The 72,089-nt window shown below is 40.6% G+C and overlaps 1 protein-coding gene across 1 annotated transcript; it reads right to left on the reverse strand.

Moving 5' to 3' along the window:
• Positions 1–20,166: 20,166 nt before the first annotated feature.
• On the reverse strand, positions 20,167–28,408 carry LOC117487505 (protein NLRC3-like; the record flags this gene model as incomplete). Its single annotated transcript, XM_034136139.1, has 4 exons — positions 20,167–20,173; positions 22,404–22,472; positions 25,261–25,452; positions 26,502–28,408. Coding segments are annotated over 4 exons (2,175 nt in total), but the record flags the coding sequence as incomplete, so codon positions are not given.
• Positions 28,409–72,089: the final 43,681 nt, after the last annotated feature.

Below are 72,089 nucleotides of genomic sequence, written 5' to 3' on the forward strand. Positions count from 1 at the left end.
TTGTTCCATTTTCTTCCTCTCTTCAACAATGCATACAACAAAGTATTAAAGATTAAAACAAGACATTATAATCAAAGTTACACATTTTACAAAATACACATCCTGTAACAGTTCCGAGGATTTAACAGCCAGGTATATATTGCAGAGTATTAACGGCATATATATATATATCTTGCACATCTTGCACATAGTTGGTATTTAGCAACAAGGGGTGTTATAGTCTGCGTTGTTGTGAGGGGGGTCTACTAGGGGTCGTGGTGGTTATATAGTCTGACCGCTGCAGGAAGGATGGACCTGCGGTATCTCTCTAATGTGTAGGTGATCCAATACTTTTGTCTATATTGTGTATAATTGAGTATCATCCGCATAACAATGAAAATGTACTGAGTGATTCCTTATGGCCTAAAGGAAGCGTATATAATGTGAACACAATAGGTCCAAGCTCTGAGCCCTTACGGTACGTCCACACAGCAGCGTTAAAAACATCTTGGAGGTGGGCGTATCTGAAGCTTGCGGATTTTTTGCGAACAACCAATCACATGAATCTCCCGTCCGCGACATACGAAGCAAAAAAACCCCGAAGTAAACTGGATATAAACTCCCCAAAACAGGCGAAAACCTACCACTGTCTCTGCCACCTCCCTCCATGCCTGGCTCCTCCGGTTTATATCCCGGTAGGTCTGGTCATAAAGCACCGGGTGATTCGCTTCCGCTAATTTCTCCTCCATTTTTTGGAATATGAGGAAATGACCTGCGGTATGTCTCTCCCAGCATACACGCCGTTTGATTGGCTAGAGCTTGAACTGTCAGATTTGCGTACACGGGATTTGATTGGCTGCCGCTTCCACCTCAGCCTCAAAAGTTGAACATTGCTCAACTTTGAATCCTGAAAATCCTGAAAATCTCCGCTCGCCTGCCCACAATGCATTTCGGCGAAAAGTGAGGGAAAGTGACGTCACCCCATTCAAAGTGAATGGGCAGAAGCGTTTCAAGATTTTTTTAACGCTGCTGTGTAGACGCACCGTTATGCTTTGCTGCGGCAGAACTGGCTGGATCAAATCAAACAGAACTCTAAACACATTTTCAGCTCTGCACACAATCTGCAATTCAACTCTGCACTTTCTAAAACACTGCACACGGTTCTCTGAGTAACACACAGAGATCTGACATATTCACCTGTCAGCCATTTTCAACACACTGCCATTAAACATGCTACACATATGAGCCAATGAACAGATACACATGCCAGCTGACCCTTAACGCCTGGCTGCTTTACTGCTGACTCATCAATCAGGATATAAGTACAAACAACAATATCCTGTTTATGAAATAGACAAGAAAAGAAAGAAGATTGAAGTCGTTGATTCATGAGAAAAGCACTCAGATAGAAAGTCAGAAACATTTGATTGAAAGAAATGTAAATAAAATGTCCAAAGAAAGTATTCAGAGTAATTCTTATTACAGTTTTATAATTGTTTTATATATTTCTCAAATGATCTGCTTTGACTGCAGCTTGAGAAACTTCTGGATTCAGTCTGAAAGCATCCTTTTTTAACTTTCAACATGATCTTTAATAATGTTGTAGTTTAGTTTAACTCTGAGAGGTGGACTGGCTGGACTCCTCACTGGGACTCTGGTTCTGGACCAGCTTGCAGGGTCCAGGAGTTCTTGGAGAGAAGGAGCGCTTCCTGCCGCAGGACTCGGGGGATGGGAGTTCCTGAACATGGAGAAACAGCTTCAGTTATTATGCTCCAAATATCTGGAACAAAGTCACAGAAAGAATGTGTCTGCAGCTCAGAGAGTCCTGCTGGGAACCCACACATGTTGAGGAGCCCAAAGTGTGATGAGAGAAATGTACAGTACGGGTCCCCAGCACATAGAAGCTGCCGGATGCTAACCTGCATATGTTGGGAGAGCTTTACAGATCAGGAGAGGAACTAAGTACATTTACTCAAGCACTGTACTTAAGTACAATGTTGAGGTACTTGTACTTTACCTGAGTATTTCCATGTTAAGCTACTTTGTACTTCTACTCCACTACAGTTCAGAGGTAAATGGTGTACTTTTCCTCCACTACATGTATTTAATACCTTTAGTTACTTCACAGATGTGGATGAATGATGTGAAATATAATCAAGTGTTAAATCAGACTTTAGTTCCACCTGGAGTAAATCCACAAGCTACCCTGCAGTATACAAAGTCATTCAAACTAGCTGCACCTTTACCAGCTTTGAGAACACTTTCATGATCAATCATTATAAAACATAATCATATATATTATTCTGAAATGGACCAATCTGCACAATGACTACTTTTACTGTCGCTACTTTCACTATATTTTGATGAGAATACTTTTCTACTTTCACTTGAGGAACATTTTGAATGCAGGACTTTTACTGTAACAGAGTATTCCTACACTCTGGTACTTCTACTTTTACTCAAGTACAAGATCTTAGTACTTCTACTTTTACTCAAGTACCAGATCTGAGTACTTCTACTTCTACTACAATATCTGAATACTTCTACTTCTACTCAAGTACAAGATCTGAGTACTTCTACTTTTACTACAAGATCAGAGTACTTCTACTTCTACTCAAGTACAAGATCTGAATACTTCTACTTTTACTCAAGAACAACATCTGAGTACTTCTCCCACCTCTTTAGGAGGATATTCAGTACTCACAGTTCTTCTGGATCTTGGCTCTGATCGTCTCATCCTCTCTGATCCTGTAGGGATGAACACAATCCAACAGTTATGGATCCAGTTTAAAATAAGTGTTAGTTCTTTGAGTCAGCTTCAGAGTCCTGACTGATCTCATGCTTTACATCCCATCATATCTTCTCTGCAAACACTACGACTGACTGCCACAGCTCTCAGCTGCATTACAGGAAGTAACAGTCATTAGTCAAGGAGCTAAAAACATCCCATCAAAAACAGACTACCTTTTCCACTCTTCTGTCAAATCCCATATGTCTGGTGGAAAGTTGATTACTTACTAAATGTGGCTTTGCATTTTCAGCTGGCCTTCTATAGTTGATGGAAGAATGAAAGAGCCTGCAGTCAGTGGGTAACATCACTGATCTGTTTCCCCAGTGAGAGAAACACCTCCCTGTGTTTCATACAATACGGCTGAACCAGCAGAGACCCCTTACTGACCTGAGGGTCTCCAGTCTGCAGTCTGGACTCTCCAGAAGATCTCTCAGCAGCTCCACTCCTGAATCCTGCAGAGCGTTCTCACTCAGGTCCAGAACTCTCAGATGGATGTTGGACTTCAGAGCTGAGGCCAGAGCAGAACAGCTGATCTTTGACAACCTGCAGCGCCTCAGACTGAATAAAGAAAACATGATGAGGATAAACATCTGTTTATAATCCAATCAGATGTTACTCAACATTTAAATGAATCTGAACAGAAACATCTGTCTACTTCAGAAAGTGAACTTTATCATGTAAAACTAAAATGACTTCAGATGACCTTTATTCAGACGTTATCATTTACTAAATATTAAATACATAGATTTACTTTTTACAACTAACATCTATTACAGTTACTTTAAGAAACACTCAACATTTATGTCTGCAATTCTTTCTTCTTACTTTTAAAAATGAAACATGAATATAAGGACATTTACAACTTTATGGATGGAAGTTATTAATGAATATAAATGAGGTTCAATGACAAAGTGAACATGTGAGATCTCCAGCAGTAACAGAGAGTCAGTGAACTGACATGAGAGTCTCCAGTCTGCAGTCTGGACTCTCCAGAATATCACTCAGCAGCTCCACTGAATCCTGCAGAGTGTTGTGACTCAGGTCCAGATCTCTCAGATGGATGTTGGACTTCAGAGCTGAGATCAGAGCAAAACAGCTGATCTCTGACAAACTGCAGTCCTTCAGTCTGAATAAACAAAACATGATGAGGATAAACATCTGTTTATAATCCAATCAGATGTTACTCAACATTTAAATGAATCTGAACAGAAACATCTGTCTACTTCAGAAAGTGAACTTTATCATGTATGTAATAGCAACATATTATACTGACTTACTTACTTTAATAATATCATTGTGTGATTCTTATTTGCTAATGTTTCTCTATATTTGCTACTTCTCACTCTTCTTAGCTAAGCTTGGGGAAAGTCCTTATGAAGAAGATGTGTTGCAGTGTTGTTAGTGACTCTCTATGTGCACCAACAGTATGACCTTCACCTCAGGTGAACTGAGGACTTCCTGATACGGCCTCCCTAACTCCCTAACTCCCAGAATGCTCCTTCATCATCACCAAGCTTCCCCCCTCCCTTTCTCCTCTCTCTGTGTTTAAATATGCAACCCAAACTCTACTCTTCCTCTTCTTCTCTGCAGACTGTATGCTCTCTGTGTGACTGACTGAACTTTCTTACAGAAATAAGATACCACAAAGAGCTGAATGCTTTGATTCTCTCTCCACATTTGATGAATAAATTCCCACCACAATGTAAAACTAAAATGACTTCAGATGACCTTTATTCAGACGTTATCGTTTACTAAATATTAAATACATAGATTTACTTTTTACAGCTAACATCTATTACAGTTCCTTTAAGAAACAGTCAACATGTATGTCTGCAGTTCTTACTTCTTACTCTTCAAAATGAAACATGAATATAAGGACATGTACAACTCTATGGATGTAAGTTATTAACGTATGCCCCCCCCATCCAGGATTTGGGCCCATGAGAAATCAGGGCTGATTAAAAACATTGAATTGTTGTATTATTATGTTTAGTGTTGTTATTTGTAGAGGTTTGTCCTAATATTTATCTTTATATGAAACTATGTTGAGAGATTAGTGTAATATCATGTTTTTATTTAGCTATGAAACTCTGAATGAAAGTCTGCGTGATCTTGGAGATGTTAGTTTTCTACTTCCAGAGGACCTTGGCGTGGATAAACCAAAACAGGAAGTCCTGGATAGTTTCCCCTCTCGGATCTTCTCCGGGAAACAAACGTAGTGTTTCCAGCTCATGGTACCAAAACCCACCCTGGCTTGAATACTCCGTGAGTAGTATTACAAATGCCCCTTCAATCACATTAGTATGCATAAAAAGTGACAGGTCACACCTGCCCTATCAGTACTACTACTTATGCTAAGTCCCGCCCCCTAATTATGTTAATGAGCCCCTTTGTTCGAGGTGTTATCACATGTAGGTGTGATATTCCCCCATTGTAGTAGATCCTTTGTTGTGTAATCTAATTAGCCTTTGATGTCTGATCCCTTTGTTGTCTATCCTTTGATGTGAGGGGTGAGGTGTTTGTGACATGTAGGTGTGATATCCCCTGTTGTAGTAGATCCTGTGTTGTATAATCTAATTAGCCTTTGATGTCTGCCCCCTTTGTTGTCTAATCTAATTACCATTTGATGTCTATCCTTTGATGTGAGGGGTGAGGTGTTTTGTAACATGTAGGTGTTAACTCCCCATTGTAGTAGATCCTTTGTTGTATAATCTAATTAGCCATTGATGTCTGACTCCTTGTTGTCTAATCAAATTAGCCCTTTGATGTCTGTCCTTTGATGTAAGTTGGGAGGTGTTATAACATGTAGGTGTGTGTGTGCACCGGTGTGTTATAAGCCTTTGATGTCAATCAAATTAGCCCTTTGATGTATGTCCTTTGATCAGTGTTTGTAACTATTGTCAAGGTAGTCTCTTTGAAGTTGTGTGAGACTGTCTCGCACCCCGTCCTCCTCTCACCTCTTCCCCCTATCACCCCTTCCCCCTTCCTTCGACTCGTCAGCAACAGCGGGTCTCCCCCGTCAGATTAGACTTTACTAGCGTTTATGTCCAGTGCGCAATCAACCCATACAGGACATCTTTTGTCTGTCACACACTATTCTTGTATGTCACATAAGTGATGCAACTTTAGATACACTTTTGAAGTAAGCACCACTCTACAACTGGTAGAAAGTTAAGTACTTTGTATGGAATTGGGTTTTCTTTAGAGCTGTTTTCAGTGAGACAATGCAGTTTCTGATCATTTTAAGTTTCAAGTTTCAAGGCTTTATGGCATATGCCCATTAGCTACAGTGTAGATATGTCAATGAAAAACATAGGTCACAGGCTCCTCCAACAGTGCACATAAAACAGATAAAATACTGCAATTTGTGCGTAATTCTCTCACAAAGGAACTGTAGGTCACAGGCTCCTCCAACAGTGCACATAAAACAGATAAAATACTGCAATTTGTGCGTAATTCTCTCACAAAGGAACTGTAAGATACACGTTTATGTATGGAAAACTATATAGCTTGGTAAAATATTCATTCATTTGTAATGAATTGAGTTTTCTTCAAGAATCAAACTCTAAATGGAGAGTTTGTGATTTTAACACTGTTTCGATGAAACAATGCAGTTTTGATAACTTGACTTGACTAACATTACTTTTTTTAAATATATGTTTTTAGATGCTTTACTTTTGATTTCTTTCATATTATTTTAACACAACATTACCTTTTTCATATTTTTCAACATACTGTGATATATATATATTTTTTTCTCTCCATTATATTTTTGAATATACAGTGATTTGTATCAAAATACAACATGCAACTATTACATTATACAATATTATGGCTTTTTGCGATATTTTCAACACAATATACTTTTTTTTTTGTAGGGCTTCAGGATATTGGGCATGTCATGCATAAAACCGGTGTCGTCTTTCCTGAAACTGACGTGCTGTCCGTTTTACAAACAAGTTATCTTTCTGCTTCTTCACCCTCTGAATTTTCCTCCCCCGTCCCTCTTACTTCAGCCATCACAACAACAATCAAGTCAGATCTGTGAAATTAAACACCTCTTCCCAAAGCGTGACTTCCCTATTGAGGGAGTGGGGCAGTGGGGCCTAACCCGATTTGGCCAAATATACTAACATGCAGAACATATGGTATGTTTGAAAAAAGACTAACCATCTATCCAGTTCAAGCTGTCTTTAAGATGTGACATTGTGCTCTGACTTTTTCCCGTAAAATCGTGACAAACTATTACTTATTAAATTTGACCTCATGCTGCTTGGTTGAAAATGATAGATGAGCATTTACCAACAGATCAACGCGCAATCAACCCATACAGGAGATCTCTTTTCTACACAATATGTGTTATCACTATAATATCATGTCATTATTTAATGTTGTTTTGTTTGTGTGTGTGTGTGTGCAACGAAGTCTCTTTGAGAGGAAAATTATAATTTAAAGATCTTAATACCCCCTTATTGTTTAATTACTTCACACAACTATTAAAGAATCCCTATATGAAGTTACATGAGGCTACATTTACTGGTGTGCTTCCCTAGATGATGTAAATAGTCTAAGTGTCATGTTAGGGGGGCATTACGGACCTCAGGAGTCCGCCCTTGGAGGCTTGGAGAGCGGATAAAGAGAGGTGTATTTACTGGTGTTGAGCCCTGGATGATGTAAATAGTCCAAGTGCCATGGAACTCAGGAGTCCGCCCTTTGAGGCGTTGTTAACATTAATGCTTTTTGCTTTTGTTTTTGTTACTAAGATACTTTTTAGCCTTATGATAGGATGAACTTAAACTGTAGTCAATAAAGACATGTTTAATAGAGTGTTGCTGTTAGAGAACATACCTGCGCAGCACTCCACCACGTCTTGGCTTTGGCTTCATGGCCTTCACTGTCCTCTCCCTTTGAGTTTTTTCAAAGGCTGGGATACATTTTTCCAAATGATCACTTGTTACCTGGTGACAAACATATGGTTATATAACCTTAAAGAACTAACAAAAAATAATTAAGTATTTGCAATGCATGAACATAGAAGATATCACTGTCATATTATGATCACTTATTGTAAGTAAGTTTAAGTAAAACTAACACAAGTCAATATTATTCACCTGGGCATTAGTGGGCTTGAGGGTCTCAGGGAGCGTGGACAAAGTGACTTGTCTCTGTATTTGAGGATTCTCAGTGCAGGCACTAACAGGAAGCTGCTGTGCATTAGTGGAGAGTCCTCTGAAGACAGCTGTTATTTCATTCACACACTCATCTGTTACCTGCTGACTCCTCATAGTAAGTCTAGCCAAGTCAGCTGTTAAGTTGTCCATACCATCGCTTGATAACTGGTAACTTTTGATTGACAGTCCAGCCATGGCAGCTGCCAACTCGTCCATATAATTCTTAAGAACGTGGTGACAATACTACAAAAAAAGTGTATATATTAGGTCAGTTAACCTTGAAGAGCTAAACAGTTCAAGTGGTAAGTAACTAAGTATTTGCAATGAATAAACATAGAAATGATCACTGTCATATTATATAATCACTTAATATGGAGATAAGTAAAACTGACACAGACAGTTTAAACTGCTTGTTAAAACGCTATTGCTTATTGTGTTTTCTCAGCACACAAACATAAATAAGGATGTATAATATAAAAAAACTAGAAAACGATATAGTATTTTCAAGTCTTACTTTAGTATGGTAAAATTAAGAATAAGTCACATTAAAGTGTGTCATGATTTTCCGTAAAAAAGTCAAGTATAGTTTGTCAAAAGAATATGAAAAAATCATTTTGTAGAGTAGTATGTTGAAAATCTCAGTGTTTAACTGAACACACCTACATGTGATAACGCCTCGAACAAAGGGGTAATTAGCATACAAAGGGGGGTCACTAGCATCAGTGGGGGAAAGGTGCTACGGGAATGAACTTTGAGGAGGGGGAACTTGTAAGAATTTCCAGCTTTTGAAGACAATTATATGGTACCCGTCCTTACAGCTAAACAAATCCTATGCCAGGTATTCAACAGACCACAAGAAGCACAAGAAGCCCCAGAAAGGATTACATTCAGAGCTAATAATGGTGAAACCGAAGAAGAAGCAAAGCAGATTATAATCGTTGCGGGTGAAAGGATAGAGAATTTGCAAGTGATGTTAATGCACTTATCTGATATAAAAAAATGCATTCATTTACTTCCAAGAGACCCCTAAACATCTACTTGGGCAATGTGAATTGAACGATAAACCGATCACTGTAAATGAAACGCGGAGAGAAGCAGCAGTGCAAATCGTTAAGTCTATTACCTTGTATGCACTACGACATTAACTTGGTCAAATGTAATATGTCTTTCTGAAAATGTGGCGAATGGTGTGTTTTTCAATTAAGCAACCATAACAAATGAAAATGTGTTTTATTTTTGCTTTCATATATAGTAATAGTATTAACTCCTCTGACTAGACTGTACTAAAATAAGACGTTTCACTGTTAAATAAAAATGGAAGTAGAAAATCGAGATAATGATGAGGTTCGTTATGTATCCAGTAACTATGAACAGCAGTTGAAAATGTTATTTAACCCTTTAACTCTAATAGACAAATCTAAAATAGCCTCTAGCTTATCTATAAGTTTGTGATTTTAACACTTATTCACTGACACAAGGCAGATTTTGGCTTTTTTCTCATGTCAAGATACTTTTTGACACACTTTGAGGTATGCAAAACTTTTAAAAACACTTGTACAGTTAAATAATGTAGGTTTTCTCTGATATTTTAGTTATTTTCAGCTACCAAGATACTTTTTTGATACACTTTAATGTAGGAACATTTGGCAACTGGTAGAATGTCAATTATTTTTGTAATAAAATGTATTTTCTTAAAGACTGTGACTCTAAAAGGGGAAGTTTTTTTTTTTTTTCTCCCGTTCTCTTTCACTTACTTTTTGGATACAGTTTTATGTATGACAACTTTACAACTGGTAGAAAGTTAAGTACTTTTTCTGAACAGATTTTCTTTAAGACTGTGACTCTTAAAGGTAAGACAATCCAGTTTTATGGAAGTAACTTAAATTATTTTTTTGTTTTTTCTCCTACAAAGATACTTATAGTTACACTTTAATGGATGCAAAACTTTATAACTTGGTAAAATATTCATTATTTTGTAATGAATTGAGTTTTCTTTTTTTGTTTTTGTTTTTCAACATACTATTGTACACAATGACTTTTCCATATATATATATATATTTTTTTTTCAGACAAACTATACTTTTGACTTTTTCTGTAAAATCGTGACAAACTATTACTTATTCTTACATTTGACCTCTTGCTGCTTGGTTGGAAATGATAGATGAAAAAGCTACAAAGCTTAAAGAACTTTTCTAAAAAACTCTCAATTCTACAGATGAATCCCCCCACTCAACGCAATAAGTCCACCCCCCATTCAGCAAATCATCTAAAACGAAGGACCCCACTAAGACGCCCGTTGAAAACTAGCCAGGGATCTGAGAAAAACCAAGTCTCCCCCTGCAAGTTGCAACCAGGAACAAACTCCTGGACTACTATCGTCACCACCATTGTGGACACCCAAATCTTGCAATACTACAGCTGCTGATGTTACTCCTGGGGCCAAGACGTCTCTGTTTTTGAACATAGTGAAATCGGAGTTGGTTGATATTCTGGAGAGGGGTGCTGCATCGGTACAGAGAAAAAATCTGCAATGGATGCCGAGTCAGTCACCCCGGCCAGAGGCAACACGATTGTGTGAATGACATTCCAGAATATTTCTTCAGAAACAATTACAACGCGTTAATGAAAAAGACTTTGGCTCGCCGACTTCATTACTGTGATTGACCAGAGTCTTAATGATAAAAACATTTACACGGCTGAATGGAGGATCCAAGGCGCTTCGGAGGCTTTTCTGCACAATCTCAAAACTGCAGACGCCTCAAGGAGAGACTTGAAAAGATCCATGCCGAGCTGGATGGAGAGGAAGAAGACTAATAACCAGCGGTTGATTGAAGCCGGGGATTTTTTTTTTTTTTCGATACTTTGACTTTTCTTTAAACTAAAATAAAAATGGGTAACTACTATGGAAAACAATCTGTATTTATCTATCAGAATGCAGTCAATACCTGTTTAATAAGTGTGTTGTTGATGACGATTGAAAACAGAATGAGTAGTGATCCCCGTGTAAACAGAACGGCTGAAGTTTGTAAACTAGAAGACATTTTGGATATCGTTCATTCTGGCAGTACTATTCCGGGTCATTGGGAAACGATTGTAAACGAAACATTTAAAGTGGTACTGGAATCTTCATTTTCCGAAACATTCTGTAACATTACCGAAGAAATGAAACAAACACCAAAAGTGTATCATGTGCTCGCATTGTATGCTCTGTTTGTAGATGTAATGCATCTTTGTGTCAAAAACAGCATACACATGAATACTTTGGCCAAAGTGCAAAAACTCCATTATAATATTTCCCTTCATCTGGGGGATTCTGTGCTGGAGAAGATCCTGGGGATGTTGCAATCAGTATAAATGTATTATTGATTCCTATGGGGTGAAAACAATAAATTGTAAATATGAAATTCTGTAAAAAAAAAAGTGTTTTTTACATTTAAAAAAACTGTTGTCTTCAAATCATAGTATAGTATTTCCTACATATCATTTTAAAAAAAGAGTCACAGTGTAGTATGTCCAAACATTTAATTTAAAAGTACTAGTATAGTATGTTAAAAGTATCTTGAAAAAAGTCCAAGTATAGTATGTAGTTAAGAAATATATTATATAGTTTTGTCTGCAATGTCAGTATAGGATCTCTAATAAAAAAATGGAAAAAAAATGAGAGAAAGTCATAGTATAGTTTGACAAAAAGATCCTGAAAAAGTCATGACATTGTGTGTTGAAATGGTTTTGAATAAACACATCAGTATTTTAAAAAGTAAAATTGTATCAAGTGCATCAGACAACTCAAATTACTCCATTTGAACCATATTATAAATAAGTAAAGAATGGTCATAGTATATAGCAGGGCTGTTTAATAGTTTTCTGTGTGTCAGTATTTCAGTGTTTCAGTGTTTCAGTGTTTTTGTGTTTCAGTGTTTTGTGTTTTTGTGTGTCAGTGTTTCAGTGTTTTGGCTGTGTGTGTCAGTGTTTCAGTGTTTTTTGTGTTTCAGTGTTTCAGTGTTTTAGTGTTTTCCGTGTTTCAGTGTTTCAGTGTTTCAGTGTTTTGTGTGTCAGTGTTTCAGTGTTTTGTGTTTTTGTGTTTCAGTGTTTCAGTGTTTTAGTGTGTTTCAGTGTTTCAGTGTTTCAGTGTTTTGGGGTGTCAGTGTTTTTGTGTGTCAGTGTGTCAGTGTTTCAGTGTTTTTGTGTTTCAGTGTTTCAGTGCTTCAGTGTTTTGTGTGTCAGTGTTTCAGTGTTTCAGTGTTTTGTGCTTCTGTGTTTTTGTGTGTCAGTGTTTTCAGTGTTTCAGTATTTCAGTGTTTCAGTGTTTCAGTGTTTTGTGTGTCAGTGTTTCAGTGTTTCAGTGTTTTGTGCTTCTGTGTTTTTGTGTGTCAGTGTTTTCAGTGTTTTCAGTGTTTCAGTATTTCAGTGTTTCAGTGTTTGTGTGTCAGTGTGTAAGTGTTTCTGTGTTTCTGTGTTTCAGTGTTTCAGTGTTTTCAGTATTTCAGTGTTTTGTGTTTCAGTGTTTCAGTGTTTTGTGTTTCTGTGTTTTTGTGTGTCAGTGCGTATCTTAGAAGTGGCTATAGCATTTGATGCAATTCTAAAAGATAGTCAGATTCCTAAAAAGTTACAAACAGATGCTGGAAAAGAATTATTTGTTTCTTCAGCAAGGCTTCAAAAATCTTGTTAAATAATTCTTTTCCAGCATCCGTTTGCAACTTTTTCGGAATCTGACTATCTTTTAGAATTGCATCAAATGCTATAGCCACTTCTAAGATACGTTTTTTAAATGTTTTTCTCTCATCCTGCTATATTCCTTCCAGGGGAGGATCCCTGGGGATTGATCAGAGCAAAGAAAGGCTGTAAACACTGACATACTGACACACGAAACACTGAAACACTGAAACACAAAACACTGAAATACTGAAATACTGAAACACTGAAAGCACTGACACACAAAAACACAGAAACACAAAACACTGAAACACTGAAACACAAAACACTGAAATACTGAAAACACTGAAACACTGAAACACAGAAACACAGAAACACTGACACACTGACACAGAAAACACTGAAACACTGAAATACTGAAACACTGAAAACACTGAAACACTGAAAACACTGACACACAAAAACACAGAAGCACAAAACACTGAAACACTGAAACACTGACACACAAAACACTGAAACACTGAAGCACTGAAACACTGAAACACAAAAACACTGAAACACTGACACACTGACACACAAAACACTGAAACACTGACACCCCAAAACACTGAAACACTGAAACACTGAAAACACTAAAACACTGAAACACTGAAACACAAAAACACAAAACACTGACACACTGAAACACTGACACACAAAACACTGAAACATTGAAACACTGAAACACGGAAAACACTAAAACACTGAAACACTGAAACACAAAAACACTGAAACACTGACACACAAAAACACAAAACACTGAAACACAAAAACACTGAAATACTGACACACAGAAAACTATTAAACAGCCCTGCTATATACTATGACCATTCTTTACTTATTTATAATATGGTTCAAATGGAGTAATTTGAGTTGTCTGATGCACTTGATACAATTTTACTTTTTAAAATACTGATGTGTTTATTCAAAACCATTTCAACACACAATGTCATGACTTTTTCAGGATCTTTTTGTCAAACTATACTATGACTTTCTCTCATTTTTTTTTCCATTTTTTTATTAGAGATCCTATACTGACATTGCAGACAAAACTATATAATATATTTCTTAACTACATACTATACTTGGACTTTTTTCAAGATACTTTTAACATACTATACTAGTACTTTTAAATTAAATGTTTGGACATTCTACACTGTGACTCTTTTTTTAAAATGATATGTAGGAAATACTATACTATGATTTGAAGACAACAGTTTTTTTAAATGTAAAAAACACTTTTTTTTTTACAGAATTTCATATTTACAATTTATTGTTTTCACCCCATAGGAATCAATAATACATTTATACTGATTGCAACATCCCCAGGATCTTCTCCAGCACAGAATCCCCCAGATGAAGGGAAATATTATAATGGAGTTTTTGCACTTTGGCCAAAGTATTCATGTGTATGCTGTTTTTGACACAAAGATGCATTACATCTACAAACAGAGCATACAATGCGAGCACATGATACACTTTTGGTGTTTGTTTCATTTCTTCGGTAATGTTACAGAATGTTTCGGAAAATGAAGATTCCAGTACCACTTTAAATGTTTCGTTTACAATCGTTTCCCAATGACCCGGAATAGTACTGCCAGAATGAACGATATCCAAAATGTCTTCTAGTTTACAAACTTCAGCCGTTCTGTTTACACAGGGATCACTACTCATTCTGTTTTCAATCATCATCAACAACACACTTATTAAACAGGTATTGACTGCATTCTGATAGATAAATACAGATTGTTTTCCATAGTAGTTACCCATTTTTATTTTAGTTTAAAGAAAAGTCAAAGTATCGAAAAAAAAAAAATCCCCGGCTTCAATCAACCGCTGGTTATTAGTCTTCTTCCTCTCCATCCAGCTCGGCATGGATCTTTTCAAGTCTCTCCTTGAGGCGTCTGCAGTTTTGAGATTGTGCAGAAAAGCCTCCGAAGCGCCTTGGATCCTCCATTCAGCCGTGTAAATGTTTTTATCATTAAGACTCTGGTCAATCACAGTAATGAAGTCGGCGAGCCAAAGTCTTTTTCATTAACGCGTTGTAATTGTTTCTGAAGAAATATTCTGGAATGTCATTCACACAATCGTGTTGCCTCTGGCCGGGGTGACTGACTCGGCATCCATTGCAGATTTTTTCTCTGTACCGATGCAGCACCCCTCTCCAGAATATCAACCAACTCCGATTTCACTATGTTCAAAAACAGAGACGTCTTGGCCCCAGGAGTAACATCAGCAGCTGTAGTATTGCAAGATTTGGGTGTCCACAATGGTGGTGACGATAGTAGTCCAGGAGTTTGTTCCTGGTTGCAACTCGCAGGGGGAGACTTGGTTTTTCTCAGATCCCTGGCTAGTTTTCAACGGGCGTCTTAGTGGGGTCCTTCGTTTTAGATGATTTGCTGAATGGGGGGTGGACTTATTGCGTTGAGTGGGGGGATTCATCTGTAGAATTGAGAGTTTTTTAGAAAAGTTCTTTAAGCTTTGTAGCTTTTTCATCTATCATTTCCAACCAAGCAGCAAGAGGTCAAATGTAAGAATAAGTAATAGTTTGTCACGATTTTACAGAAAAAGTCAAAAGTATAGTTTGTCTGAAAAAAATATATATATATATATATGGAAAAGTCATTGTGTACAATAGTATGTTGAAAAACAAAAACAAAAAAAGAAAACTCAATTCATTACAAAATAATGAATATTTTACCAAGTTATAAAGTTTTGCATCCATTAAAGTGTAACTATAAGTATCTTTGTAGGAGAAAAAACAAAAAAATAATTTAAGTTACTTCCATAAAACTGGATTGTCTTACCTTTAAGAGTCACAGTCTTAAAGAAAATCTGTTCAGAAAAAGTACTTAACTTTCTACCAGTTGTAAAGTTGTCATACATAAAACTGTATCCAAAAAGTAAGTGAAAGAGAACGGGAGAAAAAAAAAAAAACTTCCCCTTTTAGAGTCACAGTCTTTAAGAAAATACATTTTATTACAAAAATAATTGACATTCTACCAGTTGCCAAATGTTCCTACATTAAAGTGTATCAAAAAGTATCTTGGTAGCTGAAAATAACTAAAATATCAGAGAAAACCTACATTATTTAACTGTACAAGTGTTTTTAAAAGTTTTGCATACCTCAAAGTGTGTCAAAAAGTATCTTGACATGAGAAAAATGCCAAAATCTGCCTTGTGTCAGTGAATAAGTGTTAAAATCACAAACTTATAGATAAGCTAGAGGCTATTTTAGATTTGTCTATTAGAGTTAAAGGGTTAAATAACATTTTCAACTGCTGTTCATAGTTACTTGATACATAACGAACCTCATCATTATCTCGATTTTCTACTTCCATTTTTATTTAACAGTGAAACGTCTTATTTTAGTACAGTCTAGTCAGAGGAGTTAATACTATTACTATATATGAAAGCAAAAATAAAACACATTTTCATTTGTTATGGTTGCTTAATTGAAAAACACACCATTCGCCACATTTTCAGAAAGACATATTACATTTGACCAAGTTAATGTCGTAGTGCATACAAGGTAATAGACTTAACGATTTGCACTGCTGCTTCTCTCCGCGTTTCATTTACAGTGATCGGTTTATCGTTCAATTCACATTGCCCAAGTAGATGTTTAGGGGTCTCTTGGAAGTAAATGAATGCATTTTTTTATATCAGATAAGTGCATTAACATCACTTGCAAATTCTCTATCCTTTCACCCGCAACGATTATAATCTGCTTTGCTTCTTCTTCGGTTTCACCATTATTAGCTCTGAATGTAATCCTTTCTGGGGCTTCTTGTGCTTCTTGTGGTCTGTTGAATACCTGGCATAGGATTTGTTTAGCTGTAAGGACGGGTACCATATAATTGTCTTCAAAAGCTGGAAATTCTTACAAGTTCCCCCTCCTCAAAGTTCATTCCCGTAGCACCTTTCCCCCACTGATGCTAGTGACCCCCCTTTGTATGCTAATTACCCCTTTGTTCGAGGCGTTATCACATGTAGGTGTGTTCAGTTAAACACTGAGATTTTCAACATACTACTCTTTTGACAAACTATACTTGACTTTTTTACGGAAAATCATGACACACTTTAATGTGACTTATTCTTAATTTTACCATACTAAAGTAAGACTTGAAAATACTATATCGTTTTCTAGTTTTTTTATATTATACATCCTTATTTATGTTTGTGTGCTGAGAAAACACAATAAGCAATAGCGTTTTAACAAGCAGTTTAAACTGTCTGTGTCAGTTTTACTTATCTCCATATTAAGTGATTATATAATATGACAGTGATCATTTCTATGTTTATTCATTGCAAATACTTAGTTACTTACCACTTGAACTGTTTAGCTCTTCAAGGTTAACTGACCTAATATATACACTTTTTTTTGTAGTATTGTCACCACGTTCTTAAGAATTATATGGACGAGTTGGCAGCTGCCATGGCTGGACTGTCAATCAAAAGTTACCAGTTATCAAGCGATGGTATGGACAACTTAACAGCTGACTTGGCTAGACTTACTATGAGGAGTCAGCAGGTAACAGATGAGTGTGTGAATGAAATAACAGCTGTCTTCAGAGGACTCTCCACTAATGCACAGCAGCTTCCTGTTAGTGCCTGCACTGAGAATCCTCAAATACAGAGACAAGTCACTTTGTCCACGCTCCCTGAGACCCTCAAGCCCACTAATGCCCAGGTGAATAATATTGACTTGTGTTAGTTTTACTTAAACTTACTTACAATAAGTGATCATAATATGACAGTGATATCTTCTATGTTCATGCATTGCAAATACTTAATTATTTTTTGTTAGTTCTTTAAGGTTATATAACCATATGTTTGTCACCAGGTAACAAGTGATCATTTGGAAAAATGTATCCCAGCCTTTGAAAAAACTCAAAGGGAGAGGACAGTGAAGGCCATGAAGCCAAAGCCAAGACGTGGTGGAGTGCTGCGCAGGTATGTTCTCTAACAGCAACACTCTATTAAACATGTCTTTATTGACTACAGCTTAAGTTCATCCTATCATAAGGCTAAAAAGTATCTTAGTAACAAAAACAAAAGCAAAAAGCATTAATGTTAACAACGCCTCAAAGGGCGGACTCCTGAGTTCCATGGCACTTGGACTATTTACATCATCCAGGGCTCAACACCAGTAAATACACCTCTCTTTATCCGCTCTCCAAGCCTCCAAGGGCGGACTCCTGAGGTCCGTAATGCCCCCCTAACATGACACTTAGACTATTTACATCATCTAGGGAAGCACACCAGTAAATGTAGCCTCATGTAACTTCATATAGGGATTCTTTAATAGTTGTGTGAAGTAATTAAACAATAAGGGGGTATTAAGATCTTTAAATTATAATTTTCCTCTCAAAGAGACTTCATTGCACACACACACACACAAACAAAACAACATTAAATAATGACATGATATTATAGTGATAACACATATTGTGTAGAAAAGAGATCTCCTGTATGGGTTGATTGCGCGTTGATCTGTTGGTAAATGCTCATCTATCATTTTCAACCAAGCAGCATGAGGTCAAATTTAATAAGTAATAGTTTGTCACGATTTTACGGGAAAAAGTCAGAGCACAATGTCACATCTTAAAGACAGCTTGAACTGGATAGATGGTTAGTCTTTTTTCAAACATACCATATGTTCTGCATGATAGTATATTTGGCCAAATCAGGTTAGGCCCCACTGCCCCACTCCCTCAATAGGGAAGTCACGCTTTGGGAAGAGGTGTTTAATTTCACAGATCTGACTTGATTGTTGTTGTGATGGCTGAAGTAAGAGGGACGGGGGAGGAAAATTCAGAGGGTGAAGAAGCAGAAAGATAACTTGTTTGTAAAACGGACAGCACGTCAGTTTCAGGAAAGATGACACCGGTTTTATGCATGACATGCCCAATATCCTGAAGCCCTACAAAAAAAAAAGTATATTGTGTTGAAAATATCGCAAAAAGCCATAATATTGTATAATGTAATAGTTGCATGTTGTATTTTGATACAAATCACTGTATATTCAAAAATATAATGGAGAGAAAAAAATATATATATATCACAGTATGTTGAAAAATATGAAAAAAGTAATGTTGTGTTAAAATAATATGAAAGAAATCAAAAGTAAAGCATCTAAAAACATATATTTAAAAAAAGTAATGTTAGTCAAGTCAAGTTATCAAAACTGCATTGTTTCATCGAAACAGTGTTAAAATCACAAACTCTCCATTTAGAGTTTGATTCTTGAAGAAAACTCAATTCATTACAAATGAATGAATATTTTACCAAGCTATATAGTTTTCCATACATAAACGTGTATCTTACAGTTCCTTTGTGAGAGAATTACGCACAAATTGCAGTATTTTATCTGTTTTATGTGCACTGTTGGAGGAGCCTGTGACCTATGTTTTTCATTGACATATCTACACTGTAGCTAATGGGCATATGCCATAAAGCCTTGAAACTTGAAACTTAAAATGATCAGAAACTGCATTGTCTCACTGAAAACAGCTCTAAAGAAAACCCAATTCCATACAAAGTACTTAACTTTCTACCAGTTGTAGAGTGGTGCTTACTTCAAAAGTGTATCTAAAGTTGCATCACTTATGTGACATACAAGAATAGTGTGTGACAGACAAAAGATGTCCTGTATGGGTTGATTGCGCACTGGACATAAACGCTAGTAAAGTCTAATCTGACGGGGGAGACCCGCTGTTGCTGACGAGTCGAAGGGGGAAGGGGTGATAGGGGGAAGAGGTGAGAGGAGGACGGGGTGCGAGACAGTCTCACACAACTTCAAAGAGACTACCTTGACAATAGTTACAAACACTGATCAAAGGACATACATCAAAGGGCTAATTTGATTGACATCAAAGGCTTATAACACACCGGTGCACACACACACCTACATGTTATAACACCTCCCAACTTACATCAAAGGACAGACATCAAAGGGCTAATTTGATTAGACAACAAGGGGTCAGACATCAATGGCTAATTAGATTATACAACAAAGGATCTACTACAATGGGGAGTTAACACCTACATGTTACAAAACACCTCACCCCTCACATCAAAGGATAGACATCAAAGGGTAATTAGATTAGACAACAAAGGGGGCAGACATCAAAGGCTAATTAGATTATACAACACAGGATCTACTACAACAGGGGATATCACACCTACATGTCACAAACACCTCACCCCTCACATCAAAGGATAGACAACAAAGGGATCAGACATCAAAGGCTAATTAGATTACACAACAAAGGATCTACTACAATGGGGGAATATCACACCTACATGTGATAACACCTCGAACAAAGGGGCTCATTAACATAATTAGGGGGCGGGACTTAGCATAAGTAGTAGTACTGATAGGGCAGGTGTGACCTGTCACTTTTTATGCATACTAATGTGATTGAAGGGGCATTTGTAATACTACTTCCGTGAAAGGCGAGGCTGCGTATTTCCCATGTAGAAAGTTTAAGGCTCATCATCATGACGCATCGTTCACCGTAAAAGGCTTCAAAGACTGGAAGCATGCTTACAAAAGGACACGGGTCTTAGCAAACACAGCTCTTCCAAGGAACATTTTGTGTGTGAGAAATTGTGGAGAGAAAAACAAATGTGCATCGAGACTGGTCAGGAAATCACAACTCTTGTCAACAAAGATCAGCTGGCTCGTAACAGATATCACTTGGGCTCCATTATTGACATTGGAAAAAATAAATAAATGAAATCACCATAAAAAAGTCAAATCAAAGCAATATTCTTTCAGTCTCAGTTGCTTACAAATACTGAAACATGAAACCAGAACACAATCAAAAGTCACCTTCATACTGTCTAATTACGCTTTCTTTATACATGTTCTGAAACATCAAAATGTTCTTACAGCCCTTTAAATCATTCGGCAAAGAATTCCACTTCTTTACTCAAGAGACACATCTGCTTTAAAGCAGTACGTGCAAACGTGCGGTCACCACTAGATGCACTTTAACACAGGGGTATCCTCTCTTGCACTTTGTGTATCCATGCTGCTATGTTGTTTTGCCATGTCATAAATACTTGTGTATTCTGCTCTTGCTCTTTTGCACTTTTCTTGTATTTCATGTATTTGTATCTGCTATGTTTGTAAATGTCATGTTCTTAATGTTTGATGTGAGGGACTGCGGATGGAAAGTAGCTCAAAGCTAAATCCGGCATATTTACGCTTGGCACATTTATAGTTTTAAGTGTTCATTAAAGTGCAATGTCCCTACCAAATAAACCATTACAATAAATAAACTAACTGAAGCTTAGAATGTAATCTCCTCCTATGATGCTCAGCCTCTGAAATTAAAACTAATGTGTTTTGTATATTCTCTGGCAGTATTCTGTTGTTTGCTTTATGCATAACTAAAGCCGTCTGTAATTCTATTACATCTTTAAATGTTAACAGCCTTGACTCAATAATCTGTTTGTTTGTTCTCTAGGTTGAACATTATGCAACATTCTCACAGCTTTTCTCTGTAATGTAATGAAAGGTTTTAAATGACTCATCGAGGTGTATATATGAGTCTATGAGTCAGCTGCATGCTGGCTCTGCTTGCTTGATGTGTAGCGTCGCTGTTCATCCATGGTGCGGCGTTACTTTTGTGCCTCTATCCTGAACACGCTATGAAACATTTTGAGGATAGGAAATGTTATTGAGCGCGCAATTTAACATGATGTAACTTTAGAAAACAATGTTCCTGTTTGAAATAACTCCAGGTTTAATAATCTGTTCAGAGTGAAACAGGGTTTTAATGTCAGAGATGATGCAGAAACAATCCACTGATAATCTGGAACTTTAACTTTGATCAGATGTTGAACAACTCCTTCATCTCCCTCACAGCTCATCAGTACTGACAGCATCTCTACTGACTCATGGAGCACAGAGTGAGTCTGTGGAAGCTCAAACTCTCTCCCTCACACATTCACCTTCTCTCTGTTACTCTGATCAATATTCAGTCATTAGCAAAAACGGAACAAATAACAATAACATTGTATTTGTTCAAATTCAGAAAATCATAAACACAAACAGATCAATATGAACTGCAGTCAGTGAACTGACCTGAGAGCCTCCAGTCTGCAGTTTGGACTCTTTAGTCCAGAACTCAGCAGCTCCACTCCTGAATCCTTCAGAGCGTTCTCACTCAGGTCCAGAACTCTCAGATGGATGTTGGACTTCAGAGCTGAGGCCAGAGCAGAACAGCTGATCTTTGACAACCTGCAGCGCCTCAGACTGAATAAAGAAAACATGATGAGGATAAACATCTGTTTATAATCCAATCAGATGTTACTCAACATTTAAATGAATCTGAACAGAAACATCTGTCTACTTCAGAAAGTGAACTTTATCATGTAAAACTAAAATGACTTCAGATGACCTTTATTCAGACGTTATCATTTACTAAATATTAAATACATAGATTTACTTTTTACAACTAACATCTATTACAGTTACTTTAAGAAACACTCAACATTTATGTCTGCAATTCTTTCTTCTTACTTTTAAAAATGAAACATGAATATAAGGACATTTACAACTTTATGGATGGAAGTTATTAATGAATATAAATGAGGTTCAATGACAAAGTGAACATGTGAGATCTCCAGCAGTAACAGAGAGTCAGTGAACTGACATGAGAGTCTCCAGTCTGCAGTCTGGACTCTCCAGAATATCACTCAGCAGCTCCACTGAATCCTGCAGAGTGTTGTGACTCAGGTCCAGATCTCTCAGATGGATGTTGGACTTCAGAGCTGAGATCAGAGCAAAACAGCTGATCTCTGACAAACTGCAGTCCTTCAGTCTGAATAAACAAAACATGATGAGGATAAACATCAGTTTATAATCCAATCAGATGTTACTCAACATTTAAATGAATCTGAACAGAAAAATCTGTCTACTTCAGAAAGTGAACTTTATCATGTATGTAATAGAAACATATTATACTGACTTACTTACTTTAATAATATCATTGTGTGATTCTTATTTGCTAATGTTTCTCTATATTTGCTACTTCTCACTCTTCTTAGCTAAGCTTGGGGAAAGTCCTTATGAAGAAGATGTGTTGCAGTGTTGTTAGTGACTCTCTATGTGCACCAACAGTATGACCTTCACCTCAGGTGAACTGAGGACTTCCTGATACGGCCTCCCTAACTCCCTAACTCCCAGAATGCTCCTTCATCATCACCAAGCTTCCCCCCTCCCTTTCTCCTCTCTCTGTGTTTAAATATGCAACCCAAACTCTACTCTTCCTCTTCCTCTCTGCAGACTGTATGCTCTCTGTGTGACTGACTGAACTTTCTTCAAGAAATAAGATACCACAAAGAGCTGAATGCTTTGATTCTCTCTCCACATTTGATCAATAAATTCCCACCACAATGTCAAACTAAAATGACTTCAGATGACCTTTATTCAGACGTTATCGTTTACTAAATATTAAATACATAGATTTACTTTTTACAGCTAACATCTATTACAGTTCCTTTAAGAAACAGTCAACATGTATGTCTGCAGTTCTTACTTCTTACTCTTAAAAATGAAATATGAATATAAGGACATGTACAACTCTATGGATGTAAGTTATTAACGTATGCCCCCCCCCCCATCCAGGATTTGGGCCCATGAGAAATCAGGGCTGATTAAAAACATTGAATTGTTGTATTATTATGTTTAGTGTTGTTATTTGTAGAGCTTTGTCCTAATATTTATCTTTGTATTAAACTATGTTGAGAGATTAGTGTAATATCATGTTTTTATTTAGCTATGAAACTCTGAATGAAAGTCTGCGTGATCTTGGAGATGTTAGTTTTCTACTTCCAGAGGACCTTGGCGTGGATAAACCAAAACAGGAAGTCCTGGATAGTTTCCCCTCTCGGATCTTCTCCGGGAAACAAACGTAGTGTTTCCAGCTCATGGTACCAAAACCCACCCTGGCTTGAATACTCCGTGAAAGGCGAGGCTGCGTATTTCCCATGTAGAAAGTTTAAGGCTCATCATCATGACGCATCGTTCACCGTAAAAGGCTTCAAAGACTGGAAGCATGCTTACAAAAGGACACGGGTCTTAGCAAACACAGCTCTTCCAAGGAACATTTTGTGTGTGAGAAATTGTGGAGAGAAAAACAAATGTGCATCGAGACTGGTCAGGAAATCACAACTCTTGTCAACAAAGATCAGCTGGCTCGTAACAGATATCACTTGGGCTCCATTATTGAAATTGGAAAAAATAAATAAATGAAATCACCATAAAAAAGTCAAATCAAAGCAATATTCTTTCAGTCTCAGTTGCTTACAAATACTGAAACATGAAACCAGAACACAATCAAAAGTCACCTTCATACTGTCTAATTACGCTTTCTTTATACATTTTCTGAAACATCAAAATGTTCTTACAGCCCTTTAAATCATTCGGCAAAGAATTCCACTTCTTTACTCAAGAGACACATCTGCTTTAAAGCAGTACGTGCAAACGTGCGGTCACCACTAGATGCACTTTAACACAGGGGTATCCTCTCTTGCACTTTGTGTATCCATGCTGCTATGTTGTTTTGCCATGTCATAAATACTTGTGTATTCTGCTCTTGCTCTTTTGCACTTTTCTTGTATTTCATGTATTTGTATCTGCTATGTTTGTAAATGTCATGTTCTTAATGTTTGATGTGAGGGACTGCGGATGGAAAGTAGCTCAAAGCTAAATCCGGCATATTTACGCTTGGCACATTTATAGTTTTAAGTGTTCATTAAAGTGCAATGTCCCTACCAAATAAACCATTACAATAAATAAACTAACTGAAGCTTAGAATGTAATCTCCTCCTATGATGCTCAGCCTCTGAAATTAAAACTAATGTGTTTTGTATATTCTCTGGCAGTATTCTGTTGTTTGCTTTATGCATAACTAAAGCCGTCTGTAATTCTATTACATCTTTAAATGTTAACAGCCTTGACTCAATAAACGGTTTGTTTGTTCTCTAGGTTGAACATTATGCAACATTCTCACAGCTTTTCTCTGTAATGTAATGAAAGGTTTTAAATGACTCATCGAGGTGTATATATGAGTCTATGAGTCAGCTGCATGCTGGCTCTGCTTGCTTGATGTGTAGCGTCGCTGTTCATCCATGGTGCGGCGGTACTTTTGTGCCTCTATCCTGAACACGCTATGAAACATTTTGAGGATAGGAAATGTTATTGAGCGCGCAATTTAACATGATGTAACTTTAGAAAACAATGTTCCTGTTTGAAATAACTCCAGGTTTAATAATCTGTTCAGAGTGAAACAGGGTTTTAATGTCAGAGATGATGCAGAAACAATCCACTGATAATCTGGAACTTTAACTTTGATCAGATGTTGAACAACTCCTTCATCTCCCTCACAGCTCATCAGTACTGACAGCATCTCCACTGACTCCTGGAGCACAGAGTGAGTCTGTGGAAGCTCAAACTCTCTCCCTCACACATTCACCTTCTCTCTGTTACTCTGATCAATAATCAGTCATTAGCAAAAACGGAACAAATAACAATAACATTGTATTTGTTCAAATTCAGAAAATCATAAACACAAACAGATCAATATGAAGTGCAGTCAGTGAACTGACCTGAGAATCTCCAGTCTGCAGTTTGGACTCTTTAGTGCAGAAATCAGCAGCTCCACTTCTGAATCCCTCAGAGTGTTCTCACTCAGGTCCAGATCTCTCAGATGGGAGGGGTCAGACTTCAGAGCTGAGGCCACGACTTCACATTCACTCTCTGAGAGTCCATAGAGTCCATAGGGTCGAGAGCCACCAAGTCTATAATAAAACATATATTACAACATGTGTTAAAAAGAGGAAACATTATATTAACATCAAGCATTTGATGAAAAAATATTTGACATGTTCTGATAGACCTTTGCTGTTAGTCCATGTAATATAATATATAATAATATATGATAATAGAGTGTAATGAGTTGTCAGTGTGATCTGATCACATGTCTGTGCTCCTGCTGTCACTGACTGTTACCAAAAGAAACAGAAATTAAATGAATCACTTGACAATATTAGAGATGTACATATTTAAATGTTAGTTAATATGTGGATGTGAATGATGGATGAAGGATGCTTTGGCCCATTGTCCCTATCACTGGGGAAACACCAGAGGAGATACAGAAAGATTCCTATCTATTTCTGGTCATTAGAAAAGCCATCATCAAACTAATGATGAGGAATTGTCTAAAAGATAATAACTTAGTGAACTCACAATGGAGTAACTTAGTTAATGAAATCTATGTAACGGAGAAAACAACTAGATTAGAAACCAAATGCATATCTTTGAGGAAAGGTGGGAGGAATGGGTCAGTATAGAACAATACAGTGAATATAATTAATGTGTACCTGAGTATTCATAATGTATTCATAATGTATCCATTCTTTCATTTGTAATATTATTAATGCTATTATCCTATTATGTCTTTTCTGATTTCTCATCTGTTATGTAGTTCATCTTGTACTTAGATGTGTTTATTTGGTTGTGTATGCTTTGTGAATATTTGCTTAAAAAGCAAAGAAAAAAGCAAAGAAAGTAATAATAACATGTTTCTGTGATAACTGTAAGTCCTGCTGTGTGGTGTAATCACATGCTGAGAAAGCTCTCAAGTCCTTCATGTGTTTGACATGTCGCCTCCATCACTCAATATGAAGAGAGGAACGCTTCAGTTTAACTATTATTATAAATAAATAGAAGAACAGTGTTGGCTTATTTTGCTCTCAGTATTTAAACAGCAGAAATGTTATCGTGTTTATTTGAATAATTAAACTCCTGATCTACATTAGTTTATAAAGTTAATCACATCTGGACTTACTTGAACTTCCTGCAGTTCCTCACAGCTGGAAGCAGTCTCCGTCGTCCCTCATCTGATGTTTTGTACTGATCCAGGTCCAACTCATCCAGAACCTCCTCTGACATCTGCAGCATGTAGGCCAGAGCAGAGCAGTGGATAACAGAGAGTTTCTTCTCTGATCTGTTCTCTGACTTCAGGAACTCTGTGATCTCCTGATGAACTGAGTGGTCCTTCATCTCTGTCAGACAGTGGAAGATGTTGATGCTCCTGTCAGGAGAGATATAATAACCTCTCATCTCCTTCAGGTTGCTGATGGCTCTCTGGATGATTTCTGGTCTGTTGTCTGTGCGACCCAGCAGGCCTCCTAACAGTCTCTGGTTGGACTCCAGAGAGAGGCCGTGGAGAAAGCGGACAAACAGGTCCAGGTGGCCATTTTCACTTCTGAGGGATTTCTCCATGGCTCTCTTCAGGAAGTCATCCAGGGATGGGTAATCATCATCATCATCATCACTGCTATCATTGTCTTCGTCCCGGTCTCTCTTCAGGAAGTTCTTCAGTACCTTTGTGTTCCTGTTGGTGTAACAGTGCAACATGTAGACTGCAGCCAGAAACTCCTGAATGCTCAGATGAACAAAGCAGTAGACTGTTTTCTGGAAGATCACTCTCTCTCTTTTGAAGATCTGTGTACAAACTCCTGAGTGCACCAAGGCCTCGGTGACATCAAGACCACAGCGCTGCAGGTCTTCTTGGTAGAACATGATGTCTCCTTTCTCCAGATGTTCAAACGCCAGCCTCCCCAGCTTCAGAAGAACCTCCCTGTCAGCCTCCGTCAGCTGCTGTGGACTCGTCTCATGTCCCTCTTCATACTTCTGCTTCTTCCTCTTGGTCTGGACCAGCAGGAAGTGTGAGTACATGTCAGTGAGGGTCTGGGGCAGCTCTCCTCTCTGGTCTGTAGTCAACATGTGGTCCAGAACTGCAGCAGTGATCCAGCAGAAGACTGGGATCAGACACATGATGTGGAGGCTCCTGGAGCTCTTGATGTGAGAGATGATTCTGCTGGACAGGTCTTCATCACTCCATCTCCTCCTGAAGTACTCCTCCTTCTGGGCGTCAGTGAAGCCTCGTACTTCTGTTACCCTGTCCACACACTCAGGAGGGATCTGATTGGCCGCTGCAGGTCTGGAAGTTATCCAGACGAGAGCCGAGGGAAGCAGCTTCCCCCTGATGAGGTTTGTCAGCAGCACGTTGACTGAGGACTGCTGTGAGACATCAGACACAACCTCATTGTTTCTGAAGTCCAGAGAAAGTCTGCTTTCATCCAGGCCGTCAAAGATGAGCAGCACTTTGCAGACAGCCAGCTGCTCTGCTGTGACCTTCTGTAAGGTTGGATGGAAAACATGGAGCAGCCTGAGAAGACTGTACTGCTCACCTTTGATCAGGTTCAGCTCCTTGAAGGAGAGCGGGATCACCAGACTGACATCTTGGTTTCCCAAACCCTCGGCCCAGTCCAGAGTGAACTTCTGCACTGAGAAGGTTTTTCCAACTCCAGCGACTCCGTTGGTCAGGACCGCTCTGATGAGAGTCTGTTGGTCAGGTAAGGCTTTAAAGATGTCCTGGCACTTGATTGGAGTGTCATGGAGGGTCTTCTTCTTGGAAGCTGTCTCCAGCTGCCTCACCTCATGCTGGGTATTAACCTCTTCACTCTGGCCTTGTGTGATGTAGAGCTCAGTGAAGATGCTGTTGAGGAGGGTTTCACTTTGATCAGTTCCTTCAGTCACACGTTCACATCTCCTCCTCAGACTGAGCCTATGTTCATCTAAAACCTCCTGCAGACCACTATCTGCTGGAAGAGAAGGAAACGTGAGAGAATGAGGGAAATGCTCTGAGAATCTAATTATAACAATAAAACAACAACAAACAGACTGAGTTTAAATGTTTTATAAACAGCTTACTGTCTATGCTCTACAACAGTATACCTGTTCAAACACACATGAACCAGGAAGAGGAATAAGACGCTGCATGTGTTCGGCCTCTTACCTCGTACAGAGCTGGTCTGACTGGCTGTCTGCAGTCCAGCTCTGGTTCTGGATCTTTCTCCACACTGGGGACAGGAGGAGTCTCCTGATGGAGGTCTCTGCTCCCAGTATGAGGTGATGCACTGTCTGCAGAACCAGTGTCCACAGCTGGTAGAGACTGGATCCTTCAGGACGTCCTGACACAGAGCACAGCTGGACAGCTGCTCCTCCACAGGAACACCACTCTTCCTCTTCCCTCTGTGGAGATGAACACATCCTTTACAGCACGTCACATTAGTGGAGCTGATTCTCACCAATGGGCAGAGCGTCACAAACGTCTCTCTCAAGACTCTTCTCCTCCAGTAGGACTCAGGTGAGGGTGTTGCACTTTTCATTGTTCATGTGATGTTTTGGTGTTGTTGTTGTTGTTGTTTTGTTTCTTTCCGTTAACTATCAAGTGGGAACTAAGTATTTTTGTTAGTAAGTGTTTGTGTTTCTCTTGTTATCCTACGATGCTGTGATGTGTGGCTGTGAATAAGAACATATAAAGGACAGACCATCTGTTTCTATTTCTTTAGAAAGGGGCAGGTCATATCAGATTATTTTCTTCTCCCAGCTCCTTTTCGGTCAATGGTGTGTTCATAGAGACATGTTTTGTAAATATTTGTTATACATTAAGTTGTGCATACCATGAACGGAACAAATACAAATGAAATGAAATGAAAGATGAAATGTGTCACGCTGCACGAATACGCAGGTGACATGAATTTCACCTCTTCACTTTCTTGGTGTCTCCAGGCACGGATCTGGGTCTTTGCATTGACTCTACATGTAATCACACAAAGCTCTGTTATATCTGCTGATGCTAAACACAACCAGCTCACCAGAGGCCTGTACTACGAAGCTGGTTCAACCTAACCTGGATATGTTTGAGTTAGCCGGTTGGCCCAATCCAAAACATACGCGCTCTCGCTAAACTGTACTACGACGCCGGTTATCAAGTGGATCGCTCAAGCCAGCCGTGTCCTATCTAGTTAGGTGCGCGTTCACATGAAAGGGGTGGTATTTGGAGCATTCGACCAATCACAAACATGGACAAGCGTACTGACAGCGCAGCGTCATACTTCCTGAATGAAAAGTGAACTTTAATATTAGTCAAATATGAAGAAGTTAAACTTTAAACATCCATGATTTAAACACTTTATCCAGGATCAAAGCCACATAGCTGCACCTGCAAGGTGAATACAGCTGGTAACAGAAAAAGTGTTTGAATGCGTACATTAACAGGTTTATGAAATCACTGCCCCGTCCAAGACACGATCTGACTTTAATTACATTTGACTCGAGTGTTTCGTCAACTTAATGTGTTGCTTAAAATAATACTTCTGCATACAGTATGTGACACTGTGAGTGTTGCACGGCCAGATACGGCTCAGCTGACTCAGATAAGGAAATATATGATACATTATGATGTGATATGATATGAATGATAATGGCACACATCGACGTCTGCACTCACAGTGCCGCGGACTGTACTTAATGTTACTCTGATCCGGTTACTTATGTTGTGGCAGATATTTAAGTAAGCTTTCTTAACGCTAATGTTATAATAGTCAGATTGCTCTGAAGATGGGAGGGGATATTCTATTAATTTTCACGTTCACACAGTCAGTTGATTTTTGCCGGCAGTCTTTCCTGCAACGGCAGTTTTTCTGTATTTCCTCTATCCTGTAATATGACTTGATCGCTTTAAACTCCGCACACGGAGCTCTGATTGGTCAGCAGGCGGTGCTTTCACTGAGTTGATCTCTTAGCCTGCCACCTAACCTGCTCCGGAGCAGGTTTGCCGCTCAGCATTAGTTACCATGGAAATCTGGCCTGCTAAAAAGAGAACCAGCGTCGTAGGACCGGAAAGCCCGAGATTTCCCTGAATTTAGCCGCTAAGCGAAAATCCAGCTTCGTAGTACAGGCCTCAGGTCATCACTATTATTAATAAACATCTTTAAAATACATATCATAAACATGCCCAAGTAGTAAATAATGTTTTGGACGATATATTTAGTTTTTAGTGAGTATTTATCAATATCTTTGCCATTTAAAACCTTTTTATGCCACTGATACAATGATGCTATAAATGCATATTGAAATATCCTCAAATAATGTTAGCTTGCTGTGCTCTGCTGCCTTTGTTCTGTACTATACTGCACACATGATATTATTAAAGAACAGTTTAATATATTAGATTATATAAAAACTGGATCCTCTTCAGGTCAGGTTACAGCAGAAACTCTTACTTTGTGTCTGAGGGTCCAGGTTCATTACTGAAGGTTATAGAACTAAGGAATTAAGGACACTTATGTGAATGTTAAGTGATGTATTTATTATGTGGGCCATAATAATATGTGAGAAATCTTCGTTTTCTTGGACCTTGATGTGAAGTTAAGATTTTTGATAAGCTTTAGGTATTGCAATTTCACACGTGTACAAAAGTATAGCTTAATTCAACTGATGAGGGCTAAGTGAATAAATGTAAGCGATGTGATGCAAGTAGCTCTTGGCCACTTTCATTTTTTGAAAGTAGCTCTCAGATGAAGAAAGGTTGGAGACCCCTGGTTTAAGGTGTTAGAGAAGGCGGGGCTTGGGAGGAGGCTAGTGGGATGGATTAGGAGAGTTTATGGTGGAGCAGTTAGTTGTGTAAAGGTGAATGGGATTTTAACTAATGTGTTTAGGCTAGGGAAGTCAGTCCGGCAAGGACGCCCTCTCTCGTCGATGCTGTATGCGTTGCCAGCGGAGCCACTGGCGGGCCTGCTGCAGCAGAATGAGGATGTGAAGGGAGTGGAGGTACCGGGGGGAACGTGTGGTGTATCAGTATGAGGATGTGAAGGGAGTGGAGGTACCGGGGGAACGTGTGGTGTATCAGTATGAGGATGTGAAGGGAGTGGAGGTACCGGGGAACGTGTGGTGTATCAGAAATGAAGGATGTGAAGGGAGTGGAGGTACCGGGGGAACGTGTGGTGTATCAGAATGAGGATGTGAAGGGAGTGGAGGTACCGGGGGAACGTGTGGTGTATCAGAATGAGGATGTGAAGGGAGTGGAGGTACCGGGGGAACGTGTGGTGTATCAGAATGAGGATGTGAAGGGAGTGGAGGTACCGGTGGGAACGTGTGGTGTATCAGAATGAGGATGTGAAGGGGGTGGAGGTACCGGGGGAAACGTGTGGTGTATCAGAATGAGGATGTGAAGGGAGTGGAGGTACCGTGGGGAACGTGTGGTGTATCAGAATGAGGAATGTGAAGGGAGTGGAGGTTCCGGGGGAACGTGTGGTGTATCAGAATGAGGATGTGAAGGGAGTGGAGGTACGCAGGGGGGGACACGTGTGGTGTATCAGAATGAGGAATGTGAGGAGTGGAGGTACCGGGGGAACGGTGTGTGGTATCAGAATGAGGATGTGAAGGGAGTGGAGGTACCGGGGGGAACGTGTGGTTTATCAGAATGAGGATGTGAAGGGAGTGGAGGTACCGGGGAACGTGTGGTGTATCAGAATGAGGATGTGAAGGGAGTGGAGGTACCGTGGGAATGTGTGGTGTATCAGAATGAGGATGTGAAGGGAGTGGAGGTACCGGGGGAACGTGTGGTGTATCAGTATGAGGATGTGAAGGGAGTGGAGGTACCGTGGGAACGTGTGGTGTATCAATATGAGGATGTGAAGGGAGTGGAGGTACCGGGGGAACGTGTGGTGTATCAGAATGAGGATGTGAAGGGAGTGGAGGTACCGGGGGAACGTGTGGTGTGTCAGAATGAGGATGTGAAGGGAGAGGAGGTACCGAGGGAACGTGTGGTGTATTAGAATGAGGATGTGAAGGGAGTGGAGGTACCGGGGGAACGTGTGGTGTATCAGTATGAGGATGTGAAGGGAGTGGAGGTACCGTGGGAACGTGTGGTGTATCAGAATGAGGATGTGAAGGGAGTGGAGGTACCGGGGGGAACGTGTGGTGTATCAGAATGAGGATGTGAAGGGAGTGGAGGTACCGGGGGAACGTGTGGTGTATCAGAATGAGGATGTGAAGGGAGTGGAGGTACCGGGGGAACGTGTGGTGTATCAGAATGAGGATGTGAAGGGAGTGGAGGTACCGTGGGAATGTGTGGTGTATCAGAATGAGGATGTGAAGGGAGTGGAGGTACCGGGGGAACGTGTGGTGTATCAGAATGAGGATGTGAAGGGAGTGGAGGTACCGGGGGGAACGTGTGGTGTATCAGAATGAGGATGTGAAGGGAGTGGAGGTACCGTGGGAATGTGTGGTGTATTAGAATGAGGATGTGAAGGGAGTGGAGGTACCGTGGGAATGTGTGGTGTATCAGTATGAGGATGTGAAGGGAGTGGAGGTACCGGGGGAACGTGTGGTGTATCAGTATGCTGATGACGCGACGATAACAGTTCAGGATATGGGGAGCATCAAAGGAGTGTTTGATAGTGTGGATCTATATAGTAGGGCTTCAGGGGCGATGGTAAACATAGAGGAATCAGAATGTATGGTCTTAGGGAAGGGAAGTGTGGGGAGAGTAGAAATAGGTCTGAAGAAAAACAAAGAGTACTTTAGAGCAGTGGTTCTCAAACCTTTTTCAATAATGTACCCCCTTTGAAAAAAAAATTCAGCCAAGTACCCCCTGATCAGCGCAAAAACTATTTGTTAGGGAAAAAAAGCCAATATAAAGAGGTACAGTACAGCGCTGCACCATCAGTGTCTGATTTATTAAAACAACATTGTAACTGAGAAACACTTAAATGCTACATTTCAAATGTTTACAATCCATCACGAAATTCATGGCAAACCAATTTCAACATCATGCAATAACACTAAGACGACATTAGTTGCATTGAACTGATCTTTTTAATAAGTTGTACTTACAATTTAGTGAGAAACATGGGCTTGTGCTTCACTGAGGATCTTTGTCATTCTGACAGGGAGGCAACTGCAGTTATTACACTTCGCGTTTTGAAATATGTGTAACTCTGTTCATATAAAACCCACACTGCTCAAACTTCGTAACTTTTCCTAAAATTGGTATATTTATTTATTTTGGGGCGTGGGGAATGAAGAGAAGAAAAAAATATGAGCATTTTATGAGCATGGGATTTTGACCCCTCATATAAACAAATGCATAATGCTGCACTATACTTTGCAGCCACAAGCCGTTGTCAAGCAACGCTTATTGTTTAGGTCCTTTGACACGCAGGCAGTCATATAATTAACTAGAACTAGCTAGATCTGATAGATTTGGACATAAACGTGAGTGAAGTATAACCGGACGCGAGAGAGAGATCAGAGATCAGATCAGCTGCTGCTGACGGAGAACACGCAGCTCTTCCGGATCACAGCTCCACCCGCTGTGACAGACCGTTTAGCGGAGCAAAATACACTAAGGCCCAATCCCAAACCGCCCCCTACACCCTACCCCTACACACTACCCCTCCGTTTGCGCGTTCGTGCGGAGGGTCCGCCACATTAAGTGCTGTTCCAAACCAACGAGTGTGGAGCGGTGTGGAGGGGGAGTGGGCTATCAAGCCCTCAAACAGCGAGTCTGCATCGGTGCTGACTTCACCTGCTGCCCTACCTGACCGGTCTCAACGCTGTGTGTGTCCGTCAGGAAACAAGCTGTGTACAAGTAGTTCCAGCAAACATCTACTGATAAATTGCGATGTTAACAACCTCATGATAACCTCATATGTTTTTAACTTAGTGTTTAACTTACCTGTGTTTAGTCTAGAAAAAGGTCAAAGTGTGCATTTTATTATAAAGTTGTGTATATTTACAGACTGTTGCAAAAACTAAGAAGCTTATAAACATCAGGTTTAAAACTAAAAGAGCTTTACAAAAAAGTAACACAATGAAAGATGTTTGGAGTTTTATTTGAGTTCTTAATTTACATTTTTTGTCAAAGAGATGCTGATTTGAAACCGTTGTTACATACAGTTACGGCATTTCCTGTTTCTGCCGGAGAGAGGGGAGTTTGTCCCAAAGCTTGCTGCTGTATTTACTCCCTCCATCTGACAGGAGGGAGCCTCATTCAGCTGCGAGTGTGGCTACAGACGGAGTTCCGGGGGAGGGTCGAGGGAGTGGTTTGGGATTGGGCCTAAGAGTTAGACCTAACACACTAGCTAGTTTATATACTCTGGAACTAGCTAAACTAGTCATAAATATGTCTATTCTTTACTGTTGGGTCACTTATTACAGGTTCAATGAGCTGCACGAGACTGACCGGCTGTCCGGAGACGAGAGAGAGGAAAAGAGAGCACCCCGTTTATTTTTCCCATTTTATTATCCAGATTTACTGTTAGGAGGCTAGGGAGGTTTTGGAGAATGAATACAAGGATGGAGGATTAAAGTTAATACATTTAGAAAGGAAACTAAAAACAATGAGTTAAAATGATGATAAAGTATTTAAATAAAGGTGTTTTGATGAGCTTTAAGAAAGGGGGGACGAGTGAGTTTCAGAGGGAAGTGGTGAGTGCATGGGGGGGGGGGGGGGGTTGTTGAATGTGAGATATGAATGTGTGAGCGCAAAACAAGTGTGGAAGCAACCCATCTTCCTGAATCAAAGGATTGTGAAGGAACAGAAGGTCGTCTTCACTTTGCCGATGTGGAGGGCGGGGTTCAGAGTTGTGAGGGATTCAGTGTGTGAGTATGTTCCAGGTTTTATGAGGGCACGGGTGATAGTGGAGGAGGTTAGAGGGAGGGATTGATTCATGGGGTTAGGGGCAGCAGAGAATATATTAGACAGTAGAAAGGAGGGAATGGAGAAGAATGATTGAGAGTGAGAATGTGGGAAGTGGGGAAAGTGATGTTGAGTTATATGTGGGTGATGATGACACAATGATCAAACTGGGGGATATAAATACCAAAAGGATCAATAACATCTTGAGAAAAGAGAATGTGAGAAGACCGGCAGCAGAGAAAGAATGGGGGAAAGTGGTGAATGGGAAAGATGTGAAAAAGATATGGATGAATTTGAGAGTGAAGGTAACAGTGTGGAGTGCGAGCTATTTGATTTCCTGTTAAGGCACAACAGGATCTTCAATCATTGAGTGATAAGTATGTTTGATAGTGAGGTGAAGAAAGAATGTGATGTATGTAGGGTGGGAGTGGGGAATTGTATGCATGCATTTGTTGAATGCAGTAAATTAAGGGTGGTCTTTGTCAGAATAAAAGAAATGATAGGCAGATGTTGGAATGAAAGGTTGATAAAGTGTTTGGACTGGAAGGAGCTATGGCTGTTTGGTGTGAATGGGAGATGAGTGAGTGCAATGTTGGTCTCCTGAATGTTTGTTTGAGTCATGCAAGACATGCAGTTAAATTAAGAAGACATATTGCACACTGTGAGGGGAGGATGGAAGAAGTATGGGACATAATGAAAAGGACGATAAAAAGAGACATTGGACTGTTATTTATAAGGAACGGAGGTTTTTGTGGAGGATTATGTGGAAGGTTGCTCATTGATTGAAGTTAATGATGGAAAGCTAAGATTTCATTTTGAAATATGTTGATGATTGTGTTTTGTAATGTTTTTCCCTATACTTTTAGGAGTTAGGATTACTGGGATGTGAATCCATTTATCTGTTTTGTTTTGGCTTGAATGAAAGGCCATGGAGTCCCTTTCTTTGAGGGCTCTTTTATATGAATTATGTTATAAAAATGTAAATCATGTATTTTTATAATAAAAGATAATTAAAAAAAATCACGCCCGATCTCGGAAGCTGAGCAGGGTCGGGCCGGGTCAGTACTTGGATGGGAGACCGCCTGGGAATACCCGGTGCTGTAAGCTTTTTTTAAAGTGTTTTATTATATTTATTGGTGTATAAAAATGTATTAAATAAAAAGACTGGAGAGAAACATGAAAGCTTGACTCTGTGATTAAATCCACCTCTGTTTGTCCGCTCCAAGACCCTCAAAGGACGGACTCTGGACCTCCAGCATGTCTCCCTGACATGTGCACTTAGGTTATTTCCATCATCCACTCCAAGACCCTCAAAGGGCGGCCTCATGAGTACCAGCATGACCCCCACCTCCATAACCCAGCGCACCAGGCGAACCTGTGTACCCACACTTAAGCACACCTCTCGGACTAAACCAAAGGGACACCCCGGTCAGAAGTTCGTGCCCCTGGTAATCCTAAAAGGGGGTGGATTTTGTGTTGCTTTGATGTCCGCCCCTCAGCATCCAGGCCGGGGCGGCAGAGGCCGGCAGAGGCCCTCCGATGGCGGGTCGCGTTTGCCATTCGATCAGTGAGAGGAGAGGAGAAGGACGCAGCAATAGGGGGGAAAATGAAAAAAGGTATCCGAAAATAGGCACTCATGAGGCGGGTAAAGTCCCCTGTCGACTGCCGTTATATTCCTCCAGAGGCTCATTTGCTCAAAAATGAATAAAAAGATAAATTAATAGAACCGGGCCAAAAGGGGGGGAAAATGAAAAAAGTAAACCTGGGGGAAAGTGTTCTAAATGTCGGGGAAACTGTTTTAAATAGGAGAGAGTGTCATTAACTGTTACCCAGAGAACAGTCTGCAGCACCTGACTTTCTAACCCAGGAAAAGTGCTGCAAACGTGGGGAAAAGTGTTCATGCAGCCCCTTAATAATGGTAATAATGATTAAAAATCATTTCTAGGGCAGAAAGTATGGAGATATACCTTAATGCAGTGTGTTTGTACATAAAGTGGACTGTCAACTGGAAAAAGCCCTAACGGTGAGTAAGGTATAAAGATATTAACATGATGACTGTTGGAATGGAACCGGCAACCTTATAATTGAGAGACCAATGCAGTCACACAGAGCCACAGTCACACCTGGTAATAGGTAGTGTGGCTGGCTGTTTTAAAGAATGTGTAGTAAGAAAAGAAAAGAAAGTAAAAACGCTGGGAAAAGCAGCAACATATTTTGTCTGCATGTTTTTGAACTACAACCATATGTCCCCAATAATCTGGAAGATATGTGGAACATGTTAAATTGTGTATGAGGTTTCCATCAGATAGTATAGAATAGGCTGAGACAGTGTGTTAAACTCCAGTCTGTGTGTCTGTGTCTGAGCTGAGCTCCTAATCAGACTGTGTCTGAGTCCAGAGATCAAAGGTTTCCATGGTGATGTGATCAGTGATCAGTGAAAGGAGAGGGTTTCATGTGAAAAGTTTTTCTCACATCCTTGCCCTCAACAGACATTTTTTTAAATTTCTATACTGAAATGTTTTTATTTTTCAACCTAAGAGATGTTTTCCTACATTTTCTTCAACAACTGATGTCACAGGAGTTTAGGCTTTGGGACTTATGGCAGGTTTAAAAAAAAAAATGACGGCGAATTTCAAGCTCTCCTCCACTCTGTTTTGAGATCAAAGCTCTCTAGACTTAACGAGTGGTGCACACTAATGTTAAAATCTGAAGAAGGCCTCTTTACCAAGCTCCAAACTAAGTCAAATATTTCAAAAAGTGTAAAAGATATCAAAAATCTGAATGCAAGTTTAATAGCTGAATGTCTTGTGACCGTTTTAAAAGTTGGAACGAAGTCTCTAGCTGAAAATATGTGGAAGGAGTAGCATTTAGCACACGGTGTAGCTCAAAGAGGATTTGAAGGTTCCTCCCATTGGGTTACATTGTAAAAACTAGAGAATGCAATTCCTGAAGAAATTGCTAGTGGGAATGCTTTATGCTGAAAAGATGACGCTGAAATGTAATGTGTAAGAAGAAAGTGAAGAATTTAGATTGAAATTATACATGAACACTGGGGGCTTGAATGTGTGATGAGTGAAGAAAAGAAAGTAAAAAGGCTTGGAAAAGCAGCAGAATATTTGAACTGCAAACCTTTGAACTAACTTGATGGTGAATGATCTGTCGCCATGGCAACGACATTTGATGACACCCCATAATACGCTTAGATGCGTTGATGGCTGCATCGTTACCAAACCTGTGAAGTTTTGGGCCGTTTGGAACATTTTCACTGAAGTTATGAGAAAACCGTGTTTCATGGCCAGCATTGTGTTGCCATGGCAACGGCATTTGAAGAAACCCCATAATTGACGTAGAGCTGTTGAGGGCTGGACCGGTGATATACAAGTGAAGATTGGGGGACAATTGGACTGTGTCCATTGGACTTACAGCAACATCGTGTTTCATGGCGAGTCGCCATGGCAACGGCATTTGATGACACCCCATAATACGCTTAGATGCGTTGATGGCTGCATCGTTACCAAACCTGTGAAGTTTTGGGCCGTTTGGAACATTGTGTGTGAGAGAGCGAGAGACAGAGTGAAAGTATGAATGAACAGTTAGCAGTTGAAGTCGCATGAAGATTGTTCAAGTCTGAAGAATGTCTCCATTGACTTCAATGGTTAAAAATGTGAAGAATTACGGGATGTATCTCTGGAATTATGAAAGTTATGAATAATCCAAATGATGGCCATCGATTCCCGACCGAGCTGAACGTTTTGATGTTTGAACGGAGTTTCTGCGATGTTGAATGCAGGAGGAGAAGAGGTGCAAAATTCCGGTGGAATAATAATAATTTTGTCCGTAGAATAAATAAATAAAAGTTTAAAAAGCTGAATATTATAAAAAGCATACATGTCCAAAGCAAGAAAAGTCATAGCAGTCATGTCCTGAAGGAGCTGGACATTTTAATATTTGACTGGTTCCTGTAGCTGAAAGTATGCTGAAGTAGTTAAACAGCAAACATTGGTTGAAATAAGTTGAAGGATAAAGATTTGAAGAACAATAGTCTGTTGCTCAGCATTCACACTAATTATCAAATAACATAAAAACTGGATCCTCTTCAGGTCAGGTTACAGCAGAAACTCTTACTTTGTGTCTGAGGGTCCAGGTTCATTACTGAAGTTTGGAGGTGGATCTTTATACCGGTCACTCTTCAGAGACAGACAGCTGGAGACTGAAGATGTGTCCTCTTCCTCATCTTTAAAACGACTCATCTTCTCCAGTCTGAGAGATAAACTAGTAACCACACACACACGCACACGCACACGCACGCACACACACACACACACACACACACACACACACACACACACACACACACACACACACGTTTAAATCTAAACCATCAAAATAATAAACTTGTGTTATGATATTAGGGTCATGCAGTCAGGTAGCTATCCCTTTGAGAGAGAGAGAGGGGGGGGGGGGCTTGTGCATGTGTGTGTGCGCGTGCGCGCAATTTCCACTGGGGACAGGGGGGACATGCCCCCCCAACGTTTCAAAATCCCGTTTGTGTCCCCCCCACTTTTCAATAGTGTTTAATTTAATTTTTTTTACGCAAGTGGTCATCGCCACGGAGGATTAAACAGCCTCTGTGTGTGTGTGTGTGTGTGTGTGTGTGTGTGTGTGTGTGTGTGTGTGTGTGTGTGTGTGTGTGTGTGTGTGTGTGTGTGTGTGTGTGTGTCACTAGCGCATTTTGTGTGTGAGAGAGAGAGAGATATTATCTATTTAATATAGTTGTAAAAACATAATGTCAGAAATCATTCCAATGTTTATAGGACAGTAAAACATTTAAAATACAGTTTAAACTGGAGTGATTAGTAAAATATGCATAAATAGGATAAAGAATGCTAACTAGGTAAGATAAAGATAGGAGAGACGAGGGAGTGAGGAGTTTATCAAATAAACAAGTTTAAATTATTTGTTATTGTTTGTGATCCTAAGGATTTTTTGATGATTGAAATATATACAGTTCTGTTTCAGAGTGTTGAGAGCTGTATCCATACATCCCTTAATTTCCCCTCAAAGAGATCGATGCATTTAACTTCAACATTTAAAACAAATTGTTGTGGGTGCGCATGGTAGAGCGAGCGAGAGTGAGCGAGCGGTGGTGTGTGTTTCTGAAGTGAACACAGCAGCTTAGTGATTGGAATTCTGGCTCTTCTTAGTGATCATTTGGCTCGGCTCACCAAGAAGAGCCGGCTCTTTCAGCTCCCAAACGGCTCTTCATTTTAACACATATACCTTTTATAATTCAAACAAATGTAGCCCTGTTTTGACTAATGATTTATATGTGTACACATATATCACTTAAATTATTCAATACATCCTTTGTACTAGTATTCAAAAGTAAAAATTACATATATATTATATTTAATATAAATGATTTGCTGTGGCCAATTGTTTTCATTGCATTGACAGACCCTTGTAACTCTCTGATACCACCCAATGAATGCACTGACTTGCTTGTAGAACCACGCTACACAAAGCAGATAGCAACACATTTAAAAAAAAGCACAGCTACTGTGTCGACATTTGAAAATTGTATTTAAAGAAAAAGCCCGAACAAAACAGCAGGGCTCTATAGAGAGGCGAAGTCCCTCCCCTTCCGGTGGACCTCCATGGGACCTTATTTCGGAAAAAATTATGTATTGAAGTCAATGGAGAGAGAAAGATTATCTTTCGATCCCGTTTGAATTGTGCCACGAATTACACATATGATGTTTGTCAATTTAAAAGATAATTTTGCAAGTAAAAAAAAAAATAAAGTGTCGTAAAACTGTGAAGTAACACATTTGTTTGTGTGAAACGCTCAATGAACTACATCTCTGGTCAACAACACACGTCACCAAGATGGCCGTCACTACTGTCTTGTCAAAAAATGGATTGACTCCCCTCACTATGAATGTCATGCAAAGCTGCCTGCCTGCCTTCCTTTGATTCTCTCTGAACTGCCTGGTCTTTTTAATGTTTAATGTCAACCATTTGTGCAGATAGCATGAAGTAGAAAAGATCGCCGATGTTAATGTAGCGTTAGCGTTAGCATTTCTCCGCCGGACTTAAAAGGTGTATTATAGAATGATCACACCGGTGTGACAGTACTCTTCAAAGGGTTCACGAAATATGTTTAACATTTTGGGTTACTTAAAGTGGACCTATCATTCTATATTTGAATAATATAGTGTAGGACCATACCTATATAAGGCACGTTTATACTTTTTTTTTTTCAAAATACCAAACAGATCATGCATTTTAGCCATGCCTCATTTTGCTCAATTTGACGTTTTTTTGCTCTGTTTTTGCTAGGGCTGATTCTGTGAGAACAGCACCACCTACAGGCCTGGCATATGTACTACAGCGTCTCCAGCGCTTTCGAACGGCAATGGCCGTGGCTGTCTCCTCCTGATTGGTGGAGTTGGCCCAATAGCCGTAGCGCCACCGTCCTGACGTCAGGACAGTGTTCAAATCTGGATCAGTTTTTATCAGATCCGTTGCAGCCCCTTTTTTAGAGCTTTGGGTATGGAGGAAAATAGAGAGGGTTGTGTTTTCTGACAATTGGTGAGTTCCCTGGAACACCGGGGACACAGATTCATGTATAAAAGACGTACAAAAGTGCATTTTGCATGATAGGTCCCCTTTAATGTTACTTCATGTTAAGGCTAATAAAAAAGACAAGGCTAAGCCGGCTGTAATGCTAACTAACGTGCTTGCTACTAGCTAGGTAGCTAACTTGATCAAGCCACTCCTGGTCCTTTCATCAGACGGGAGGCGAAAGAACGAGCAAGACCCATTGCTGGTATGATTACAACCTGGTACTAAGCACACAGGCATCTTGTTAAAGTTATCTTATCTTAGCTATCTCTTATTTAGTGGAGGAAAACAATTGTGACATCAGTTATGACATCACTTACTCTGGGATTTGTAGTCTTTCTAGTTGCGTATTTTTCATAGTCTTATATTTCAACAGTTTTACGACAAACTTCAGGTGGCAGTATACGCCGTGAAGTGGTTTGCGGCCTGCCAGTAAACCCAAAGCAGAAGAAGACGAAGTGACGTCAGCGGCTCATTTGCGTAATCTTCCCTCAGGGAATTTATTCCGGTGTGAACGCGATCTGTACTAAGTGCCCTGGGGTAATAAGTGCCGGGGCACTAAGTGCCGGCACTGAGTACGGCAAAGTACTTGGTGTGAACGCGGCTATTGACTTCAATACATAATTTTTCCGAAATAAGGTTCCATGGACCGGAAGTAGATGGGCGTGACTTCGCCACTCTATTTCAGTATTAATTAAAAACAAAAGACAAATATATTGCAATGCTCAAAACAGCAACATCCAACATGTCACTGCATGCATGCACGGAGCAGGCTTAAAAGAGCCGGCAGCATATGAGGTGTGATTTGTGCAAAGAACAGATAACTAAGCTCACTGAGCGGAGAACTGACGTGTCAACGTGCGCCAACGCCTCCATCAATTTTGAATGGGTTGACGTAGAATACAGGCGACGTCACGACGATGTCAGACGTCAGACGTCACGGCGACGTACCATAGGTGCGCTCAAAGTACGCGCTCACGTAGCGCCGGCGTAGCTTAGAAAGCACTATCTTAGATATGCGTGTTGATAACGTACGTGTGGATATGCGCGTGAATAACGTACGTGTGAATAAGCGCGTGAATAACGTACGTCTCACCTCCATTAGCATTGTATAGCATTATCCTATATTATATTTTTCGAATGATTCCGCTCCTACAGTAGTTTGGAGAGTGTTAGGTAGCCTACACTTTCTCATCGGCACAGTATTGGTATCAGAAGAGAAGGGAATAATAATTAATAATCATTAGTATGAGAATATTTGCTGGTGTTGTACTCGAGACCGGTCTCCAGATCACTTTTTAACGGTATTGGTCTCGGAATCGACTGCATTTGGTTTCGTATTGTCTCTGTATCAGACCTATAGGACTCGAGATTTTATGTCAAGACCGGTTAAGACCACGGCTGTGGCTGGGGATGTGATGAGGGTCGGGAACCGAAATCCGGTTCCGATTTGGAACAAATAACAATTGTCCGGTACGGGGATTAATAAGAGTTGTGTCTAGCAGCTCTCTCTCTCTCTCTCTGCTCGGGAACAGCTGATTGCTGCACGGCGATCAGCTGTCCCTCCCTCCCTCAAGGTGTGTGTGGGTGTGTCTGTGTCTGTGTGTCTCATTCACTGTCCCTCAGGTTGTAGCATGTTTCGATTGCCAGTGTGTGGCTTGTATGTCTTGTGAACGCAACGCTGGCATGATGTGGCCTGCTGACATGGCCTCTAATAAACACACAGGACTAAAATAATACGTGTTTGCACCGGTATGAGGCGCAGTGAGAACCACGCACCTGTCAGACCAGACCTTTATATATACAGTCTATGTGTCAGACTAGCGAATGGGCACATTTACATTTCGGGAGAATAATGAAGATGTGATTGGTTGTTCCACTCTCCGTTTCTCAGGAGACCAGCGCGCTGCTGTTTACATTAGTGTGGACTGGACCGACTGAAACTGACGGCAAGGTTAATTATTGTGGAAGGATGGACCCCCATCCTGCAACAAAAGGCAGCGAAATGTGCTAAAATCACTGATTTATTCAGAACCCCCCGTATGGTATAGAATGACGAAGCAGAAAGTAAGTGAGCGAACATTATGAGCCACATTTCTTTCTATATTGTAGCCTGATGTGCACATCGACTGTCAACAAAACAGTTTCTCAGTCCAATGCAAAGTTAGTGGTAGGCCCTGTGTGACTGGAGACTATAAGGCTACACAAAACCCAAACATGTCCTTAATGTTACTCAAGGCAAATATATGTAATATAACCGTTAGACTGCACGGCTACAAACCCCTCATACTGTGAGTGAATCACTTGAGATGGTTATGTTGTCTAAAGGGGAGACAATCATTATGGTATTAGGCCATGCAAATACAGGGTCAACTAAGTGATCAAATAAGTGTTGCATAATATATGGTCTTGAATAATGTTATTTCATAAATAGTTGTTAATGTAATGATTACATGTTCTCCTTATTCAGTTCCACTATCAGATGATGCTGATGGTGATGGCCCTGAGGGAGAGATGCAGAGCTCAGTGGACAGAACTGGCAGGTACAGAGGAAACTGTTTCAATAGGCTATGTCTATGAAAACACTGAACAAAGGAAATGTAATGACAACAGTATAAGCAAGCTATGTTCATGTTCTCTCAATAAGTTACTATAGTTATTGATCAGAGTTTAATCCATTTGAGGTCCACCCCCAAATAAAACATGTTCACATGGAAAGGTTCCCAAATACATATGCACACTTTTTTGAACAATATCCTATGTCCATATGTTTCTATTTAAGTAGTAGATTCAAACTGTAGGGCTATCACTATGGGCAGCAACGTTGTAAATATTGACGATACATCCAGCAAAACGCCCCCAAACAAAACTAGTAGTGGCCTGGCTGGGTGTATAATTCCCGGCCTGACCTATAGTCCCAGACTATGGAGGACGGAACATGACTTAAGTATAAATAAATAAATAAATACAGGAATAAATAAATAAATACGTAAATAAATAAATACAGGAATAAATAAATACAGGAATAAATAAATGACGAAATAAATACAGAAATAAATAAATGTTGAAATAAATACACAAATAAATAAATAAAAGAATAAATAAATAAATAAATGCATAAATAAATATGGAAATAAATACACCAATGTATAAATAAATAAATAAAAGTCGAAAAATAAAACAGAACACACGTTATTATATATATTTCATATATTTCTACATTTACGCGACATACATTTATTTATTTATGTATTTATGTGTCCGTATGCTAATGAGGTGGGCGGTCCTAACCTCAGTCTGAAGCAGGATTGGTTACAGGAGTGAGTGATCATTTCTGGCTCAACTAACGCCTGGCTAACCGCGCTGATTCGAATGCATGAGCTTTACTGTTTAGCCCTTATCTTTATACATCCATGGTTTATCCACAGTTGTAAGGATTATTTATGGGTATTGGTTTAAAAGCCATTGGAGATCATTAGCGGACCATTTAGAGAACGGAGAACCAAAAGACTATGTCCAGTTTCGTGTGGAACGATGTAGTGAGGACTTGGCTCAGCTCGACATGGATGTGGATGTTAACCCAGCTGTGTTTGAGAGTCTTCAAGAGGTTGCCCGCCAACTTGAAATCCTCTCGGAAACAGAAGAGGCGACCCTTGGGCGTCCATCTTACATGTTGCCCCCAAACGTTATTGAAGCACATCTTCGTTGGGGGCACACCGCTGGGGACATTGCGCAGGTGTTCGGGGTGTGCGAAAGAACAATTATTAAAGAAGCCATTAGCGAGTTGCCGTGGGTGTACACTGTACACAGAATGAACAGATGTGACTTGCCACGAACCTCTTGCTTCTGCCTGGCTCCAACAATTGGCAAATCCTGCTTCAGACTGAGGTTAGGACCGCCCACCTCATTAGCATACGGACACATAAATACATAAATAAATAAATGTATGTCGTCGCGTAAATGTAGAAATATATGAAAGATATATAATAACGTGTGTTCTGTTTTATTTTCGACTTTTATTTATTTATTTATACATTGGTGTATTTATTTCCATATTTATTTATGCATTTATTTATTATTTTATTTATTTATTTGTGTATTTATTTCAACATTTATTTATTTCTGTATTTATTTTGTCATTTATTTATTCCTGTATTTATTTATTCCTGCATTTATTTACCTATTTATTTATTTATTCCTGTATTTCTTCATACATTTATTTACACATTTATTTATTTATTTATTTATACTTAAGTCATGTTCCGTCCTCCATACAGTCCGGCCCTGCTGACACATCACACACCCGTACAACTCTATATTTGCCTCTGCCATGGTGCCAAAATGAAATGAAATAAAATAAACAATATATAGGGGTTGCCTGTTCTCTGAACTTCTATGTATACTGCATCCCTCCAAATCAAATAAACCATAAACAAATACATAAAGTCGTGTTCACTGCATCTATCTATTTTACACACAAAACTATATGAAAACTTGGTGATATGCAGTGGCGTTTTCTCCTGGAGACCAAGGGAAGACAGGCTTCTCCTGTTTTTTCAGCCTTTGTTATCATTTTGATAATTAAAGATATATCTGTGGTTGTTTTTGCATTCAGGGCATACAAGAAGGTGTAACATTATTTTAAATACCAAAACTATATTGAAATAGAGTCTAGCTTGAAAACAGCAACTAAGTAGCTGTAACATTACTGGGGTTATTTGGTGATAACTACCAAAGTAAAGTAACTTCAGACGCAGACGTCACGTAGCTTCTCAGACGAGAGGGGTGGCGACGAGAGTGTCACGTTACTTCTCTCGCGGCAGCAAAGGTATGTCGGGTGTCTTCAAAGTTAGATCTGTAACAAAGACCTTAATAAATGCAACGGCCTCCCAAAGAAGAGCTCGCCTGTCTGGCCTTATTGAAAGTGGGTATTTGAACCCGAAGTTTGTTGCTTCGGCCCTGGAAAGGACTGCAGAGAGTCACCCCTGTTCCTCCACTAACGGTCTGGGAGCCGACAGGAAAGTTGTAACACTTGGTTCAAATACATCAAATCAGTCAGACTTCACTTCGGAAAACACAGTCAAGCCAGCATCCGTGTTGTTTTGTGGTGCGTGAAGATCCTATGCATTACGGTAGCGGTCTGGAAAGACTGCCTTCAAAATAAAAGTGCTTACTCGGTCAATAACAATTATACCAAACATATTAAAATATGTACTATATAGGCCTAATGTGATCAATAATAATGTAAGACAAACTACGTATAACTACCACATTATAACTAACTGAATGCAAAACTTAAAGAGTTTCAAAATAAAATACCTTTGAAGTCTCATATATGACTATCATCCCTCTGTTTTTAGATGACAATAAAACAAAAACTGTCCAGTATCAAAGACTCATTTCACTCCAGGGTGATAGCAGGACACCCCATCTAGTCACTCAGAATAAATCAGGACATTCTGATGTAGAGTTTCAAAATAAAATACATTTGAAGTCTCTATTATATGAGCTATCATCCCTCTGTTTTTAGATGACAATAAAACAAAAACTGTCCAGTATCAAAGACTTATTTCTTTTCAGGGTGATAGCAGGACACCCCATCTAGTCACTCAGAGACAATAAGGACAATCTGATGTAGAGTTTCAAAATAAAATACCTTTGAAGTCTCATATATGAGCTATCATGCCTCTGTTTTTAGATAAGAATAAAACAAAAACTCTCCAGTATCAAAGACTCATTTCACTCATTCATTCTTATCTAAAAACAGAGGGATGATCGCTCATATATGAGACTTCAAATGTCTTTTATTTTGAAACTCTACATCAGAATGTCCTTATTTTCTCTGAGTGACTAGATGGGGTGTCCTGCTAGCACCCTGAAGTGAAATAAGTCTTTGATACTGGACAGTTTTTGTTTTATTGTCCTCTAAAAACAGAGGGATGATAGCTCATACTGTATATGAGACTTCAAAGGTATTTTATTTTGAAACTCTTTAAGTTTTACATTCAGTAGTTATAATGTATTGGTAGTTTATACGCAGTGGCGACTGGTCATTAGGGGCAGGTGCACAGCCCCACCTAGTGTCAGCAGAAGTATTACACATAATGATTACAAAAATGCAAAGGATGCAAAAAAAGAAAAAAAAAATTAAAAAAATATAAAATATATTTAAGGTCATGTTTAATCATCATGATTCGTCTGTACATTGCTGTTTTAGTCTGTGTTCTTCTAATTAGTGTCTACAGTGCCGTTTTGAGCCATGTGGGAAAAAACCTGATCATGCCCCACCCTCTCACTGTCTAAGTGAACGGTGACTGTAAAAACTACACTGCGCATGCTCAGAGTATTTTTCAATGTAATATGTGTGCCAAAAAAAAAGACCAAAGGGGCACAGAGCTGCCATCCCCACCATACATCATCTCACATAATTCAGAACTGATTGGCTGTAAATATGTCACGTGTGCAGTGCTGCGAAACGTCACGTGTAGTGTGAAGAGGAGACGAGAGAGCAGCATATAGCTAACATCACCAGCGATTAAAGAGTAAACACGGAAAGAAAATGAATGAAGTTGACCATTTACTGGAGCACACATTTGAGACACTTATTATCCCACACTGTATTAACTGTGTGGGAAATGTGAGACAGCACTGCGGGGCAACGACGTCGGCGGACTCGTCGCTGCTCCTTGCGCGCTTTTCTTTTCAAGTGAGCCTTCATCTTGGGTAAATTCATTTATGTCATATATTTTTTTGTTGATCTTCTGTGTTTTGCCTCTGCTGGATCGATTGATATTGTGACCTCGGTGATGAGTGTCTGTGTTTTCCTTATATTTACAGTCTATGGTGTTTTTAATGCTAAAGCATTATGGTTGTTGTTGTTAAGATTGCTTTGTGATGGTGCCCTTTACTTATGTATTAAGCTGCATTACAATATGACATCCCCACGCTGTGTACCGTACATTTACACAGTGTACACAGTGTACGTAAATGTATGCGCTGACAGTGTTGCTGTGTGGTCTTCAGTATGTAATTTGACACTCCCTCCCCCCCCCCCCCCTCTCTCTCCCCTCTCTCTCCTCTCCCCCCCACCTCTCTCTCCCCCTCTCTCTCTCCCCCCTCTCTCTCTCTCTCCTCCCGTCTCTCTCTGCCCCCCCCCTCCTCTCTCTCCCCCCCCTCTCTCTGCCCCCCCAGTTTTGTACACATAGAAACGCCACTGGTTATACGTAGTTTGTCTTACATTATTATTGATCACATTAGGCCTATATAGTACATATTTTAATATGTTTGATATAATTGTTATTGACCGAGTAAGCACTTTTATTTTAAAGGCAGTCTTTCCAGACCGCTACCGTAATGCATAGGATCTTCGCGCACCACAAAACAACGCGGATGCTGGCTTGACTGTGTTTTCCGAAGTGAAGGCTGGCTTGACCGCAGTGACTTACGACAGGCCGCTCCCCATTTTGACTGCGCTGGGCTGTCACATGTTATGTTGAACTTGTTTTGATGAATCAGAAAACAGGAAATAAAACCAGTTTACACCACTTGTAGAAGTCTCATTGGACTCTAGGACGCTGATGTTCTGACATCCAGTAAAACAGAGTAAATAATGTGTTAAAAAGCAGATCCTGGTGTTAACACTCACCCTGTTGTCCTCCTGCTCCGTCCAGCTGTAAAATGGCATCTTTCAACTCCCCTCCCTGTCTGCAGCTCCTCCTCTTGATTCATAACCAGCCTCATCAGCTGAACCAGTTCACACACAGGGACTATGTTCAGTGAGATGGAAATAGAGCTTAAAACAAGCTCAACAAAGTTATTTAAATAAACATATTAATACAGGGCCGGCCCTAGACTTTTGGGGGCCCTAAGCAAGCTTTGGCTTGGGGGCCCCCCTCACTCTAGCGCGTTCTCACTTCACACAACACGGAACCAACTTTTGTCTTATGATGTTAGCATAAGCACACATATTGTATAAATAAGCATGTAAACACCGTGGGCCTAACAACAAGATTTTTTTTTAAATATTGAAGTTAAAAGCATCAATCTGGTGCACTTTGAGAGCAAAATTAAGAGATCTATGGATACATCTCTCAACACCCATATGAAACAGAACTGTAAACAGATTTTTATTTATGGATATTTTACAAATCACTCCCCCTTTTAAACTGTATTCTTGTTTTGTCATATAGATTTCCATAACTGTTTTCATTTATTCTCTCTGGCTGTCCATCTCATAATGTTCACATAAAAACTAGCTGTCAATACGAATATCATTCAGAAGAATTATTAATTTCATGCAAAAATCTGTCACAAAAAGAGAAAATTTAAATTCATGTGGTGTGTGTGTGATGGCAACGTCAGTGGCCAAACAGGCCACATTTACTGCTGCAAATCCGTTCAATCATGCTGTCGACACGTAAAGCAGTGGCATGTCACTATTTCAGATGACTTTTTCTCAGAAATACTGTCACATAACATCCATATATTTCAGTGCTAGGTGATGCTTAGCTAAGCTAACTATGAAACACTTTAACTGACAGGACTCAGGATCAACTGTGACTGTAAGTAGCTTCTAGCTTCATGTCGAACAGTAAGTCAACATTTCCCAGAGAGCTTTCTTTGAAATCACCAGGTAACGCTAAAAAACATTACATTTAGATTGTATGACAAAGTGTTTATTTAATATATCTGGCTAGCTATAGCTACTTGCTAACGGTTTTGCTTACCCCCGCGATTCAAAGTAACGTCAACGTAGCTGTAATTTCTCCTGGCTCAAGTGCTGGCTCTGGGGTTGTTGTGTGAACCACCACTTGAGAATTGTCATCTTTTTTTAAGAACAAATGTTCTTATGTCCATCTTCAAAAACTCTGAGTCGGAGACTGACAGTTTATTTTAAACATTGTCACAGCTCACAGGATAGGTACCTGTCAGCCAATAAGACAGATGTTTATTTCCATTCAACTCTCTGGGTGTTTCTCAATCGCGAGTAAAGCTGCTGCAGAGCCACTATTTCAAGCATACTACGTCATCGAGTGCCGCCGAAGTACTGTTCCAATCTCCAGCATACTTGGAAATCTACCGAGCCCGGCGTACTCCGTTTGGAGAAATATCGAGGCTGCACATGAGTAGACTCTGCGGTCTTAAAATCCCCACAATGCTTTGCGCACGGACCAATTTCCCCAAATCTGTGGCGGAAGATGTAAGAGGCGGGGCCTCTCATATGACGCACACCTGCACACTTGCTAGCGTGTTCCACTCTTCGTTTTCCGAATGCCAGGAAGTATTCTTGACTCGCTTTCTAAGTAAGATGCTCGGCAGACATGTGCTACCAAGCAAGCGTACTCGAGATTGAGAAACACCCTCTGTTTTTTTTTTCATTTTTTGCTAGGGGGCCCTAAACGGCCGCTTATGTCGCTTAATGGGTCGGGCCGGCTCTGTATTAATACCACAGCGTGAAAATCACCCAGTAAACATCCTGCATTCAAAACCTCACTTAAAGGTCCCCTGTTATACTGTTTTTCATCAATATATCACAGGTCCAGATATATACAGAACATGTCTCTGAAGTGTTTGGGTGTGTATGGGAGAGTTAAGACTAACATCAGCGGGCAGAGCGGCAGAGGGAGTCCGCTGTTAGAGCCATGAAGACGGATTAAAAGAACGAGCAAACCAGCCTCTCGTGTTCTTATTTTCTTATTATCAGATATCTCTGCACCCCATCCTCCTGTCAGCTGCCCCGTGCTCAGGCTGGATCAACGTGATGACGTATCAGTGGCGGAATGTCACTCAGTATTTTTACTCAAATACCTGAGTACATTATGAGGTAAGTGTACTTTTGTTTGTGTTGGTATTTATACTCGACTAAATCCATTTCCAATACAACAATAAACTAAAGTAATACAATCTAAAAGTCTATTTGATATTTGTGATTCAGTTTTCTGCGTTGGTGTAATGTTGTGGATTGTATCTATAGTTTGTTGACTTCTTGTATCAGTGAAAGTGCATCGATGTGCTTTCCCTTAGTATCGTGCGTCTGACGTCATCACGTAACGTCTTTTCCCGATTCTTCCACCTGCAGCTGATCCGCCATGTTTGCTTGTTCAGGTGATTTTCACAACAGGTAAATGAAATGAATACAGGTTATATTTGGTATATACAGAATAATGAACAATGTCAGGGATGAAATGGTCCAGCTGTTTGTTTAAATGTTGTTGTGTAAGTCTTAAGCATTAAGTAATTTTTCATGATGTTTGATTGATATCAGGAATACTGTTTTGGCTTTATATTTAAACCACTTGTTTTAATTGCCCAGTGATAATGTAGCTGTTAGCATTGCTATAGTGCCCTGCTGCTCTTCCAGTTAGCATGTTGCTATCAAGTCAAGTTTGTTTTATTATGAATTAAGTATTAAAATAAGCTCCACGTGTAATACCCATTTTCGCCACAAGAGGGGGCACAGTGCAAGGGGAAATGCCATGGGGTGAGATTCAAGGTTCAATCACAATCCACCACACCTTGAACTTTATGTATACATGTCATGATGTATGTCTTTGCCCTGTGCTGTGTGTTGTACTTTTTATTGTCTGTTTATTGTATGTTGAATTGTATGGAACAAGCTGTAATAATCTGCACTGAACACGAATTCCACCAGCCTGGCTGTGTGGTCATTACAGATTCTAATCTAATCTAATCTAAGGCTTTTATTGTCATTTGAACATAGCTACAGTGTAGATATATCAATGAGAATCTGAGGTCACAGGCTCCTCCAACAGAGCAACACAATAACACAGATACAAGAGTTAAAATAGTGCAAGTAAATAGGATGGAATAGTGCGAGGAGAGAAGGTCTGCAGAATCAGAACATCACCAAACCCATTGAATATATTTCTATTTTTATTTTTAAAAAAAAACGTAAAAAGCTAAACCTAAGAGAACAACATTATTATGAATAAACAATAAATAAAGTATTTTTTATGTGTAAAAATTGGCACCAACATTGACTTGGATGCATTTTTTACATTTATTATTTATTCTTCACAATGTGTAATTCATCAATGATTAGCAAGAATACTTTGAGTTTTTGAGCATTTTAATTTCTTTTGAAAAACACCAAGAAACTCAAGTCTGTTCAGAAAAACAGAGCAGAATTTATTTCCATTGAGATAAAAGATAAATCAGTTTAATCAGAAAAAAACCCACTTTTTATTTCCTCAAGTGTTTGCATTCTCTGGCCCGTACACGCTGCCATCACACAGTAAAACATTAGCTTTGACCTCCAAAAGAAAGCGCTCCCGATCACCGTTAATCAGATTCTCCCTAAAAACAAAAAAGAGTTTGTTCACATCCTTTGAAGCTGCCTCACTTCGTCTTTAGACCTCACCACTTCCTGTCATTTCTCTGGAGACCACGCTCCGTGTCCTCCTCTCTCTGGACGTTAGCTCGCGCAGAGCGGCTCTCCTCTCATCGTTTTTCCTGAAAGGCAATACTCAAATCGTCTCTTAATTCTCCACAAAGCGTCGTCTCACTCCGGTGTCTTCAGAGGTTTCATGACATCGTCTTCCTCGTCGTCCGTGTCGAAGAACTCCTCCTCGAAGAAGGACCCTCCGAAGCCGTACTCCTGCGCGTGCACCGACACCTCGTTGGACACCAGGTGAGGACAGCCCTCCACGAAGTCTGCAAACCTGAGGAGGAAAAACACAACATCAGCAACGATAAGGCACAATATTATATTACATTCATATAAAGTTTGCAGCCCGAGCTAAGGCACGTTTATTTATAGAGCCCCTTTCAACACAAGGCAATTCAAAGTGCTTTACAAACATGAGAGACATTAAGAGCATTAAAGGTCCCCTGTTATACTGTTTCTCATCAATATATCACAGCTCTCAGATATATCTAGAGCCTGTCTCTGATTGGCTGAAACACCAACAGATCATTGCAGCATTACCCATAATCCCCTTGCTGATTGGCTAATGGTTACACAAGACAAAACATCGTTATGACATCATAAAGTGGCCAAAATCTGATCAGCTCATTTTCAGACAGGTTTTTATAGAAATGGATCAGGACAAAAAGAGAGAACTGCAGCTCTGAGCCGCCTGCAGGGACAGAGAGGACACTCACAGGTCAGTCACAGGTATTCAAATGGCATCTTATCAGGAATTAAATATCATTTTTAAAGCTTTAATAATGTTTATAGTAATGATATTAATGTATGTATTTGGTAGTTAATTATCCAATTTATATAACCCAATATCACAATAACACTTGCTCAGGGGCTTCACAAAGCAGAACAACAAACATGTTCATCATTAATAATAATAATAAAACAAGTGAACAAAGCAAAGTGAATCGTGGATGTAGAGCTCAAACGGCAGAAATAAGCAGACATCATGCACGACTTCAAATAACAAATACATTTGAAATAAAGAAGATTAGAAATAAACAATCCTCCGTATAATTGGATGAATGACAACCACCTCACAGCGAGAAGAGATTTGAGTTAGTGGAAGAAATGGATGATTTATGACGGAGGGAAAGTGATGTATGATTTTATTTGTTATACTTGAATTAATATGTAAAATACAACTCAATAAATATTAGAGATTTTTGTTTTTTTATCCTGTAGATACAATAACAAAGAGTGCTCTGGGTAATAAAACACATCATCAGCACGTGTGAGGAACACCATTGAAGCTCTTTCTGACTAAATGTCTAAAAACTTCTACTTGAGTAAAGGATGTGTGTACTTCTGCCCTCTCTGGAGGCCAAAGGGAATTTACCCGTTAGACCATCCATCGATCTTTTAACACTTATCTAAATGCTAAATAAATGGAACAGTGTAAATAATGAACTTGTGTTTAATGTTGAATTCATGTTGAACTCGGGCCTGCAACCATAGTTTGTATTTTATTATGAAAATCCACAGTGGAGGTTTGAGTCGTATTTCAGGCATTTTGCATTTCTCTCAGTAAAACGATCTTTCTGAGAGTCTGTCGGCTCGGACATAAACTCTGTAATAAATGTTGTCTACTTTTCATACGAGGTGTAAAACCTGTGAGCATTTCAAATCTCATATGAAGGAAATGCTTGTAGAATCTGTAGTTGTATTTGTATTGTTGATGTAATGTGTGAACGAGGCGATACAGAGAAGTGAAGCTGTCATCAGGCTGTAGTTTGTTATAAACTGTTGGAGTGGTGAGCAGGCCTTTTGGTTCTGGATGTCTGGGGAGTCAGGTGGTCCGTGAGTGTTTGTTGATTGGTTAAGTGTCCTTGGTATGAAAAGCCCCTCCCCATGACTGACCTCACCTCATCCCTAAAGGAGATGCAGCCACCCCTGGAGGAAAACCCAATATCTGTTCAACATGGCAGTAAAATGAGTCCTTACCTTCGGCAGGAAGCGAGCCAGAATGAAGAAGACGATGATGAGAGAGGCGATCATGCCGGTGCTCATGCCAGCAGAGAAGAAGAACACTTGACTCCTTTATTGAGGGGAGGAAGACGAGGGGTTCCATATGTTATTATCCTTTATAATTGAAATGCATCTTAGTGTTGTTAAATAGTCTTCATACAAAGTGACCTGCTGAGTGAGTCTGCAAAGAGGAACAGCAACGCTCGAGCGGGTAGATGTCTGGGTACGGATGAGGTCACAGAGGTATTTTGGGCTTTGTCCATTCAGGGCTTTGTAAGTGAGGAGCAGAACCTTAAACTGGATCCTGTAGTGGACTGGGACCAGTGTAGTTGTGCAAGTATGGGGGTTATGTGTGCGGACCTTTTTGCATCGGTGAGAACTCTGGCTGTGCTGTTCTGGACAAGTTGCAGGCGGTTGATGGATTTGGCTGGGAGACCGGAGAGGAGTGCATTGCAATAGTCTAATAGAACCAGTTTTTTGATGTAATCGGTTGAGAGTGAGGGCTTCAGTCGGGAAATGTTTTTCAGGTGAAAGAATGAGGTCTTGGTGATGTGTTTGATGTGGGCTTGGAAAGACAGAGTGGGGTCAAACCTTACCCCGAGGTTGGTGACAACGGAGGAGAGAGAAATGAGCTGACCATCAAGGGAGGGGCTGATGTTGGCGGCCTTGGCAAGCTGGTCGGTGGTGCCTATCAGGATTGCCTCAGTCTTGCTGCTGTTGAGCTGGAGGTAGTTGGTGGTCATCCAGGAGCGCATGTCTTCCAGGCAGGTGTTTAGTGTTTGGGTAGTATTGGTGGTATTGGGTTGTGTTTTGATATAGACCTGGGTGTCGTCAGCATAGCAGTGGAAGTTGATGTTATGTTGTCTGATGATATGACCAACACCCCACCTCCTCCAACTGCCTGTGTCCTTCGAGGCTGCACAGGCCCCATCATCTACCCTCACACGCCCGCCTTCAGCATCCACCCTCACACACCCTCCTCCAGTATCCACCCTCACACACCCGCCTCCAGTCTCCCCCCTCACACACCCCCTCCTCCAGTATCCACCCTCACACACCCGCCTCCAGCATCCCCCCTCACACACCTCCTCCACTCCATCATCCCCCCTCACACACTCTCCTCCGCATCTCCCCCCTCACACACTCTCCTCCAGCATCCCCCCTCCCCCCCCCCCCCCCCCCTCACGCCCCCTCCTCCAGTATCCACCCTCACACCCCCTCCAGTCTCCCCCTCACACACCCTCCTCCATCTCCCCCCTCCACCCCTCCTACAGCCTCTCCCCCCCTCACACACCCTCCTCCATCTCCCCCTCACACACCCTCCTCCAGCATCCACCCTCACACACCCGCCTTCAGCATCCACCCTCACACACCCGCCTTCAGCATCCACCCTCACACACACCCGCCTTCAGCATCCACCCTCACACACCCCCTTCAGCATCCACCCTCACACACCCGCCTTCAGCATCCACCCTCACACACCCCCTCCAGTCTCCCCCCCCTCACACACCTCCCCAGCATCCCCCCTCACACACTCTCCTCCAGCATCCCCCTCACACACCTGCCTCCAGTCTCCCCCCTCACCACCCGCCTCCATCCCCCCCTCACACACCCCTCCTCCAGCATCCCCCCTCACACACTCTCCTCCAGCATCCCCCTCACGCACCCGCCTCCAGTCTCCCCCCTCACACACCCCTCCTCCGCATCCCCCCTCACACACTCTCCTCCAGCATCCCCCCTCACACACCCGCCTCCAGCATCCACCCTCACACACCCCCCTCCAGCATCCCCCCCACACACCCGCCTCCAGCATCCCCCCTCACGCACCCGCCTCCAGCATCCACCCTCACACACTCTCCTCCAGCATCCACCCTCACACACCCGCCTCCAGTCTCCCCCCTCACACACCCTCCTTCAGCATCCCCCCTCACACCCCGCCTCCAGTCTCCCCCCTCACACACTCTCCTCCAGCATCCCCCTCACGCACCCCCCGCCTCCAGCATCCCCCCTCACACACCCGCCTCCAGCATCCCCCCTCACACACCCGGCTGTGTCCAGTGGGGTCGATGACAGCACACTCCTGCCAGAGGCAGTACAAGTTGAGGAGGCAAATCCTGCAGGTATGTTTACATTTCAATATCTCAAACACTCAACAGAATGTTATTAAGTGGACACATTTAGTGATACTGGTGATGTTCATTTTTCTCATTTAGTTTTAATTTCCTTTTCCTTTTGTTGTCGCAACTTAACATCAGCTGCTGTTGCTTAGGCAAAGAAACACAATATTCGTACTAAAGTCCTTAACAAGATCTTTGATGTGTGCATACTTGAACACCACCTTTCCTTTCTTGGGTCCAAAACAAACAATTACATAAGAGACCTACAATAAGCAAGTGTGTGTGTCAGATGGAATAAAGCAGAACAACACTTTCTGGGTTTCCCCCATAACTTTAGGGAAGTCAAATTACAGAAAAGTACAAATACATCTCAATCTTTAGTAATGAATAATAATAAGTATTCTGTTGAATTTACAGGTGCTTCATTGGGGCTCACAGTCCTGCACTGTGGCCAAACTGCAACAGAGTGGTGGAGGCCATCTTCACAAGGCTCTGTGACCTCTACCAAAATACTGTGCGCTGCGAGGGAGTGAGGGTCTCACAGTTCAGAATGGTGACACGTGCTTATAAGCACATCCGAGAGTGCGTGATCACCAACGCCAAGGTGATGACTGAGACCACCATCCAGCTCCCAGAAGTGAATGTTGCAACTGTCACACAATGGTGAGTAAATAAGCATACTGCATATACTGCAAGACATGTTTACTTACACTGTAATACTTACCCAATACAATTATTTACTGTTAAAATAATCCCAACTATTTTTCATTACAGATATTGTGTTCATTAATATTGATTGTTTCATGTTTCCCGCAGGTTCAGCAGGCGCTGAGCAGGTCTCAGGAACAGCAGATCCTGAAGCAGGGTATCCCCGCTCCTGACGCTCCCATGGCAGGACCCGAGAAGCTTCTTGTGGCGATGCAGAAAGGGATATCTCTGTATCCTGGCAGTTTGGCTGAGCCTCACACCTTTGTTCTGCCACCAAACACTGCTGGTGAGGCAAAGCTCCAGAAGAGATCCCAACCAGTGGCCATCTCACAGGTCCCACCACCACCTCCATACTATGCTCTTCCCTTCCTTGCACCGACTCCACCCTTCTCAACACCATACATGGTACCATCTGTGCAGCTTCCTCAAGTGCCTGGACCCTCACAGGTTGTGCCTGGAAGATCTCAGATGATGCTTCTCAACATGCCATTGCCATCAGCTACTCAGGCGCTAACATCCGGTCAGAGTAACGTGCCGTACACCACACAGCAGTACAGGGAAAGAGGAGAGGAGAAGGAGCAATCTGGATCAGGCAAAAGAAAGTCAAAAAGACAGACGCCATCTTTTGGAAAAAGTTCAACAAAGACAGGAAGCCACCAGCCCACTTACAGTACTTGGCAATTGGTACTGTCCAGAATCAGAGAGCCAGTCCTGTGAGGAATGGAGGGCTGAGCTGGAGCAAAGAGGGTATGGGGAAAGAGAAGGGATGCACCTTAAAGGACCACATGTTGTGAGCAGGTCAGTTTGTTATTTATTTGACACTTTATTTCTTTACATTTTATGGCACTGTTTAATTAGTTATGTTATATATGGTACACTTTATTAGGGTCTGAGACCAGAGGTCGGTGAAGACCCTATTGCAGCTGCGCGAGCGATAAACCTGCGAAGCACACACAAAACAGGGAAAACGACCGCAAAAGCACAGAAAAGATTCGGAAATCATGACGGCAGATAGACTGCGCGAGCCCAGTCACGTGCAACTCACGTGATTGATATCGGTAGGATCAATTGTACCGCTCGCTTTAAAAATGCAAATACCCACACAAAACAGGGAAAACGACAAGCCAAAAGCCCATAAAAAGTGGTAGAAAAAAAAGTACCCTACAGTAGGTAGCGCACATTATTGATATTGGAAGGATTATTTATTATAATTATTTATTTATTTATTATAATTATTTTAAAACATTGCGCGCACTTTTGACCCCCGCAACAATATGTGAAAACTCATCAAATGCTGCAAGCACGTCAGAAGTGGTGAAAATTGCGATGTGCAATTGGTTCCGGAACTTTACATCAAAAATTGCGCAAGCCATGCCCACTTCCGGTTTTACGTAAACTCCCCCCACTCCCACCACTTTCACTTTCACGTAACGAACGAAACTCGCTACGTATATCTAGGGTGCGGGAGAAAATGCATCTTGGAGGAGTATACAAAAAACGTACAGGAAGTCGGCCATTTTGAATTTGGCGTTGGAATAACGCGATTTATCGCATTTTTCCTTCCTCCGTACTTTAACAAACTCCTGGGACTTTATACGTATACAACTCCAAATTCGTCCAGGTAGCTTCTCGAGACATGGGCGGAACAACGATATCACGGAACTTTTTTCTTTCGCACGGCATAGCCGTGATTTGGCGCCAAAGTTGTCGTAACTAAATGATAAATGGTCCTAAACGGCACCAGACTTCAGATGACAGTTAATGGTCCGGCCCTCAACACCCTCAATATGACAATAGTGAGTTTTTCCACAAAAGCTGTTGCCATGCAGTGGCGGCGCCAGGGTATGGCTGGGGTAGGCTACAGCCCTACCAAGAAATGACTTAGTCCCACCTTAGCCCACACCATGAAAATTGATGTTAAGTAAGCAAATTAAATTAAATAAGCAAAATGCTAAATGTTGAGAACACGGATTAACGAAATATACGGGTCGTGTCCACAACACACCAAACTGATCCTGCTGTAACAAGTGCACGTTACTGATGCAATATGGTTGAGACTATTCAGGGTTATGCTAGAAGAGGGGTGCAAGGAATAGTCTAAGTAGTGGGGGAGTTTTATGCACTAAAGGTGTGGAAATTCTCTGGCGTTATAATATCAGCGCGGCCGCGGTCAGATCAAAATGCCTCCGAATGCAATTTGAATAGACCTACAGCCAATCAGAGCAACGAAACGTTGGGTCTGCGTCATGCATTACATTACATTACATGTTACTTGTTAGACGCTTTTATCCAAAGCGACTTACATACTATTACTGTGGGCAATCCCCACAGGAGCAATTTTGTGGTGAAGTGTCTCAGGGACACAACGACATGCTGACTGCAGTGGGGTTTGAACCTGTGACCCTCTGATCCCAACACCAAGGCTCTATCCACTGCTCCTTCCCCTCATTCAGTATCCCCATTGGATCTTCAACGTGTACTATCATACAGTTCACAGTGATCCTTTTTTATTTACTACAAGACAACTGTGCCATTTTATTTCATACAGTTCCATTTTGATTGAGACAGGGAAATAATCTAAACCTCACGCGTGGCGTTTCACTGTCAAGGGGGGCGATATAGCGTGTATGTAATTACATTGCAAATACTGACTTGAGCCCCACCACTGTATGGGTTAGCCCTACCATAGATTACCCAACAAAAATGCTCTGGTGCCGCCACTGTTGCCATGGCACAACCAAAACAGGGAAAACGACAGGCAAAAGCACAGAAAAGATTCTGAAATCATGACGGCAGATAGTCCGCTGAAAAAGTACCTGCTCAGCATCTTCCAACTAAACATCCTGTAGGTGCCTGAGCTAGAGATCTTCCATTGAAAAGTACAGTAATTTGTCCAGACTTCGTCAGGGATGTTTTTTTTGGTTTCGTTTTCCCATTTGTGTTTTATGTAGAAAGTATTTTCCTTTTTAATATCTTGAAGAGCTTTGTAAAGTTTTGAGATTACTTTCATCCCTGTGTCTGATGTGTATGCACTGGTGAAAACTATTAATAAAGGATTGTCAAGGGCCTTCTGACTGTCTGACAGGGAACTAATTAAGTAATGGCGTACCTGTAGAAATGTAAAAAAATCACCGTTAATCGTTTTTTTTGTGTTTGAAAATCGGTCATGGTTTCCTTTACTGAAGAAATTGCAGTATGAAGTAAGGCCATGTTTGGCCCACCTTTATATTTTGTATCTAGCTTGCTCGGGGTGAAATCAAGATCATGTGAGCCCCATCTTAATACCTTCATTTCCTCCAGCAAGTCACTCCTGGTAATGACCCTTAACCATCATTTTAAAGAGAAGTTATCCAGTGGTTTCTTTTTCCAGTAAGTTTTTAACATGTCTTTTATCACCTAACCTTGCCTCGATTGGTACTCCTCCTGATACATTATTCTCGATTTCTTCCCTCTAGCCCTGTAGTCTGGCTTGCACCAGCAGAACAAGCTTCTTAATTGGGCAGATATATAATAGTCCTTCAAGCAGGGGAGCGATACTCCTCCCTTGTTTGTTGCTAGTTGAAGAGTACAGAATCTAATCCTTGGTTTCTTCCCTTGCCAGATGTACCTTGATATGGTTTTATCCCATTCGTTAAACTGCTTGTCTGTGATTTCAATTGGTAGATTCTGGAAAAGGTATAAGAGCCTAGGTAGGATGTTCATTTTCACTGATTCTATTCGAGATTCAAAGCTCAGCACTGGGATTAAGTTCCATCTATTTATGTCTTCTTTTATTTTCTGATTTAGAGGGTTGAAATGTAGTGTATACAAATCCTTTGAATCTTTAGAGATGCTTCCTCCCAGATATTTTAAGTGGTTCGGATCCCAATTAAGTTCAATGGTTGAGTTTATATGTTGGCTTGGCTTGTAATTAAAGCTCAGTATTTGGGTTTTTGTTATTTTGAGTTTGTACCCTGTGACAGAACTATAAGTGTCCAAAAATGTCAATAAACTCAAGAATGATTCATCTGGGTTTGACAGGTATATTAAAATATCATCAGCAAATAATGATAATTTATGTTCCTGACCATATACTTTTATGCCGGTAATATTGTTATTTTGAATAACTCCTAAACTCAGAGCTTCAATATAAATTGCAAATAACAAAGGGCTGATTGGACATCCCTGTCGTGTCCCTCTCTCAAGGTGGAAAGAGTTTGAGATGGCTCCATTTATTTGTATTCTTGCATAAGGGTTGTCGTACAATGCTTGAACACTATTAATAAAGATCTTGTGAAAGCCAAACTTTTCAAGAACTTGGTATAGGAATTTCCAGTTAACTCGATCAAAGGCTTTTTCTGCATCAAGGCTCAAGAGTACTGCCTGGAGTTTATTGTTTGATATATGTTCAACTCTATGTAGAGTCCTGCAGATATTATCTTGAGTTTGCCGTTGTTGGATAAATCCTGTCTGATCTAGGTTTATTATCTGGGGGAGGATTTCTTCGAGTCTTTTTGCCAAAATGTGGGTAAAGATCTTATAGTCCTGGTTTAGCACACTTATTGGACGATAGCTTCCACAGTCACATTTGTCTTTCCCTTCCTTCGGTATCAGGGAGATTACTGCTTCCCCCCATGAGGGGGGGGGGGGCTATACCTGTCTGAAGCACGTGGTTAAAAGCATCCCTCATTGTTGGGATCAGTAGATCCATCATTTCCCTGCACCATTCAGAAGGGAAACCATCTGGGCCTGCGGCTCTATTGGGTTTTAAGTCTGCGATTGCCTTTTCTACTTCTTTTCCCGTCATTTCTCTAATTAATTTATGATTTTGCTCATCCCTCACTTCAGGAAAAGTTATCAAATCAAGGAAACTCCTGATGTTGGTTTTATCTATTTTAGGTTGTGTGTATAGGTTTTTATAGAAATTAAAAAAAGTTTTATATACGTCTTTTATCTTACTATGTATAATACTTGCTTCAGGGTCTTTTATTTTATAGGTTGTGTTTTCTACCTGTTGTTTTTTAATTTGTAGGCCAATAGTTTTGCTGATTTACCTACTACCTCATAATATCTTTGTTTTAGAAAGATCGTTTTTTTTAATGTCGTTTGAGACATTTCATGGAGTTCGTTCTTTTTTTAATCTATTTCCATTTTAGTTTTTGTATTTAATGTTTTCTTATGTATATTTTCTAGATGTTTTAGTTCTGTTTGAAGCTGATTTGTTTTCTCTTTTCTTTGCTTATTTATGTTTGAGGAGTATCCAATTATTTTTCCTCTTAGAACAGCTTTGCATGCATCCCATGATGATTGGGGACACTTCTCCATTATCATTAATGTTCAGATCATCTTTTATATCGGTCCTAATTTGCGGCCGTTTGTTTAAGAATTCCTGTGTTCAGTCTCCAGATTGTGTTTTTCCTTTCTAGTCCTAGATTTAATGCCATGGAGACCGGGGCATGGTCCGATAAGTCCATGGTCCCGATACTGCAATCTTGAACCCTATTAAAATCGTTCTGATGCATAAAAAAATACTCAAGCCTTGAATATACAGAGTGTGGGTGTGAATAAAAGGTCACATTTTTTTTATCGGATTTAGGTCTCGCCATATATCCGAGAGTCCCAGGTCTCCCAACATCAGTTTAATGTTCTTGGTGATTTTTTTCCCTCCTGAAGAGAGAGGTTTTGATGTATCTAAAGTTGGGTTAAGTCTAATATTGAAATCTCCCCCACAAATTAGGATTCCTTGGGCCTCCAATGTTATTATTTCGAAAATGTGTTTATAAAATGACCATTCAGATCCTGGGGGAGCGTATACATTCAGGAGGGTAACTAGAGTACCGTGCACATTTCCCCGGATAAGTACATATCTCCCATCTCAATCAATCAATCAATGTTATTTATATAGCCCAATATCACAAATGTTACATTTGTCTCAGTGGACTTCACAGTTTGTACAGAATATCAGTATGACAATACGACACCCTCTGTCCTTAGACTTCTTTGTCCTTTTTTTCATATGTGCAAAATGTAATTTACTGGAGATTAGGATTGTTACGTCCCTCCTGGATCCCTTTCTGTAGGAGGATGAGTATGGACTGAAGTTCCACTTTTTAAGTTTTTGGTGGTCCTGTTATGGCAGAATCCTTAATACAGCGTATTTCTGGCTTATTTATTAAGGTAACACAGGTCAGAGAGGCTCCATTGCCGCAATTATCAGCAGATGTACCCACGTTAAGTAAATTGGCAAAGGTCAGAGGAAGTCCAAGGGACGTCTTCCTCAGATATAATACAGTTAGAGTCTAAAGTTAGTGGTTGATATCCAGCATGCATTAGCTTAGAAACGATAAGGATGTTGGTATGTTAGTTAATGGAAGAAATGTGTGTGCGTTCATGTGCAGACGTATATATAGTTTGTTAATTGGATAATTCATATCCTGCAAGACTCCTAAAGACGTCATGAGATGATGACCTCTCTACATCTGGAACATGTCCAAGTTTAAGAGACCTGACAATGTGTGTGCGTTAAACATGGTTAGGGAACATGTTCGTGTGTCATTTAGGAAACCTATATCTGCCCTCTGTTTCTTGTATTCGTGGGGCATTTCCACGATTGGCTGCTGTGGCAGGTGATGTACTACAGATTATTATTGTTGTTGCGCAACTGAATAATAATTAATCTCAACCATGTCTGTGTTTGTGTTTTATTGATCTCTCTCTGTGTTAACATTTAAGGTTGGTGAGCCATACATTGCACTAACATTCCTGTTCTGTTAGATGAGTCTCCTGCAGGAGGGCTACTTCGGCTCCATCTCTTTTTAATTTTGACATTACTTTGTTCCTTTTAATTGGGTTTCCCAGAACGTTCATATTGTATGTAATTACTTTAATTGACCCTTTACTTTGCATAGTGACTATTTGCCTTTATTTTAAATCCATGAAATGCTGCATTTAAATCATTTCTTACATCCCCTTTTGTATATATAACATTAATAAAATCCAAAACTATAACAAAATAATATCCAAAATCATAAGTATCGTTGACTTCCAGATTTAAGGCCTCATATTGGGCCTTGGAGTGTTGGTATGGCTAGGCCGCGTTGGGCCCATGGATGTATAATAAGAACTGGATACAGCGTGGGAGGCGGGGCCTCATTCATTCCTATGAGAGTTGCTCATTCGCGCATGATGATAAAATGGCCCAACTTTTGAGAGAGCGAAACGTCACAGATTACCCGGCATGCCTGAGAAGTACCCGTATGTGCGCTCATAGCGCATGCGCAACTTTAACCATGCCCCCCAAAATGCTCGTTCACATCAAGCACGTCAATTTGCGTACACGTAACAGCACCGCACGTTCATGACGGCATGGTAATGGTTTGTTATTATGATAGATTTGATATTAACGAGGCGGCAGTTAGCAGCTAGCGGTTAGCTAGTAATTATGTATTTAGCTAGTAATTATGTACTTTTATATTACGCTGTAACAGGATATCCAAGCAACAGAGCTTCATTTAGCATGAAAGAATTATTGCACTGTATATATATATATATATATATATATATATATATATATATATATATATATACATACAGTGCAATAAGCTTCTTAGTGCAATAAGAAGCTACAGGGACGTTAATCTACGTCGGTAATATTAACTATTTAATACAACATTTACGGTACAAGATTTAATCATACAGCCCATGTAGTATAATATTTTACAAATGATGAATTACAGCAAACATGTGCAATATATCCATTATTACAGCTCCGTGGGCTGGCAGTAAGGCGATATGGGTCCGTTCTTATTGTGCATCCATGGGTAAAGATAAACGCATGTACTAGTGCTGAACACGTAACATGAACGTGCCGGGCGGCGCGGTCCCGTGGGTTATATGCGCGTTCATAATGCAGAGGGAAATAACTCACAGAATAACGTTATTAGCACATTTTTACAACTTGAGGAACGAATGTTTTTAATAAGGGCTATACAAGTGTTCATACTGGGTAGTTTATTTAGTTTAAAAAAAAATGATCCAACGATTTACAGACCACTCTTTCCCCATGTAAGTCAATGGGAAAAAGTGTTTCCGGGCCTGGCAACCAAAAGGAAGTGTAGTACCGCCGTTTGGCCAGCACGAATATTTTCATCTGAGTCCGGCGCACTTCCTGGGGGCTTGGTTGGGCCTTGTTAGGGCCGGCTCACTTCATGCTGCGCTTCCATTACAGTTTAGGAACTGGGGTAGTTACTATAGTAACGCAGTGTAGGCGGAGCCGTGACCGAGCGAGGCCGAGGCCGACCGTGTGGTGGAAATGCGCCATTACACTATGCGAACCCCAGAAAAACAACACAGCCGTTAGCTGTTAGCACTCAGAGCTCACAGCTCCTCATATCTGTTCAGAAACTAGACAAAAGTTAAACAAGTACAAACCACAGACTGTCTGTGTCATGGTGAATACAGTCGCTGGTTTATTTATGTCTGTAGGCCGTTGTTGTGAGTGTGGACGGTCGGAGCATATATTGCGTTAGCTTAGCCGATCTCCATTCAGAAAACACGCATTTTAAAAGGTTTTTCGCCTGCCGTCTGTCTGCAGACTTGTCAAAGCATTAATTCATGGTTTTTACTAACCGGTATCAGTATGTTGTTACTTCGGCATCATTTTGAAACGTGTATTACAATTAAATCACGGTCAAATATGTTCATCTTGTTGTAGTTGTAGCCCCCTTGCCAGCGATTCTCTCTCTAGTTTAGCATACTCAGCCCGACTCAGCCCTGTTTATTGGCCCCGATAGAACCACGATTTTGTCGGGCCAGAAAAGAGGTGAAAAAATAGCCTTATTGTTGTTTTTGTTTTTTAAAACAAGATATTCAGAAAGGAGCATCCATAAAAGTGGGCATTGTTAAATATAGGCTACTTATCATGTATCCCGATGTCGAAAGCCTCAAAACCGTTCCTTGAAATGTTGCTTGGAGCTCGGGTGCTGTTGATCTCCCCGCTTTCTGCTGGGTTCCCAGGTCAGTCGGTTAATCTGGTCCAGAGGGGAGCTCTGATTGTTTAGGACCGTCACTGTTATCCCTCTCTTCACCATGTCTGCTGTTGCCTCCTCAGCCGAATAAAACACTTTTATTCTGGCCGGGAATGGAATGTGCCGCTTTGGCTTCCGCGTACTGCCTCCTCCTTCTCTGCAATTCTGGTGTGTAATCATGGTCCACGTTGACTTTTTTTTCTTTGAAATAAAACCCCTTTTTCTGCCAGGCTACTTCTTCTTTCATTCTATAACTTGAAAATGTCACTACCAGTGATCTCGGTGTGGCCTCGGCCGGAGGTTTGGGGCCGAGCGCACGGTGCGCCCTCTCGATCTGTAGCGCAGAGGGGGGCAGTTCCAGGCCTTTAGTTAGTAGCTCTTCCACAAAGGTGATCACCGTTGTCGACATGGCTTCTGCTCCTTCCTTTACTCCATATATCCTGACATTTTCGCGACATGATCATCCCTCTAGGTCCATTAGTTTAGCCTCTGTCTGTACCTGTAGCTTCACTAGCCCAGATACCTCTTCCCATGAATGGATCCTGGTCTCAGCTGCGTCAATTCGTTCATCTGCTTCCTCCATTCTTTTGTTAATTGTGTTGATGTCTTCCTTTATTCCGTTGAGTTGTTGGCTGGAGTCTTTTCTAAAGTCTCGCAGCTCGTTTAGAATTAAACTTAAATGTGCGTCCCTGCTGGGATCTGCATCATCTGGCTGTGTGTCATCCTTCATGCTGTTGCTGGCTCGAGATAGCTGATCGATTTCTTCTTCGTCGTGATTTTTGCTTTGGGAGTGGTTTTTCTTTCCTTTTTTGGGCATTTTTCGTTAGTCCGATATTTCCAAGGTAACTTAAAGGGGACCTATCATGCAAAATGCACTTTTGTACGTCTTTTATACATGAATATGTGTCCCCGGTGTTCCAGGGAACTCACTAAGTGTCAGAAAACACAACCCTCTCTATTTTCCTCCATACCCAAATCTCTAAAAAAGGGGCTGCAACGGATCTGATAAAAACTGATCCAGATTTGAACACTGTCCTGACGTCAGGACGGTGGCGCTACGGCTATTGGGCCAACTCCACCAATCAAGAGGAGACAGCCACGGCCATTGCCGTTCCAAAGCGCTGGAGACGCTGTAGTACATATGCCAGGCCTGTAGATGGTGCTGTTCTCACAGAATCAGCCCTTGCAAAAACAGAGCTAAAAAAGTGCATAAATATGTCTTATATAGGTATGGTCCTACACTATATTATTCAAATATAGCATGATAGGTCCACTTTAAGTACACTCAAAGAGTAGGATCGAGTTATTCGGACAGTGTTTTAGTTATTTTAGGTCGGGAGCGTGTTGCTCTATGCTTCCATCTCCGATAAACTGAAGCGGGGCTCGTTAACATTTCAATCATCCATTACTACCTCGCTAAAGTGGATCAATGACGCCCAGCTTTGCAGAACATCAGTAAACAGGATTACATCTCGGTGCCCGTTCTCTGTAAGGGTTTCCTTTTTTGTTTTTCAATAAAATAATACAATTACGTTTTTTTATTTATTATTATATTGGAAAAAGCAGTGCAGATTGTAGGGGACCTGGGATGTTTATAAGACAAAGATTTATTTGACCAATTCATGGATTCATGAGCTGAGAAAGATGTTTATGTCAACGTTGGAGCAGGGAGATGCTGCCTTCAGGGAGCAACACAGAAATACGACATTCCTGCACCACTCACGATGAAATGCGTACCTGCGTACCAGTTATGTGCACCCCTGGTTATATTATCATGTGCACAGCAGCTACAGTGTAGTTATGGTAATGAAAATCTTAGGTCCCGATCTCCTCCAACAGTGCAACATATTATATAAAGGACATAAGAGAAAAAATAAATAATAACACAAAAATAAAAATAGTGCAATGAAACAGAGCACGATAGATTTGAATAGAAATAGTGCAGGTGAAAGAACAGTCAGGTTAAAAGACTTCCAAAAGCATGGACTTGTTTTCAATGTACTTTGGGAAAAAAGGTTGTTCACTATTGCCACGTAGGTTTAATTCACCATCTAAGAATATTATACTTACAGTCCCCAACAGGTAGGCTACAGGTCTTTGCAGTTTGTTGGAGTAGAACACTTTTCTGGTGGCTAAATAGCCCCCCTCTCTCCGCGCCGTTCGTTGGATGAGGCTGGATCTCTATTAAATTAAGAAAGGAATTGAAAACACCGGAATCAAAAGTTACAACAATTATCTGAGTTTACTGGTAGGAAACCAAACACATATACAAGTTATACAGAGTACTCCGGGTACCCCGGGCTTTTAGGTCTGTGATGCGATGCGGCCAAAATGTATCGGGATCAAACCACCCATCGAACGAGAAGAGAGTGCCTTCTGTCATTGGTGCGATGCGGATACAGTTTAACGGAGTCAACCACTCACCAAACCCAAAAGCATTTTTACACACACAAACATCCGTATTTCTATCTACTTTTGGGGCGGAGATTTGTCGAGTCTTCCTTCCCACTTTACTCCCAAGCGAATCAGTAGAGCCCCTGGGGAGGAGCTGTTTAAGCTGACCACCTCCCCCAAGTGTCCTGACTGGCTGGATTCGCTTCTGGCCGGGGTCAATCAGAGTTTCGAACAGAGTGAGACCCCAAACCACACTAGGTCAAAAGTCAATGTTTATCTTTACCTTATCTTACTGCTACATTCCTTTCTAGGGAATATTTTCACCTAAACCATTCTCCCACAGACATTTGAACTCTTCTCCACTTATTTTACGATGTCTTTTAACGACTTAGTGACCGCATCTGGCTCTTAGTGGTGATAAGGATCAATGTTGGTGTTTGAAACACAGAATCTCTGGGCCAGTGAATTTAAAAGTGAGAATAACATTCTTTTTCTAAGTGATTATACATACAACAGTTCAAACAATACATGTTTACTTCAATACAGTGTAGAATCATATCTTCTTACTTCAAGTTTGATCAAACAAAACAAACATAACTCCAAATCAGCGGCGCCGGATTCATTTCAGAAGTGGGGGGATCAAAAAGTGCGTGTGTATGTGACATGCTTGCCAACCCTCCCGATTTTCGCGGGAGACTCCAGATTTCCTCCCGGGTCATATTTATCCCGCATTTCTCCCGATTTCTGACTAAATCTGATTTGTGAGTCACGACCTGTTTCATTCTAACATAACACTCCAAATGTTACTGTTTCCACTTGGACTTCAAGACAGCTACACCATTGTTTGGTTTCCATGGTAACGCGTCTCTTTAGTAGCGCGCGCAACTGAAAGTCTGAGAGGGTGTTCAGCATGGGGAGGAAGATAGTCACAGAAAACAGAACAAGAATGGACAACTCTACCCTCTGCTCACTCCTTTCCTGTAAATTAAACTATACAGGTCCAGCCCACACATATGACAGCGCAGTTGCTCCATCATTCCATCGCTTCTTTTTTCCTGCTCAATACGCTCTTGTTTGACAAGCTGAATGTTGACTGGTGTTTGACCGAAGTAAGCGCACTTTTTTTGAACACACTCTCTGTGAAAAGTTCCAGTTATTAACTCCGGTATTTACAAAGCTGTCATCTCCACATTTGGAGAAAGTTACAAGCCGTTTGACAGCAGCAAATCTGCATATTTCACAGAAGGCTCGTTTGGTGGTTTTGCAAAGAATTAACCACTCTCTGTTTTTGTACCATTCTGCATTGAAGTACCTTTCTCTTTGCCCAAATAAGCTTTTATTTGCCCGTCTCAATGTCCCGACAACAAACCTCCATGCAGGCGGAACCAGCCTGTTTCGGTTCAACGATGCCGACGGTTTTTACAGTCTCTGCGGCCGCAGAGCTGCTGCTTTTGGGTTCATCTGGCTGCGCTGGTTCTATGGTTGAAGCAGTGGCGACTGGTCATTAGGGGCAGGTGGGGCACAGCCCCACCTAGTGTCAGCAGAAAGTATTACACATAATTATTACAAAAAATGCAAAAAGATGCAAAAAAAGAAATAAAATAATATATAAAATATATTTTAAGGTCATGTTTAATCATCTGATTCGTCTGTACATTGCTGTTTTAGTCTGTGTTCTTCTAATTAGTGTCTACAGTGCCGTTTGAGCCATGTGGGACAAAACCTGATCATGCCCCACCCTCTCACCATCAAAGTGAACGGTGACTGTAAAAACTACACTGCGCATGCTCAGAGTATTTTTCAATGTAATGTGTGTGGCAAAAAAAAAAAAGACCAGAGGGGCACAGAGCTGCCATCCCCACCATACGTCATCTCACATAATTCAGAACTGATTGGCTGTAAATATGTCACGTGTGCAGTGCTGCGAAACGTCACGTGTAGTGTGAAGAGGAGACGAGAGAGCAGCATATAGCTAACATCACCAGCGATTAAAAGAAGTAAAACACGGAAAGAAAATGAATGAAGTTGACCATTTACTGGAGCACACATTTGAGACACTTAGTCTCGGAGAGAAACTGGAGGTAAAGCGCCTCGGTGCCCACCATCCACCGGATTTCCAAATGGTCCAGACTGCGGGCAAAGTGAACCGCGGGTTTAATGCTGAGTGGTTTGCTAAAAAGAAATGGCTAACGGCGAGCATCCAGAAGAATTCCCTCTTTTGCTTTCCTTGCCTGCTTTTTGGTGAAGATCAAGGTACTTGGTCGAGGACAGGTTACAAGGACTTAAAGCATCTTTCGGAGAGGACAATGAAGCATGAGAGCAGCAACAGTCACTTGGAAAATGCCGTAAAATTGGGATTACTGGGAAGGGTGAATGTTGCAGCTCAGATTGACAGCGCCTACAGACGCGGCATTGATGATCATAATAGGACGGTGGAAGAAAACAGGTACGTGTTGGGTCGGATCATCACCTGTATTAAACTGTGTGGGAAATGTGAGACAGCACTGCGGGGCCACGACGAGTCGGCGGACTCTCTGAATCCAGGGATATTCAGGTCAATTTTCGAGACAATGTGTGAGGGCGATTCCAGGCTTCGACGGCACTACGAAGCTCAGCC

This window comes from Trematomus bernacchii, unplaced genomic scaffold (assembly GCF_902827165.1).
Source record: "Trematomus bernacchii unplaced genomic scaffold, fTreBer1.1, whole genome shotgun sequence".
NCBI lineage: Eukaryota > Metazoa > Chordata > Actinopteri > Perciformes > Nototheniidae > Trematomus > Trematomus bernacchii.